This window comes from Cryptomeria japonica, chromosome 6 (assembly GCF_030272615.1).
Source record: "Cryptomeria japonica chromosome 6, Sugi_1.0, whole genome shotgun sequence".
NCBI lineage: Eukaryota > Viridiplantae > Streptophyta > Pinopsida > Cupressales > Cupressaceae > Cryptomeria > Cryptomeria japonica.
Window position 1 is genome coordinate 81,283,911 of NC_081410.1, and position 72,089 is coordinate 81,355,999.

Genomic DNA, 72,089 nt, shown 5'->3' on the forward strand with positions numbered 1-72,089 from the left:
AACACACAATGTCACAAAGATTTATGAATACAGACATGGAGAAATTCTCCATCAATTCTTGAAACTTTGATCTTCTTTTTCCCATGTGTGTGCATCTGAGTTTATTCCTACCCTTATAACCATTACAGACCCTTGGAATCCTATGTGGCTAGCTACGTGAGTTATTTTGACTTCAAAAGAAACTTGGATAGAGGCTCGCTACCAACAATATTTTAGGGCTCCAACGAGGTTATACACCGCAACCTCTTGAATATTGCTCCATTGCCAGCAAGCATCCATAGCCCTGATGGAGTTATTTAAATGTTCCCTTAGTCAAGATTTTTTGCATGATATTTTAGTTATATATCTTTGCTCATTTTTCCTTGAAGTGGATATTGGCATAAGACTTTTTCTTTTATTTTATTTCCTTGACTTGTAAGTAATGAAACCTACTTGGGTTTGATGATTACAACGGCGTTGAAGCAGAATATTGGATTTTTCACTGGCCATATGACCAACTAGGTATCTGTAATGACTTAAAGAATGTGATTAATGTGTAAGATATAGCAACTGATAGATGTTGGGTAACAAGTCTTAATAGTGAAATTTCTACACAACCATGGATAAAGCTTAATCAAAAGGTGACATTGAAGATAAATGACTAAAGACCTCCTAAAGACTTCATGAACAAGTACCTAGGAAATGAGATCATCCTTTCAATGTAGAAAGGTGAATGATTTAGACAATCTCCTTGTTTTATTGATGCAACTATATGTGAAAGAAAATATTATATGCTATGAATATTGTGAATGTGCTGCATCTAGGAAAAAAACTATATGAGATGCACTGTGTTTAGGAAAATGATATGCAAATGCGGGAAGTAAATACTAAATTAACCTAGCCCTTAGATGTAATATCTTTTTAGGTGCATTTTGTTCATGGGATTTGGGAGTGAATCTACCTCCATTGTTGGTAAATGATAAGTTCCATTTCCAACTACTCTTGTGATGACAAAAGGAGCTAACTAACTAGGTTCAAACTTTCCTGGTTTTTCACGTTTTGCTAGATTCCTTTGATTCTCCTTAAGGACATTATACCCTACTTAAAAGAAACATGGTCTTACTCTTTTTTTATAGCTCCATCTCATTCAATTTTGGTATCCTTGCAAAGGATTCAGAGTGCTTTGTCATTTTTCATAAATCAAGTTCTTGTAAATGAGCAACTCTATAGTCTTCCTCTGATATGATGTGTTTCAAAGAAACTCTTAGTGATGGCAATTCTACCTCAATTGGTAAAATAGATCTTGAACCATATATTAAAGAGTAAGGTGTAGCACCAGTAGTTGTGCAGACACTAGTTCAATAAGCCCAGAGAGCTAGATTCAATTGAAGGTGCCAGTCTCGTCTAGTGTCATTGACAACTTTCTTTAAAATTTTCAATATGGTTTTATTTGTTGTCTTGACTTGACAATTTCTCTAGGGATAATAAGGAGTTGTAAAACATTGTTGAATGTGGAATTGACCATAAAGATCACTTAATTCTTGATTTTTAAAGGGTCACCCATTGTTAGTAACAATGCACATGGGGACTCCATATCTACACATGATATAATTCAAGATGAACTTAGCTATCTATTTGCCAATTGTGTAGGTCATAGAGATTGACTCAACCCATTTAGTAAAGTACTCAATAGCTGTGAGTATGAATTTGTGTTCATTGGAGGATCTAGGTTTTATCTTCCCAACAAGGTCCAATCCCCATTGTGAGAATGCCCATAGTGATGTAATCGGTTGAAGATCTTGAGTAGGTGCATGGATCAGGTCTCCATTTATTTGGCATTGTCTACATCTTTGGACATACTTGTAGGCACCCTTTTCCATTATTGGCTAATAATACCTAGTTCTCAGCAATGCTTTTCCTAATGTTGAACCAGAAGAGTGTGCTCCACATATCCCATCGTGAATTCTTTCAAGGAAGTCTGTGCCTCCACATTGAGACATCAGAGTAAAGTACCATCTAGGCCTTTTCTATATAAAGTATCAACAATGATTGTGTGTTTTGCAGCTTGACAGATAAGTGTATTTCTTTGATTACGTGAGGGATCAAGAGGTATATATTGATCATGAAGGTATGCATATACATCTCTAGAGATTCAGGGTCCACTATAATGCAAACGTATTCAGCAAATGGTATTTCATATGTTGGTACCATAAGTTCCTTGACTATGAACTCAAAGTGAGTTCCATTGTTAGGCATGTCCAAGAGATAACCTAATTTTTCCATAGCATCAACCGCTTTGTTTTGTGCTCTTGGGATTTACTAAAATGTTATTGAATAGGGGAAAACAAGAAAGAGATATAATGGCTAGTAAATCAAAATAAAGCACTCAAAACAAAAAGTAAAACCATTATACCTTGCTACCTTTACCTTCTTCGGATTAAGCTATGGAGGAAGTGGAATGCACCCAATGCTCCACTTGATTGGATTAGCTCCTTGATTTGGATGTGGGTTGCTCCCCAAATTGCATAGCAAATGATAATGGAGATGGGTGGAGTATGGATTCTCAAATGGAGGATATGGTTGCCATGGATGCTAAGTGATAATTTTCCTATAGTGGAGATGCTTGAAGTGTGATTTCTAAAGCTAAATGGCGAGCATGAGATTGCACAAATTGAAGATGTAAAATGAAGGGGAGGAGACCCCAATTTATAGATTTGAAGGGGGATGAATGGATGGTGAAGATTGATGATGGATCAAGGGTGGAGATTGAAGGAGATGGAACACATGGATTGAGAGGATATGAGAGGAAAAGGTGTGGAGACCAAGAGATTTTCCATAAAGGCATTTATTGTCTCCACACTCCACAATGTACATGGGGAAGATATCCCAAGTACATTAGGAAGACAAGAAGGAATTAAAAATTCCTTGGGGAATGAACAAGAGAATTAAAAATTCTCAAATAATGAAGTGCATGGGGAAAGGAATTTAAAATTCCTTCAGAAAGTGAGAGGCATGGGAGAGTGTGAGATTTTGAATTCCTTGAAATGAACCAATTAGGTGCATTTAAGGTTGGAAGGTGAGGAGGGGACAAGTGGACTTAGCCATTTATAGCTATTGGTTGACTTGGTGACTAATCATAGAAATTAGCCACTCAAATGATTAAGGACGTGATTAGGTAGGATTGATGAGGGATTAGGAGACAAGTGGGTTTTGTAGAAGGATTTGACAAGAAGAGAGAGAATGAGTGGAGGAATTAAAAATTAAGAAATAATGTTAAGTGGGCTTCTAGAAGAATTAATTAGGCTAATGAAGAATTAGGGAAAGTGATTTGTAGGAATCACATGGCTTAGTTAATTAATCTAACTAAAAGGGGATTTAGAAGAATTAATTAATTTGAGAACTTTAGAAGAATAAGGAATAATCAAGTTATTGAATAAATTAATTATATGGACTATAGTGATAGGATTAATTTAATTTAATTTAATTAATTCTGAGAAGAATAAAGTTAGCATAATTAAATCAATTAATTACGTAGAAGAATAAAATTAATTAAATATTTGATTTAATTAATTTTGGTGGCATCATAATACTTGTTATTGGTAGCATAAAACTGTTCTCTTTTCTAATCATCATTGTTGTAATGGAGGTTAATTCCTACCTGGCATTTGAATTAAGCAAGCCCCTAGACAACACAACACTTTTCTCCTCTTTTTTGTGTGCAAGTTAAAGATCCGACAATAGAGAGTTATTGGGGTATAGATGTGGCATAAATATTAACTCATTCAATTAAATATTAACTTTACTAATTTCCCATTTGAGGGCTATCCATATATCAGTACAAAATTAAATATTAACTTTTTGTGACATATATTCTAAATCATTTAATAAAGCTGGGTATTTTAGTTAATATCAGTAATGGATTGTCAAAAGTTATATTAATTTAATTAAATCATTTAATAATAGACATATCATAATCCTATATTAACATTAGGAAAATGTATTATATTAATTTAATATCTTTTTGTACATAAGATATTAGCTGTATTAAGGTTAAAATTAAATATTAACTTTCTGTGACATATATTCTAAAACTATAAAAAATGAGACAATCCTATATGAATCAGTAAATATTAACTTTACTGATTTCCCATTTGAGGGCTATCCATGACATATCATTAGTAAGACACCTTGTCTACTTTAAGACCTACAAGCAAATTAGGGAGAGGTTCAAATAGAAAGGGCTCAATGATGGCATTTATATTCTAACATAAATCTCAATCAATGTGCCCCCATTAGTGCAATATTTGAACTAATTAGGAACTAATATATATTGGTAAGATCATGACTTTAAGGATTGTCTCATTTTTTATAGTTTTAGATTATGATTTAAAAGAAATTCAAAAAAAGGTTTATAGGACCAAGGCATTGGGATTTTCCATGGTCCCACACTTTTTTCACTGGATTTCAAGAGGATAATTCAACAGTCCTATCTAATTCAAATCCCACTATTTGTAAAAATATATCAAATCTAAGTCGACCTAATAGTGTGGGACCATGGAAAATCCCAATGCCTTGGTCCTATAAACCTTTTTTGAATTTCTAAAGATGTGAGATAACATGATTCTAATGTCGATTCCAATCATTTTGTTGAGTTTTTGCATGGTGTTCAAAATTGTCTCGCATGCATCGTGCTCTTTATCAATGATTTCTCTTGTGTTCAAATAGGCTGTGAGTTATCAGCTTAGAGATATCTTCTTAAAACTGGGAAACATGAAGTTAAAATTAGAAGTATGAGTGGGATATTCCAAGAATGCATTTTATTGTAATGTCATGGAAGAGAAGTGCAAGATGATAGGTACAAAGTAATGGATTGTCTCATTTTTTATGCTATTAGAATTCAAGATGAAGGAGAAAATATAGAGGGCTATCCATGACATATCATTAGTAAGACACCTTTTCTACTTTAAGACCTACAAGCAAATTAGGGAGAGGTTCAAATAGAAAGGGCTCAATGATGGCATTTATATTCTAACATACATCTCAAAGAGTCTATGAATTAAGTCTGGTAGTGAAGTTAGACTATTCATAGACTCTAGCTTGTTTATCAATTCTATAGGACCATGAAAAAAAGTGTGGGACCATGGAAAATCCCAATGCCTTGGTCCATTGTTTAAAATGATGATGTAAAATGTAATAGATATTTTTAGGAGGTTTTTATTTTCCATGGTCCTATAGAATTATATTTTAGTTTTGAAGTCGTCTTGGATAGTTGTTCATAGGATTAAAAAGGACCCTCATAAGTTAAATTAATTCTATAGGACCATGGAAAATAAAAACCTCCTCAAAATATCTATTACATTTTACATCATCATAAAGACACTTCTAATCAACCCTTCTAACATACATCTCAATCAATAGTAAGCTATTGCATAAGACGATATCCTGGTAAGGCTAAATTTGTGGAGTCCTTGAAAAGTATCACTATGCTACTATGATTATTTGAACTTGGAATGTTATCTACTTACAACTCATAACACAATAGTAAGCCAGCATAAACTCAACAAGAAATACAATACATACATAGAATATATGCTTAACATTATTCTGAGAAGAATAAAGTTAGCATAATTAAATCAATTAATTACGTAGAAGAATAAAATTAATTAAATATTTGATTTAATTAATTTTGGATGTCTACAATTTGCCCCTCTTTTACATAATGACAAAATTGGTGATGGGTAAAAGACATAAAAAGGATGTCCCAGTGTGAGGACACAGGTGACATATGCCCCTTCAAGAATTTAACCGAGAATTTTGAAAAAAAATTCAGGAAAATTTCTAAAAAAAAGAAAGAAGAAATGAAGAAAAGGGGAGAGGGAAAAATAAAAATAATGATGGGAGAAGAAAATAAATGAGTTGATAGAAGGACAAGAAAATAGGACTATGGGGGGGCCTATATAAGCCACACAGGGCCCAAGGAGGGGTAATTGTCACATACACCTTTAGGAGATTGGAGAGCACAAAGCCCTTGCAGAGAGATGGATCACATTCCCATACATGAACATCACATAGAGAGAGTCTAATGACACTAGAGACCAGAGGAGTATGACCCACAAGTAGGTACCCTAACCCCACTTCATGCTTTAGTAGGCTAGAGCATTTATTAGGGCCAATAAATAGGGTAAAAGGCTAGCGGGGTGGAGGCATTGATCAATGTTTCAACATCTCCATAGAGGGTTCAACGTCTACGTAGGTGAATAATGCCCACACATGTGTTGAAGGGATAAAAGAAGGGGATTGATGCCAACACTTGCGGCCTAATACAAGCACGGGCGTTGATCGGGCTTAGAAGGGCCAAATAGGGGGCAAAGATTTTGATTTAATATCTCCGTGTGTGGTGCAATGTATGCATCATGGTTTCAATGCCTCTCCTAGGGATGAATCAATGTATCTGCTAGGGAAGAAAAAAGGGGGGGAAATGAGGATCAAGAATGGAGGGTAATAGGTTCAAGGGGCTCATAGGTGCCGTAGGGAAGGCATAGAATAGGAAATAGGATAGAATAAGATAGGCTAGGATAATGTAGGATAGAATGAAATAGGATTATGAAGGTTGATGCAATGAATTGGCCGGATGCAGGTGGATGAGGGGCCACTTATGTTGTAAGAGCACTGGCCTAGGACTATGAGGATATATAGACAACTTCAAGCAGATGAAAGGGAGATCTTGAGTGTGATGAGCTTAGGGTTTGTCAGGAGATGGCCCATAATTAGGGATCATACGACCATGATGACTGCATTCATGGAGTGGTGGGATAGAAGGACATACACCTTTCATCTTCCTACTGGAGAGGATACTATCACACTACTCGATGTTTGGAGGATTTTGAAGATCCCCATCCGAGATGTCATCCTTGAGTATAGGTTGGATGGAGGGGAGTACTATCTATAGAAGGTATGTGATTATGATGCATTGTCGATGGAGAGGATGCAGATGCACTTGGGTTGGGCTATGCAGATTCATCACATCCCACGACTAGTGTTGTTTATTTGCAGTTTGATTAGCGTGTGCTTGATGTCAGATTTGAGTGGACATGGATTTTTAGTAGGATGGAGAAGGTCTATATATTATGTGATTGAGTACACGTAGGAGTATGCATGGGGTGTAGTGATGTTAGGCCAACTTTATCATGATATGCACTTGTTCTTATATCAGGATTAATAGAATCTAGGTACAAGGGTCACATTGCTCCACATTTCATCCTGGGAGCATATTGCAGTGATACGATCGATAGGTCACTAGGAGAGGAGGCAATAGCTCCCTTACATTGACAAATACAAAGGCCTATTGCACTATCACCATTTGGGGGCCATGTGGTTCTGGAGGCACACCTTTGATGAGATGATACTCTTCTACTGGCACCCATACATGTGTTAGGCCCAATATGGAAAGCTAATGTACTAAGAGGGGAGGGGTGAATCAGTACTTCAAAAGTTTTCTTCAACAATAACTTTACTATTATGCATAAACCGAATAGTACAATAACATAATATAAAGCTAAAACAAATAGATAACAATCATACATGATTCACTCCATAACACATATATTTTGGCTAGGCAGAAACTCTTGGTTAGAGAGAAAAACTGCGGTGGGGATGGCACCCACAGCTTCACTACTACAATAATAAAGGTTGCTCCGTTAGAGCTACATGTTTAGCTAGTTCTGATAGCTTACCTTGTTAGGAGTATCAAGATCTGTTAGATCTACCTTGCTAAAGGATTTTACAACACTTAAACTAAATGTTGCACTTGGTTAGAGGCTTTACAATTTATAGACTTGATTAGAGTCTTTTACCCTATTAAAGGTTTCTCTTACAACTTTAAAATATTACAATAAAATCATTACAAATATCTACAACTTTACATCTGGAATGTTATAGCAAATTCTATGTGCTTAGAATAAGATTACCTTGCTTATAGCATACCTCGGTAACCCATATAGTAACTTGGTAAACCCTTCTATTTACTCTGTTCTTTGACTATTCTCTGAAATCCTTCTCGGTGACCTCTGTGTCTCTGTAACAGTCATAACACTTAGTGCTTTCACATGTCTTGCTTCATATATTTATATATCTTCCTTTCTATCTTGCTACATGTATTTCTGATCTTAATCCATGTTGTATAAATAGATCTCTTATGTCGGTGATCCATTCATTGCTTTGATCTTACAAACATGTTTTATCGAATGAATAACCATGCAAAATTTTTCATTGGTTAGATGTCCTCAAAATCATACACAATCTTTAAGTGCACTTTCCAATGTGATAATGGTTAGATGTTCCTTGATCTTGTAACATGTTTCCATATGTATGTCCAAGTTCAATGAATCTGGTAACACATTTCACTCGGTGTATATCAACTCAGTGTGTCATCTTTGCTGCTCGGTAGACACGAAATGATACTTGATAGACAACTTGGTGCATACTGGGCTCTGTGACTACTTTCTTCTATAACCGACTAGATTGTGCATACCGACTGAATATTTTGGTAGAGATAGCCGACTAGAGTATATAGAATAACTTTGAACATAAAACTAATGGCAACTTGATAAGTAGTAACAATCTCTACTTTTGACATTAGTTGAGATGTTTGACAAAAACTACTTTCAAAGTTATAACTCAATAATCTATATACTTGCAAAATTTGACTATACTGATAGTATATACAATAGTCAATAATATGTCCATATATACTCCCCTTATCAATATACTATACAAAACTCCGATTTTGCATGCTCGGTGATCAATGTTCTGTGTGCACTTTCTTTGCTTACTATTCTAATCACTGCTCAGTTCACTGCTCTTGGGTACTCTGCTTACTCTGCTCGGTATACTCCCCCTGTATACTATACTCCTTTTGTTTGATATTATACTTTGATGCTTTGAATACTATATCACTCCCCCTTTTTGACAAACATCAAAATTTAGTTACCATTCGGTGGTGGCAACTGGTCAAAAATGGTTTTGTACTTTGTCCATGCTTCGGTGAGAGTGATAGAGAGGGCATCCTGTAAAGAATTTTGTGCCTGAATATCAGCCAATAATGATATTAAGCCATCTAGAGTGCTTCCCTCTTCTGTAGTAGATAAGTATGTGGCTCGGTTGATCTGTTCTTGGACAGATGAAAGATGAGGAAGGAATAATGTCTGAAGTGTCATTATGTCCATCCTGATCTTGTGTTCTTCATTTCTTAGGTCCAATTGTTGAGCCATGAGCTATTGTAACTTTGTATAGAAATTTTGAATAGAATTGGGCTCTGTGGTCAACTTATTTGAGAGATCCGTGATCTCTTTCTCAATTGTTTATTTTTTATTTTTGATGTCTTTAATGAATAAAGAAATTGTACAGAGTTTCTGAAATAAATAAAGAATGTGCTTGAGTTGAGGGGTCAACTCAGTAATAATTTTGACAAGTTTGACTTTACCAATAGCTATAGCTTTCTGTACCTCTTCTATCATTTTTCCAGTGAGCTCCTTGTCTTTTAGCTTACTCAAATATTCAGATGCATCTATGCCAGATGTCTCTATCATGGTTAGGAGTTCATCCAGTTGAATGTGGATGGCTGCATCTTTGGTTATTGTAACTTCAGGTAGCATATTTGTTAAGAGTGCTTTAATCTTCTGAAGTACTTTATTTTTCTTTTGAATGACCATTTGCTTCTCTTGTTCGGCCTTTGCTTTGCATAGTTCACCGAAATCAATGAGTGCTTGCCCCTTTAATTTTAGATATATCAACATTGGGCAACACTATTGGTTTCTACAAATCTACTTTGAAACTATGCTTTTTCATCTTCTTTTCTTTACCTTTCATTGATTGAACTAAGACAAGGGCTTGTGAGGCTTGATGACCCTCGGTAGGTTGCTCAGTAGAGGCAACACTTTGGTCGGTTTCTTTAGCCTCTGTAGTGTCCTTTGGTGTCTCGGTACTTGGTGTCTCAGTTGCAACATTTTTAGTGCTAGAAGGTGCTTGAGACGTCTATTCTTGAGTAGTACCTTCTCCTACTGTACACTTGTGACCTTCGGTGCCTTTAAACATATCCTGAGGGGTTTCAGTTGAGATAGGTTGATTAACTGATGGATAAGGCTGAACTTGTTCCAAGACTGATTCACTGGATACAATTTTGCATATGCATTGCCTTCTATCATTTCCTGTTCTGGTGCCTCTGTATCCATGATATCTTCATCTATTTGAATGGTGTCAGCAGGATCTTTCTCAGTAACATCAGGATCTTGCTCGGTGACATCAACTATTTCAACTTCAGCTTGCTCACCAGCATCCTTGTTTCTAAAGATTTCCTGCCACTTTTCTTTTGTCTCATTTTCCACTTCAATATACAACCCATTCATCAATTTCAAGGCTTTTTGTTTGACGAGGAACTTTGTGTGGTGGGTTGTCAGATGTTCTTTTATTTCAGCTACCGACATGTCAGGAAAGAGATGTACCAGACTTCTTTCTCTGATCTATTTCTCTGAGTCCAAGGCATATTGCCACCTGTTATCAATATGTGCATATAATTCTTTTGGGAGAGAATTATAGACTTCTAATGGAATTAATCAAAATTTCAGAAGTGTGCAGATGACAACTTCTTCAATTTGTCTCTTTTCATCTTCATTTCTGGATTCATACTTAACATATCTAAATCCTCCAAATCCACCATATTCTTTCAGATTAGCACAAAAATTTTCAACACTATGTACATTTACCTTCTTGCTCTTGACAATCTGAAATTTGCTAGCATCTTCAGATTCAGTGTCACTAGACTCTTTTGCCAAAATGAGTCTCTGAGTAGATTTCTTGTAGGTTTTTGTTACCTTGGGAATGGTAACACTCTTTGTTTTCTTACTCGGTGAAGCTGTAGATGCTCTTGTGTTAGGTCGCTTTGCTGTAGGAATCGATGAGGCCTTTGATGTGTCTTATTTCTTTCTTTTCAACACTTTTCCCTTAGGCAATTCGGTGCTCAGTGTTATAGTTGCCTCTTGGGCTTCAGATTCCTCTTTGGTAATGGCTATAGTGCCTTTAACAGGTGTGGAGAAAGAATCTTCTCCGAATTTCTCTGATAATGCCTTTATCATCTTTGTTACCTTTCTTGTAGCTTTGGGTACTACAATGCTCATTTTTACCTTTTCCTTCACTTCTTCATAGGTTCCATACCTCAACTTGGTAGCATGCCTTGGCAATGTAAGAGATGCATCAATTTTCTGTTGTGTGATGTCAAAATCAATCTCGTAACCCATAGGTGACAAAGATTGAGTTCTTGGTTCCACAACATTCACATAACAGTAATTAGTGTCTACTTCAAAACATATGTCATCTTTGTATTTTTCCACTAGCTTGGGTGGAGTCTGATACCTGTTATGCATTTTCTCTTGAAACTTACTGAAGTAATAATCCATAATATCATTAAAATTATCTCCTAGCTTCTTAATGAAGTCATTGATCTGATGAGTCATTGGTCGATGTAGTTCCCAAACAACTTTACCGACTGATGGAAAGAATTTTTCAAAATAGAAAAAACATGCATACAAGTAGTGATCCAAACTTTAGTGTATTAGTTGAGTTGTTCTTCGTCGGCTTCCTGATGGTGTTCAGATTCTCAAACAGGTTTTTCAGCAACACCTCACATATATCAATTTTTATTCCCTTTTTCACAATTTTGTATGCTAGGTCTACTGCTGCATAGGGTACACTATTTTCCCTTGCTGATTGGAAGAAACAATAACCTATTACTCTAATGGCAAATTTTAGTTCTACATCAGTGACATTATTCAGTTTTAATCCTCTGCAATCTAATTCTACTCCGGTTAAATTGATCAATTCCTTCTGTGATATCATCTTTTGAGCTCGGGCATGATCATAAATAGGGTAACCGATAATCAGATGAATGATTTCCTTGGTAATCTTAAATGGTTGCTCTTCTAGCCACATGAAGTCATCGTCAACTCTGCTCAGAACAAACTTGACCCACTGGGGTTTGAACACACGGGGATAGGTTAGGGCTTCAGTTAATCCCTTGATCTTAATATGCTCATACTTGCTATTCAATTTACCATTGATGCACAGTTCATCATAGGTGTCTTTGATTTCAACGTGACCGAGTTCTTCAACACGACATTTGGTGAAGAATCTTACATCCTCGACTAATAACACTCTATCCAGGATGAGTGAGAATGCAGTTTTGTCATCCGGTTCAGAGGCAACTTTGGGAGTTAATGGGTATTTTAGTGAGGGCTTTTCAACATTCTTAACAACAATGGGATCTTGGATCTTAGGTGCCATTTGTAGATTTCAGATAAAAACTAACAAAAGATCCTTAGGGTTTGAGGATTTTCAAACGGTAGATGCTTCACACTTAGTAGATAATAATAACTTGATAAGATCGATAAACCAGCTTAACAATGCATTGAGATTGATGTAAATACCTAGAATTTGTTTTGTAGGAGGTTTGATCACCTTAGATTTTCTTTGCTCTGCTCTCTTGAAAACTTGGTAAGTGAAAATGATCGCGTAAATGCTTTAAGTACACAATATACCTTATCGGGCTCTGTGCATGTTAGGTCAAAAACATTAAATGCACTCGATTCCACTAAAATTTCTTCCCCTTTTTTTCGCTTTAACCGAGTAGCCAATCTTCCTTCATTTACCGACTTGACAGGTTTCCTATATTCACCGACTTGACAGGTTTCCTGTATAGTGCTCCAAAAGACTTTGATAGAATTTCAAACTTACTAATACATCTTTAACTATGTAGATTTTGACATAATAAAATAGGAACTGTTAAGATTTAACCTTGAGAGAATGCAGTCCCTTCATACCTTTACCAATTAATTTGGAATAGGTGCACCTAACTCGGTAGGTAAGGTGCTTTCTTCATTTGATACAATTTCCTTCTTTTTCCAAATCATCTTTAATTTTTCTTTTATTTCCTCAGTGTCTTTTCTAGGTTGATCTCTGTAATCTCTAGCCAAGTGTCCAACTTTGTGACAATGAAAACATGCCATACTAGGATTTCTCCATGATCTTCGGTTGTTCATCCTAAACCTTATAAAGAAGTTGGCACTTATATATCCATATCTTCCACAACATTCAGACCATATCCTTGTATTGTAATCCCATGGTACTATAGAATACTATCGGTAAGGATCTGTGTGAGCTCAGTAACCTCTAGCATTTGCTCGGTGTGTAGACCACATATAGCTCTTTTGTTTAAGTCAACACTTCTCGGTACTGTGTCCATATCTATTGCAGTTTTTAGAAAACCCTTTGAATTTTGCCTTTTGATAATTGTTAACAAACTTTGTCCAACATTGATTAGATGTGTGACCATATTTATTGCAATTGAAACAATAAGCATTGGACTTAGTGACATTCGGTTGCTTACCTTTTCTGATTTGGCACATGTTGGCAATATGACCTTGATTTCCATAGTAGTTGCAAATAGGCTTCTTTCTTTTGATGTTCTTCTTGATTCCAACTTGGTTTGATGATTCTCCTCTCTCGATAGTATGGTTTCCCTTCTCGGAAGAGTCTTTTCTTTGTAACCGAGTCTTGCATCTTTGTTGGGTCTTCTTGTATTCAGTTGCTCATCCAACATCTTTGATGCTTCATTACTCTTCTTCAGTATTTCTTTGGATTTCTTCTCTATTTCAAGTTCATTGGTCAATCTTGATACTTCAAGTTTCAATGCTTGATTCTCATCATCTTTCAGATTTGCTTCATGATGTGCATAACCTAGTTGATTTGACAGGTTTTGTTGAATTCCAGTCATCCTTGTGATTTCATCATTCTTATCAGATACTAAGGCTTCAAGTTGTTTCTCTCTTTCTAGATTTCTTACCTTATCCTCGGTTGTCCTCAATGCATCAAGATTTCCAGTCATATGTGTGCTGAAATTTTCATGTTCTCTTTTCATTGCTTTTAGTTGATCAGCCAGTGCTTTGTTCTTTTCTTTCAATACTCCAATAATTTCTTCAGTCTCTTCAGATATACTATTCTCAGATGATGTCTCAATTTGTTCCACTAACACTTGAGAGTCCCGCAAATCATCAGATAATCTTCTTCTCACTTTCAGAGATTTTTGCATTTGCCTTTGCATGTCTACAATCACTTGATTAGCATGATCCAACTCTTCTTGCAGATACACAATCCTCCGAGATTGTTTATAGCCTTCCATTGATAAGATCTTTCTCTTTAGGCAGTTAAACCCTTTTCCAAGATTGAAGCTCTGATACCAATTGTTAGGCCCAACATGGAGAGCTAATGTACTGAGAGGGGAGGGATGAATCAATACTTCAAAACTTTTCTTCAATAATAACTTTACTATTATGCATAAACCGAATAGTGCAGTAACATAATACAAAGCTAAAACAAATAGATAACAATCATATATGATTCACTCCATAACACATATATTTTGGTTATGCAGAAACTCTTGGTTAGAGAGAAAAACTACGGTGGGGATGGTACCCACAACTTCACTATTGCAATAATAAAGGTTGCTCGGTTAGAGCTACATGTTTAGCTATTTTTGATAGCTTACCCTATTAGGAGTATCAAGATCTATTAGATCTACCTTGATAAAGGATTTTACAACACTTAAACTAAATGCTGCACCTGGTTAGAAGCTTTACAATTTATAGACTTGATTAGAGTCTTTTACCCTGTTAAAGGTTTTTCTTACAACTTCAAAATATTACAATAAAATCATTACAAATATCTACAACTTTACATCTGGAATGTTATAGAAGATTCTATGTGCTTAGAATAAGATTACCTTGCTTATAGCATACCTCGGTAACCCATATAGTAACTCGGTAAACCCTTCTATTTACTCTATTCTTTGACTGTTCTCTGAAATCCTTCTCGGTGACCTCTGTGTCTCTGTAACAGTTATAACACTTAGTGCTCTCACATGTCTTGCTTCATATATTTCTATATCTTCCTTTCTATCTTGCTACATGTATTTCTGATCTTAATCCATGTTGTATAAATAGATCTCTTATGTCAGTGATCCATTCATTGCTTCGATCTTACAAACATGTTTTATCGAATGAGTAACCATGCAAAATATTTCACTGGTTAGATGTCCTCAAAATCATACACAATCTTTAAGTGCAATTTCCAATGTGATAACGGTTAGATGTTCCTTGATCTTGTAACACGTTTCCATATGTATGTCCAGGTTCAATGGATCTGGTAACACATTTCACTTGGTGTATATCAACTCGGTGTGTCATCTTTGCTTCTCGGTAGACATGGAATGATACTCGGTAGACAGCTCGGTGCATACTGGGCTCTGTGACTACTTTCTTCTATAACCGACTAGACTGTACATATTGACTGAATATTTTGGTAGAGATAACCGACTAGAGTATATAGAATAACTTTGAACATAAAAATAATGGCAACTTGATAAGTAGTAACAACATGGATAGTGAACAATGGCGGGGGGATTGGCAACGAGCATGGGCACACTCAGAGATGTGGTTGTTTGGCAGGTCCACATATGTTATTGATCACTATGCACCACATCAAGTCATGCGGTAGTTCATATTTGTGTAGGATTTGGTAGGGTATGAGAGAATATACCCATGGATTACTCAGGAGGTTGGGGTATGGGGGTAGACAGACAGCCTATTAGAGGTTAGGATCAATTGGGAGACTGTAAGGATTATTTTCTAGGATGAACGATATGGGGTAGGTGAGGATCTAGGGTGTATAGAGGTATATAGGTACTGGTGGGAGGCACACATACCAGTTCAATTGATTATTCCTAGAGTTCTAAAGCCAGATGATTTAGGGCCATTAGTTGATGAGGTAGTGGGTGGAGACAAGGATGGGATGATAGGTAGGGTGGTAGTAGGAGGGAGACAAAGATGAGAAGGAGGAGGGTGTAGAGGACAAGCTAGATAGAGAGGGAGAAGGAGAGAGAAGATTCCTCATGATGAGGTACCATTATAGGTATAACCACTAGCAGTACAAATTGGATAGGTGGCCAGGGAGGGGGAGGAGGATGTTGGTGATGCTGAGCCTATAGACATTCAAAATGTACAGGTCTAGGATGAGCAGGGTGCGTAGGAAATGGGTGGATAGGGATAGACATTATGGGTCTCCCAGGCGGAGTATGACAGAGTTCTCTGGGAGAGGGAGAGGAGAATTGAGGTTGAGCTACATTCCTTGGAGGCTGGATGAGGGAGGATAGGGAGCTTGGATGAGGAGATAGCGGTGGAGTGGGCCAAGTCAGTGAGCCTTCACTATGAGGTGGATAGGTACAAGAGGGAGGTAGAGCACCTGATAGAGAGCCTACAAGTATCTCAGGCGGATGTGGTATCTCTGAGGGAAGATATAGACCGACTCTTAGAGGAGGCCAGGAGTGGGGGAGCCATCGGGAAGCTGAGGGAAGAGTTGGAGAGGATGGATAGGGAGATGGATGCACTCTACCTCCAACTGAACAAGATAGAGGTAGACATAGTTAGACTACAGGGAGAGAGGGATGTGGCTTGATAGCTATTGGAGCCTACAGGGTTTGCACAAGTTTATGCAGATCTTACTAACCAGCAACAATAGGCAGAGATTTTGAGGTGAGAGGCTGCATATTACAGGGGAATATACCATGGGGCAGTGCTAGTAGACCAGAGGTTGGCATCGTACACTGAGAGTGTGTGATCACACAGGACTCACAGTGAGCAGTTAGGAGGGTCAATGGCAATGAGACAACCTCGAGGCTATGGAGCTGGATCATCCAAGGGTGCAGGTAGAGGAGGTAGGGATTAGGAGACTAGGAGTGTGGGCTATCCTTTACTAGATGTATGTGACATTTTCATTATTTTGACCCTTTGGGGAGGACGTATATTGTACCATGATTGACACATTCATTCTCTTTTGATATATATATGAGATATGATTTTTGGTGGCATGTATGCATGTATGGACTTTATTATGGACTTTGATGGACCTTAATTATTATTTTATTATATTATGGATGATGATGCTATGATTATGATTTTATGTGATGCATGTGATGTTGGAATCCAAGAACACTGAGAGGGGGGGTGAATCAATGTTCTACCAGAATGATCAATTTTAACCTTATTGAAACATGCATTCACCAACCGGTATACCAGTACATATAGAATTGAAAGAAGTAAAGAAACCAATAAGCTAATCACATAAATGAATACCATAACATAGAATTATATGTGGAAAACCTCAAAGAGAAAAAACTACAATGGGATTTATGACCCACAACATCAATCCACTGGCCATATGAAAAGATATTACAAAATATAGGGGCCTGCACTTGCAGGAAGGCTTATAGCCTAGAGCACACTGCTCAATCACAAAAGGAGCCTCGCTGAGTACATACAAATCTAGACAACAATTCAGAGAAATGAGTGAACTACAAAGATAACATCTCCTATGCCTGAGTACAGTTTTGATTAAGCTCTGTATGTTCCAGTCTGAAACCCTAAACCCTTACCAAAATACCCTCTTACATAAATGTCCTCACATACATGATATCTCTCATATATTTCACATCTCCATTACATTCAATAACCTTACATATCCATATCCTACAAAATGATCTAATCAACTAACCTATATACCCCTTTACAATCCATCATGCCTTATGTTAGCTTACACAGATAATTACAATATGAATATAAATGTCGGCTCAATAACATAAATACATGAATATAAAAAATAATTGCCGATGTCAGATCTCCCAAATGATGTCGGCCTCCAATACCTATAACTTGATGAATTCATGTCGACCTGCAATACTAGTAACCAAATAATTCCTTCCAACCGGTGAAGATACCTGCCGGTGTCGGTGTTGTGTCTATTGATACACTACTAAACCAAAATATGAAGCTGAAATATGTTGCCATCAATGAAAACATATTGAAACCAATCAATTGAGTGTCAATTTCCAACAATCTCCCCCTTTGGAATTGATGGAAACACTCATGTGAAAAATGATCATGGTTTCCATCTGTCGGTTTCATCTTGAGCCTGCTCCCCCTGAGCTGAATATCCATCTGAACAAAATAATCCATACCTCCAAATCTCTTAAATATTTTTCACCTAATTCTCCCCCTTTGACATAAATTCCAACCAAAACTACCAGAAAATACCAAAAACTGGGACGAAGAATGAAAGACTATACAATGAATGTCCCAAAATACCTTACCCGAGCTGAATATACTTGAAGATTTCCAGATAGGCCTTCTCCAAAAGCTCTAGATAGGTATCCCAACCTAATTTGAAAGTGCCAAAAATAGATACAAGTCCTTTGAACATATGGGCCAATGACTATTTCTCATTAAGCTCTGCCGGTGTGGGCTTACCAACCATATCAATACACTCCTTCTTATGTATACTTAATAAATCCAACCGAGGACTCACCAATCCTCTAAGACCTTTGGCTCTCCTTATGAATTTATCCTTTTCCCTCTCAAGAGCTAAAACTTGGGCTTCCAAAACCAAAATCTGACCATCTATAGATGTAGTTAAATAATTTGATCCATCAAAATAATTGACTATACCTACAATCTCTTCCTGAATATCCTTGATCCCTTTATCTATCTCTGATGTAAGTAAAACTATGTTACAACATACTCTATAAATATTAGTACATTGCCTTAATGCATTATCAATCAATTTCAACTTATCATTAATCTCCTTCTTCTCCAACTCAATCATCTAATCAAATGTAGCTCTCTTTGCCTATGTAAACCTCTCCAGTGCCTGTCAGTTTGATATCTGTTTTAGAGATTGAAAGTCCTTTTGAAATATGCTCTATGATTACCTTAAGCTTTTTGGATGGGATTGCTTCTCTGTCAAATTTTCACTCTGGGACAAGTCTATGCAAAACTAGGATAGACTGATCAATAACTCCTTTATCCATTAAACCTTCCTTCATCATTTTCTATGCAGCCATCATCATGAGTTCAGTAGAACTCATCTCTGTTGTGCTTTTCTTTTCAACCTATGAGGTGTCAATTGACAACAATGATGGGCTCACTACTGGTTCCCTACCAGATTCCACTTTCTTCTCCTCTGATGGTTTAATTTTTATAGCTTCCTCACTTGCATCGGTGGCTTTGCCACTTGGTGTAGTCTCAGTTAGTGTCGGTTCCTCCTTAGGAAATGTATCCTCATCCCATACATTCTGATTCGGAGGACTATTGTCCTCAACATTAGTAACATGTACACTTGAAACCTTTACACTCTCTACATCTGTCGATATCTCAACATTTTCCTTACATTAGTTTCTACCGGGGGATTTATATCCAATATCTTGATATTTTTCAAAATTGAGGGTGATGTACCTGTAGCATAGGAATTAGGAATCATCAAAAAAGTAGATCAAAACACTAGACATGATAACTCAATCATGAGAGCACTCATTGCAAATGAACCTAATCCTAAGCACACTCAATAGAGATATGAAAACAAAGCATTCAAAATGAAAGATTATGCAAACCAAATGCAGAATTGAATGCTCCTTCCATGCGGCTCCATTGTTCTTCTTTCCTCTTCAATAGATTTGTGGATCTCACCTACAAGTGCACATACAATTGAAAGCAAGATTGATGAAAAGCTCAAGAATACTAGAAGCATAAGTTCGGTAGTTTGATTAAGGATTCGGATTACCTTTGATTGAAAATCATCCAATTTATAGAAGAATTGGATAAATGACAAGATTAGCATGATGCAATTCAAATGGAAATTGCAAATCAGTATGACAAATTATGACAAATTATGCACTTTCCATGCACAATTTGATTGATTGATAATTGATGACAAATTATGACACATTCTATGTCAAAATTGGTTGATTGTCAATTATGACAATTTATGACAAATTGACATGTCATTCCCATAGAATTAGGAGATGAAATAGGAGGGAAAAGAAATTAGAAATTAAGAAAATTAGAAAATTGAAATTGATGACAATTAGGAATTAGAAATTGATGGAAAAATAGGAAATTAGGAACTAGAAGAAATTAGGTAAATTAATTAATAATTTGTCATTTATTAATTAATTTACAAGAGGAAGAATAATTAGCCAATTAAATAAAGATTTAATTGTAATGAGAAGACTTAGGATTAATAAATATTTTAGTAATCCTAGAGGAAGAAATGGCAAATTAGGTTAAATGATGAAATCACAAAACCCTAGAAGACAAATTAGAAGTGCAAAAATAACAATTAGGTCTTGATTGAAGATAATTAATGTCATGATTTTGATTTTGGATTGATAAATGACCAATGTGATAAATGATTTAATTGATGCACCAATTGACGAGGAACAATGACAAATTGATCCAAATTGACATAATTGAGACAGGACAAGGATCAATGACGAATCGATCGCAATATGACAAGATGGACAAGGACAAAGATCGACCAAAATCATGACTGAAGATTATTGTTGACAAGACCAAATTCAAACATGAGACAAAGGAAGAATGTAGAAGAATGACTCGATGTTCGCAAATGATAAAAACCAAGTGCATGACATAGGAGAAATGTTAATGTGACGCAAAAACCTAAAATGAGGCAATGCGCAAATGTTAAAGTATGACCTCGCAAGCGTTGACCATTTTTAGGTGTCTACATTTTGCCCCTCTTTGAGACAATGCGATTTTAAGCATTGTTTCAAAGAACAATAATGAAAATGCCCCAGATAATAATAATGACATATGCATGCCCCCTCGAGGAATTGGTCGGAAACATATAGAAAAGAGGCCAATTGATCGATAAAAATGATAGGATCGAATGGACTGACAATTGGATACCGGATGCATGAAGGACAAGCAATTGAAGATGCAAAAGACCGCAACCAATATAAGATGGAGAGGATGCATGTCCATCTATGCACTGACAAAGATCTATAAATGAGGCCAAGAGAGTGAAAATTGTTCATTTGCACTAGCCCAAGAAGAGGATTTGTTGCTCTGGAAAAGGACACTTGCAGAGAGATGGCGAACATTCAAATGGTAGATCACCTCAGAGAACGTGTACACACGTACAAACGATCAGACGATGTGGGAGCAGCGATATGTATCTCAAAAACCCATGTTTTCAATTTCATGAATTTGACTTGCTTGCGGGACATTGCGGGGCCCACAGGGGATGCAGAAACTGACTTCTGCACTTGTGTGATGTCTTCTGCGCTTGTGTAAGGGTATACAAGCACAAGAGTCAAGACACAAGTGCAATTGTGCATGACTGACTTACTTTTGATTCAAAAATGCATCCAAATGACCTGAAAAGGGGGGGGAAGGGTAGGATAGGTCAATGTAGATGAAAAACACCCTGATTTGGACATGAAAATGAGGAAATGCAACTCGTAGGAGCAAACCCTAAAACTGACAAAAAGATGCCCCGATTGTGATGCAGAGTCGACAGTATCCATTGATCACGTGGGAGAATCGACCTGACTGCTTCATGCTACAACATAGACTCAGGAGCACAGAGAGAGACACATTAGCAGGACTAGGGATATATTATATCACATACATGCCCGAGATTAGGGCAAACATAGGATTGCTTACCGCATTGGCAGAGCGATGGCATTCGGAGACCTCCTCATTCCATTTGGCGACTGGCGAGGCGACAGTGACATTAGAGGATGTATGGCACATCCTCCGCATTCTGATACATGGAGAGATGATAGAGTATGACCTAGTGACAGGTAGAGATGCATTGTGCAGGCTATTTGAGTGTGACACAGATGAGCTGGACATTGTCGAGAGGGAGATCGGCTGGGAGAGCATGGCTACCGAGTATGACCGACCATATGTGGTGATAGCAGTTGTGATCGCATGTCTTCTAGCAAGAGATAGACGAGGACATGGATTCCCTATTGGCTGGGGAAGAGTGCTAGAGCGGATGGCGATAGAGGGGACAGTGTACGCGTGGGGACCATGTGTACTTGCTATGTTGTATTTCCAGCTGCATCAGATAGCGTATCAGGGAGTGCAGACATTGAGCTATGGAGTCACATTGCTTCAGGTATGGGCATTCGAGAATATTGCCATATGTCGGCCGATTACAGATAGATAGGTTGTACCACACTGACCATATGTGTATAGCTATGGTGGAGCACTGAGACAGGGTCCGTTTGGATACATATTATACTGGCGACATGAGTTAGACAGACTGAGAGAGTTCATATGGAGGCCATATCGAGATTGCCCCGGATGGTCAGATGATCATGATGAGCTACCATACTACAGATAGGAGAGGTACTTGATTGGGCGACCAGTGAATCGCCAGAGAGTGATTGAGTTGTACCTGCCAAAGAGGGTCAGATGACAGTTTGGAGAGACATAGGATGTACCTTGGAGGACTGCATGCTTTGCCCGATCTCACTGAGAGACGAGTCAGTGGGGTAGTATGATTCAGCCACACATAGCATATGCCAACTTTGCACAGCTACAGCCAAGACAGTGGGAAGGGAGGTCAGATGTGGTGGATGCTGGGATGATAGAGGAGTATGAGACATGGTTTGCACGATGACGGCCAGTGCCTTTGATAGATCCGGATATTCCAGTGCCGAGGCGACAGGAAGACTTCCCACTCATAGGAGAGGAGGGAGATGATAAGGATGAGGAGGATGATGAGGGTGATGATGATGACGGAGATGAGGATGAGGGAGATGGGGATGATGGTGGGGAGGATGATGACAGAGATGATAGTGGGGAGGATGATGAGGAGCCAGACTCAGCTGATTAGGAGACATTGTAGGATATTCCTATAGAGCCGGGGACAGCTAGGACAGAGGAGATGGAGATGTGCAAGGCTACCATAGCAAGTCAGCAGGATCACATTGAGACTTTAGAGAGACAGCAGAACCAGTTCAGAGCGGAGATAGCCAGACTCACAGAGGCTCGAGATATAGCCATAGCGCAGGCACAGCGAGAGGGACAGAGAGTCACTGAGTTCATTGGGTCGATTAGGGATGCCAGTGCACGGGAGATGGCACAGATGCTAGTAGAGACCGGTGAGGAGAGACTATATTGGAGGACACTATATGAGGATGCAGTTCCACCAGAGCGGAGAGCACCTTCATATCGGGCACGATTGAGGACAGAGAGCAGGTCATGCTCTCGGAGGTCATTGAGCAGCATAGGAGTGAGTGGACCGATGAGACCACCATAGCCAGGACCAGGAGGGACATCATCTGCAAGACATGGTAGGGATGAGGAGGACAGAGGGAGCACCTAGTGACAGAGGCACGTGCTCCTTAGACAGACAGTGGACATTATGTAGTTTGACATGTTGTAGTCAGCCTGTGGGCCATACTTAGGATAGACAGTCCGATTTTGTACTCTGATATTATTATGACATATGATATGATATGCATCGATATGATGGGATGCAATGTGTTATGATTTGTAGTTATTTTGCATGTATGGATGACTTATGTACTTGTTTATGTACCATTGTGGAACATGTGTGGATGCATTTTTTGTGTGTTTTTGATGCATTTATACTATGAAATGGATAAAATGCTTGATATGATGCTCAATGTGATGCAAATGTACTAACCAAATGGATGTAGGATGCAGCATGTATGGTTGGAAATCGGAGCACTAGACCGAACTGACTATCCGACCAGACGGAAGAAATGTTAGTAAGAAGAAAATGAGACAGAGGACAGTTAGAGATGAAGAAAAACTTGCTTTCAGTAATGCACTTTGTAGGTGAGAACCTTTATTTTTATGTAGCAAAATGGATGCGTAGCATCATGGCATTGAAGGCCAGAGCTGAAATGCAACCCTTTTTGCAAAAGACAGACACATCGCAGACAAACAACAATCATAATCAAAAAAAGAAAAGGGATCATGAACCATCCCGGTCACTCTAAATCACTCAGTGACATCATCGAGCAACATAGGAACATGATCGAAGCCAAACATAAATCAATAAAAAAAAATAAGACTCACAAATTCAAGCAAATCAGACAAACATCTTGATCTTCATTGTCAAAAGTTGAAAGTACTGATAGGACGATCATGCTATCTGGTTTCAGGACATGTGGTACCTCGTCTAAGACAAGACATAGTCTGGTTTCGAGTATACCACACCCTGTATAAGACCCATGATAGTAGAGACAAGGACAAATGATTTGGATGCCGATATTCGAGTGATATGACAATTTTGATCAGGTTGAATGTTTGGTTTGGATTGAAAAAGTTCATCTGGTTAAAGCATGATTTCATTAAAGCACAACATTGGATTGATTGTCGTTGGATGTATGCTCAGCGATTTGTCTTATGCACAAAAGGAATATTGTTATTGCAAAATGTTTGTTTTTTGGATTTGGAGTTTTACAATTTTTTTGTTGTTCATTTTTTTCAGGACTTTATGTGATTTTTTTTGGATTATTTCAAGACATTATTTGATTTTTAAAGATTTTTTTTAGGTTATTATTTTATTTTTATGATTGTTTTTTAAGGACTTTTTAAAATGTTTTTGAGATTTTTTCAGGACATTTTTCAATTTTTATGAGATTTTTTCAGGACATTATGAAATTTTTTCTTAGAGATTTTGATTTATTTCAATTTTTTTGGATTTTGCCCCCAGTGTCTAGCAAGGCAAGGAATATGACAGGTGAATAAATAGGCTTGCTGAAATGATGGTGGATAGAGGGAAGACAAAGGCCTTTTATTATGTAGACAATACGGATGCAATTTCCAAGGGCTATTGCATGATGGGACAAGAGATTGGATATGACAATGTAAAACAGGAACATGGCATGAGGGACATGTCAAGAGGTTTTTGAAACCATGTTTAAATTTTGTGTCTTTATGTCAGATCAAGATCAAGGAATGAAAAAGAGTGTATGGATAGTGATAAGATATGGATAGGATAAGAAAGACCAAGAATGGATAAGGGACATGGACTAAAGGTCGGGGTAGGATACGAGATAGTGGCAGAAAGTTGCAATAAGCTAGGGAATATGGATGAAAGGTTATAATAAGCAAATGGGCAAATGACCAAAAGCTATGATAGACTAAAATATGCAAACAAGATGCATGATGCTCATGATGATCCTCAGCCTTGTCAAGATCAAAGGTGGAAAGGGAAAATGGACATAAGGGATGATAGGACAATGGAGGAATATGACATGAAGGATGAAACCTGCCCCCAGGTGTGGTGTGCAAGAAGTTCATAGATTACGCATGACGCCTGTTTGCTAGGTTTTCATCATGGTACTTGCCCAAGGTGCATGTTTGTCAGGTTTTCACCAGTGGACGAATTATTTTTCTTTACTTTTTTTTTTCTTTTGTCCTTTTTTTTTTTTTTTTGGATTTTGACTTTTTCAATAGAAGATGGACACATGATAGGGGATGGAAGAAGGACTTAAGCATCTCTTTTGTTTGGATAGTAGCCTTGAAAAAAATGGACCATGACCTTTAAAAAGTATGCTCAAAGACGTTGGTAGGATAAGGACACATAAAATGAGATGAAACTAAGGCAAGGATTTATGCAAAGGATGGGATCAAAGGGATTGAAGGATGGAAAATATGCATTGGATAATGGATAGGGTATTGGAAGAATTGGGCTTGAGCGGATGGAAATGTTGGCAAGATCGACATTGGCACACACCTTGAGGGGTGATGGACTGATGGAGGAAAGATAGATCTCAGATTGTGAGATTTTGATGAAGGAACGACTATGGATTTTGGGACATAAGGGCCCAAAATGGATGAAGAAGGTGATGGAGAAATAGACTTGGAAGGTTTGGATGGAGGAATAGAAATTTTGGATGCCAAGTTTAATGTTTCTCTTTGTGCTTCAAGGAGCTTCTTGGGAATCCACATGGTTTTTGATGTTTCATGCTTTTGTGGTTCCTTGGAGTGCATTACTTGCACAAGGGATTTAGGAACCCATATATATTTTGACTTTGCTTGATTTTTCTTAGTGGGCCTTTGTGGCCTTTTGGATATTTCTTTTTCTTTATAAATCATCTTGTTCTTTGTTTTGACATGTCGATTATATTGGACATGTTGATCCTTGAATACATGTGGATTGCTAGACTTATGATGCTTATACTTGGCATCCAAATTGCTTGGAAGAGGGAATGAATGTTGGTGTGGATGGGAATGATATGGAGGCATGTGGGATGGATGGAAGGTTCTCCAAGATGTGTGCCTTTGTTGATGTTGCATAGGAGATGGAGAGATATAGGGACCTAGAATGGATGGAAGCGATGATGGGGAAGGTGGACATTTGGATTTTGACTTTGAAGGGATACCAATGCCTTGAGTGTGAGCTCTGTAGCCATGACCCTTAAGATCTTCTTTGATATGGAGGGGTTCTTGCTTATGGAGATCTACTCCTTTTCCTTTATGAATATCTTGACTTGTAGGATACTCTTTTCTTTGGGAAGAAGACGCGAGTCCATTATGAGGTGGATATGATATGAGAGAAATAATGAGCTCTTGAAATGGATCGGATTGGACCAAAGTGGAAGAACCCATTATGCATGTCGAGGGTTCATGAACATCTTGCACTGACATGTTAGAATCATGAGGGGGATTAGGATCATGAGGGGGACTAGGATTGTGTAGTGGACATGGTTCAATGACAGGTTCTTCAAGAGATGGAATGGGAGGAATAATGGGATCATCACAAGAAATATGATCTTGGAGTGGATGTGCTAGATTAGGATGTGGAGATGGAGGAACAAGTGGATCTTGTGGAGGATCTGAAGGAATGATAGGGTCTTGTGTTGGAAATGAATTTGGAAGGATACTTTGATCTTGACAAGGAGGAAGATCATTGGATTCCTCTTTAAAATTGCTTTGCTCTTGACTTTTAATGGGATCATCGAAAAGGATGGAAGGGATATCTAGAATGTCAATGGGATTTGAAAGGACATTTTTTTCATGAAATGGAAGGGGATCATTTGGGATTGGATGGACTAGGATATCTTGATCTTACTTAGGGAATGGAGTGTCAATAGGACTTTGGATAGAATGGACAAGAATAGGGGAATCATCATGAGTGTCTGGGAAGATGGGGTCCTGGTTAACAATTGGATGGGATGATAAGGTTTTAGGATCTTGATCTTGATTTTCTTTAAGACATGTTTCTTCTTTCTCTAAATTATCCTCTTGACATGAGGTTGGACTTTGGATATGCATGGAGGATTCTGACAAGGGATCAATGTTTTGGGATGAAGGGGATGCACTCGGAACATTTGTGATGGATTCTGGCAAGGAATCAATGCTTGAACATGAGGAAGAGGGACTTTGAATGGGGTCCTCTAAAATAGGTAATGGCAATAAAGTGCATGGTGGCATTGGGTCTTGTATTTCTGAAACATGACAAGGATGTGCATCATGAATTGGATTATTTTGGCAATCAATTATGGATAGCCCTTGGATAATTGCATCCTTGGGTGTATTATTTGATTAGGACAATATAGAAGGTTCTTGTGAAACTTCTAAAGGTGTAGGGATAGATGCCACTGGAGAGTCAATTTGCTTGCAAGGGGATGAGGCATTGCTAGACATAGGTGTATTAGTTTGATCTTCCTCAAAGAACTCACTTGGTCGTTTCCTTAAGATCATTGCAATAAAGCCACCTTTCTTTCGAGGTTTTGACATAGTTGTATTTGGAATTTGAATTTGTTTGGAAAGGAGTTGGTTTTGATCTAATGTCATGTTTTGATATTGGACTTGGTTTAATTGTTCTGACATGTTTGAAACTTGGGTTGGTGTGTGTTGCAACCTTTGTTTTTGAATGTTTGGTTGTTGTTGTTGATACTGAGTTGTCCATTGAGTTTGTTGTTGATACTTGATAGTCGGTTGGACATATTGTTAAAATTGGACCATTGGTTGTGTTGGTTGTATATGTTGAACAATTGGTTGAACCATTGGTTGTATTGGTTGAAAATCTGATTAATAGTAAACACCTTCTTGTTCTTGTTGTGAAGGCACATAATGTTGAAATTGATGTTGTCTCTTTTCTTGAAATTGTTTCATCATCTCTATTTGGGAGAGAAGAGCTGGTATGTCTGATCGTTCAAGAAGAGATCTTACATCAATTGGCTCAATCTTTGGATTTTGACCTGGAAATTTTCGAAGCATTTTGGACATTTGTGATCTAATTTTCTGAATGTTTTTCACTCTTTGTTCCAAAATCTCATTTTCTTGAGCTAGTCTCTCCTCTAGTTTTTGTATTTGAAGACTTCTTTCATCATAAAGAGTTTGATCGATATTGCCTTGTTGTTGGATTGGATAGAATTGTGATTGCATTGTCGGTTGATATGTCAAACTTTGTTGCATCATTGGTGCTTGGCACCTTGTTTCAATAGACATGTCACTATGCAAATGCAATATTTTTGGAATTTTTCAAGGATAATATATGATATGCAACTAAATGCAAACTAAATGAATGAAAATGCAATCTATGGCAAGAGTGCAACCTATGTTTTTGGTTGTTTGAAGATTTTGACAAGCTTATGAGTGCAAATCTAAGATAGGGACCTTTAGGAAATTGAAATGATGTCTAGACCTCAAAGGACAAAAGGACTTAATTGAAAAAGGACAAGATGACAATGTCTCCCCTATATGCTTGGATACTAAGCTAGGTTTGATGAAATGATATTGATGACAAAAGGACAAAAGGGTTTGATAAGGTCTAGACTTCCTAACAATGACTTAGGGTTTATCAAAGATTTGGATTACTCAAGTATGACAAGACCTAGCTTTGACACTATATGTGAAAGGACAATTAATATGCAAATGGCCCTAATATGATATGATAATAACCTAAGCTTAATGAAGAGACTTAGGGTATGCAATGTATGACAATGGTATGACTTTAATGCAAGAGGACATATGCAAATGGGTGACTCTTATTGATATGCAAAGGAGTATGACCTAGGTGAAACCTAACCTTGGTACTTGACAATGAATTTGCAAAATGCAACTTAGGATGAACCTAAATGTAAGTGACATGAATGTTGAGATAAGATTTTGAACAATGTTTGCTAACCATGTTTGAAGATGAGTTTTGAAGCTTGTTGAACTTTTGTTGGATGAATGTCTCTTGTGTTTAATCTTATGTTGGATCAATTTGTTTTTCTTTTTGAAATGGGATGCAATTCAACTTTTGACAAGCAAAGAAGACAAGATATTTCAACATAGACTCAAGACAATCATGCTCATTCACAAATTTCTTATGGTAGGAAAGGACATTAGGTACTTGAGAGGTAGACTTGTTATGGGATTCAAGGAGAATACATAGATGCTTGACCCCACAGGCTCCCCTCCACGACACTCACTTCTCAGGGCATCCAAGCATCAGTCCCCATGGAAATCTCCCCATGGCGAACTTAGTATCTCTTCCAAGTATCCAAACTTGTCCTTCTCAAGCAACTAGAAGGGTTTTTGGCCTCTAAAAACAAGGTGTTTAGTAAGGATTTATGTTAAGTGTTACTCCTTGATGTCACACAAGTGTGATTGAGACATTAAGCCCATCAAGATACCAAACAAATGTAGTCGCGCAAGCATGATTTAGACCATGAAGTCCTACTTAGATGTTGATATGAGAAAGAGTTCAAGGGTCATCACTTCCCAAGTAACTGCAATTCCCACGTAACCCTTCCTTCAAAGCTTTCGCCCATCAGGTATTTGTTTATAGTGAGTTAGAATGCCAAAGTATTGTAGCCATACTCACTTTGGGTCATTCCCTTCTCACAATTATCACTTGCTTGCAAAAGCAAAGTGGTCGGGAAGGCAGGCCCTCTAAATGTGACACACAATCAACATCACAAGCATGGTATCGAAGATCTGGATTTCTGATCACCCTAAGAAGGATGAGAGCATACTCTCCTACTCCAATGTCACACTTAACAATCAAAGCAAACAAATGTTTATTCCCACCTATTTATAAATCACTAAGTGCCTAATTAAAAATCTCAAACACACAGTTTGGTTGTTTCTCCAAGGCAACCTGCAAAACCCAAGTTAGAGGTTTGATTTGTTGTCTTTGACCATCGATTCTGCATAACACATGTTAGTAGTTTGATTTATAGTCTTTTCCATGCGTATGCCAAGATTTTGCACAAATAATTAGTACCAAAATCCAAAGCACAGAAAACAGAATGCAAAAACACCAAAAATTTCAAGTAAAAACTGCATTTTTCACCTCTATTCTGGACTTTACACAAGCGCAAGATGCATGACATAGGCGCAAGATGTATGACACAAGCCCGGAATGTCACCTACACAAGCGCAAGATGCATGACACAAGCGCAAGATGTCTGACACAACCGCGGAAGTGTCCAGAATACCCTGCACGGCCCTATTTTTGGGTTTTTTGCCTGCAAAATCAACATAAAAGCACTCCAAATCATAGTTAAAGGGTTAGAAGGTTAGTATTTCACATCAGGTTCACCAATTAATGTGGCATAGGAATTAGGAATCATCAAAAAAGTAGATCAAAACACTAGACATGATAACTCAATCATGAGAGCACTCATTGCAAATGAACCTAATCCTAAGCACACTCAATAGATATATGAAAACAAAGCATTCAAAATGAAAGATTATGCAAACCAAATGCAGAATTGAATGCTCCTTCCATGCGGCTCCATTGTTCTTCTTTCCTCTTCAATGGATTTGTGGATCTCACCTACTAGTGCACATACAATTGAAAGCAAGATTGATGAAAAGCTCAAGAGTACTAGAAGCGTAAGTTCGGTAGTTTGATTAAGGATTCGGATTAGCTTTGATTGAAAATCATCCAATTTATAGAAGAATTGGATAAATGACAAGATTAGCATGATGAATTTCAAATGGAAATTGCAAATCAATATGACAAATTATGACAAATTATGCACTTTCCATGCACAATTTGATTGATTGATAATTGATGACAAATTATGACACATTCTATGTCAAAATTGATTGATTGTCAATTATGACAATTTATGACAAATTGACATGTCATTCCCATAGAATTAGGAGATGAAATAGGAGGGAAAAGAAATTAGAAATTAAGAAAATTAGAAAATTGAAATTGATGACAATTAGGAATTAGAAATTGATGGAAAAATAGGAAATTAGGAACTAGAAGAAATTAGGTAAATTAATTAATAATTTGTCATTTATTAATTAATTTACAAGAGGAAGAATAATTAGCCAATTAAATAAAGATTTAATTGTAATGAGAAGACTTAGGATTAATAAATAATTTAGTAATCCTAGAGGAAGAAATGGCAAATTAGGTTAAATGATGAAATCACAAAACCCTAGAAGACGAATTAGAAGTGCAAAAATAAAAATTAGGTCTTGATTGAAGATAATTAATGTCATGATTTTGATTTTGGATTGATAAATGACCAATGTGATAAATGATTTAATTGATGCGCCAATTGACGAGGAACAATGACAAATTGATCCAAATTGACATAATTGAGACAGGACAAGGATCGATGACAAATCAATCACAATATGACAAGATTGACAAGGACAAAGATCGACCAAAATCATGACTAAAGATTATTGTCGACAAGACCAAATTCAAACATGAGACAAAGGAAGAATGTAGAAGAATGACTCGATGTTCGCAAATGATAAAAACCAAGTGTGTGACATAGGAGAAATGTTAATGTGACGCAAAAACCTAAAATGAGGCAATGCGCAAATGTTAAAGTATGACCTCGCAAGCGTTGACCATTTTTAGGTGTCTACAGTACCCACAATACCTTTACCTTTCCCTTCAACTGAGATGTTTGTATTATCTGTTTTAGGTTCTGGTGAAGTATAAAAAATGGGGTTTGTTGCAAAAAAATTGAACCCATGCCTTGTGGGTCTCCTTGACTATCTCATTAACCCTACCTAACATAAGACTTACTATTTTGTGCTTGCTATGAAAAATGTTTCTATCTACAACCTCAAGTGTCTCATCCATCTCCTCTAGAGTAATAGAAGCACAAATAGATAATAACTCTTGAATCTTTATATGCCTATCCTCTTCCATTGTTGATAATCTTCTAGCATCTAAAATGTCATATAACTATGTTGGTATTTGGTTTTCAATTTCTAACAAGGCTTTCTTATATATATCCAAATACAACAAAACTGCTTCCTCAACTTCTTTTTTTTCATCATCATCCAAGTGCTCATAATTAAATTGCACATTCTTCAACATACCATCTTTAGTGATTTCATCAACCAATTTTGTACAAGTCTTGCATGGAATAGTAGTTACATTACCAGATACAAGTGCAAGATCGGTGTCATCCTTCTTCTTTCTTCTTCCAATACCGGATGGGGCAAAAGGTGTTTCTTTAAGAGCTCTCTTCTATGCCAGTACCCTGATAGTAACTTTCCTAACTGGTTGCTTCTTTGCTTCTACCTTAGTCTCTTTAGTTTTCTTCCTTAATACCCTCTTGAATGCTAAGGGCATGTCATCATCAGATCCAGATTCTACTGCAATTGGCAAAATGAATATTTCTGGTTCTTTCCTCTTTCTTCCTTTTTCCAGAACATCATCAATTAATGCTTTGATATCTTGAGATACCCATTCCACAAACTTGCTTGGCTAGCCCTACTGCTTCTCCCTCTTCTTCTAGTTAAACTTAGTTTCAACCTCTTGCTTTTTCTACTTAGCAGTACCAAAGGTTTTTATAGTTTCATCAATACATGTATCAATTAGTAACTATCCAAAAGCATCTAGAATTTGAGCATCAACTTCATAAACCATCTCTTAAATCCAAATCTTTCGGGGCCTAACAACTTCCATTAAAGTTTCATCTTTCTTAACCATGAAGCACATCTAGGTTGAGTTTTTCTCAACAATTTTCTTTGGAACCCTCTCCCTAGAATTCATAGCCTTTTGGAATGCCTTAATGTAACCCCATAATCTTGTTGAAATTTGCATAAATATTGCATTAATGATATGTTATATTGTCATTGATGTCAATTGAATCGGTAATGGTATTTATGACATTGATGATATTGTTGTTATTATTGATATTATCTTGTAACCGATAGGACGAGCTTTGAGGAAGATGTTGTAAACTAGTATGTTAGTTTGTGAGTTGAACTGGTAAACCGGTGTATAAGGTTAAACCATTTTCTATGCAATGTAACCGGTAAACCCTACTAGTTGTTTTTTTGTTAAACCCGAACTGATCAAGTTTGTGGTTTAAGATCTAATGGTGAGTAGTAATTATTAAATGAGGATTAGTTCAAATTGTTTTGGCATGTTTGTTTGTTTGTTTGTTTGATTATCTAGGGAATGAGAAAAGTAGATTGTATCTAAAGCATAACATGTGATGAGTTACAAGTCTGATGAAGCAGTGATCATGGAGTGGTTGGAATTTTCTTGAAGAATGTGTATAGATTGATATATAAATCCAATGGTCACACTTGAACCAATTTGTTTGTAATCCTTATTAGAGAATTAGGTTTTTGTTGTGTTACCAACCTAATTGATTTTTATTTAAGGTTGATGAAGTTGTTTGTAAAGTTGTTGGCAAAGTCTTGGCTAAAATCAGTTGAGTGTGTGGTTTCCTAATCGGAGAATGGATCTGTAGTTTGAGTAAAAGCAGATTGAAGCTTAAAAGGATCTGATCAAGCAAATGTAGTGGTATTCAGACAGATCAAGAAAACTTATTATTTTCTAACAATTACAATAGAAGTGAAATCCCCTAACCGAGTAAGCTCTAACAATCTTGGTTACTTCTTAAATCCTCTAACAAGGTGATCCATTAGCTTGGATTCTCAAATCCTCTACCGAGGTTTCTCGTAATAGGGTATTTTTCTTTTCATCAAGGCATTTTGTAAATCCCTTAACTAGGTGATTCCTAACAGGATCATTTCTTAACATGAATTATTATAAAAGCTTTAGCGGGCTTGGTTCCTAAGAGGGTGAACTTCAGAAGAGTTCAAATAGCTATCTTGTGAGTCTTATCTCACCATGGTTTTTACCTATTTAGGTTTTCCACATATAAACATTTATGTCAAGTGGTGAATATTTTTATGGTTATGATCTTATTTGTTGATTTGATTGACTACTTAACTATTCTGATAAGGCATGATAACTAGAAGCATTGAGAGATGAAGTATGTTGATATATGATTAAGCATTTGGATGTTTACAAGATTGAAGTTGTTTACTGTTAAGTTTTTATAACAGTTAATCGGTTGATGTTGAGTATTCTTATGAGTATTGATCTTGATAGTGAAAGTTTACTTTGTGAGTTTAAATTTGAGATTGGGAAGTTTGTATCAGTTTTTCAATTTACTGATTCAGCCCCCCTCTCACTAATCTACCAGATACTTATTCTTTCATCATACCATCAACTTTTTCATCTCCCTAACTACCCAATGTAGCAATGGATTGTTTCAGTTGTCTTCCTACCAGGATATCAAATGCCCATTGTCTCTTCCCAAAACTAGGAGTCTCATTAATAAAAAATACTATTAAATGGACAATTAGATTTCCATACCAAAATGTTCCCTTCTTCTCTCCTTTTATCTTTCCTATTTTAATCAACAATTCATCTAACATCCATCCACAAAAATCTAACTTCTCTTTTTCTCTCATCATCTTATGAGATGTATAAATGTAGGAGCTAGAAACAGAATTGAGACGGTCTGATTGAGTTACCTTGTAACCAATGACCATGCTTTCGAATTTGATATCTTTGTCGGTGATAGTACTAACCCTCATTGATCTCTTGTCCGATGATCTTGTTGACCTGATCATTAGAAACCTTCTTTTTGAGACATTGTCCAACCTGCGGTAAGTTGATGATGGAAATTATGGCCTCCTTCAAGATCTTTATATGGTCTATCCAACCAGATAAATTCTCCATGCACTCTACTCAAAACATATATGACAATCTCATCTTTAAATTCTGAAATATACAGAATGTCCGTAAACCCTAGATCCTCAATATGCTGGTACTCGGGCTTAATCTTTCCAAAATCTCCCATTAACTCACTTATGTACATGCTCTTTATATCACTCATTCCCAAATCCTCAATATGATAGTGAATGTAAGCTTTGACATCTTCAACATATACAACTCCTTCTGGGACATAGGAAAAAGCACCAACTAAATCATCCAAGGTAGCAATATGTGGATATCACTTGAAAATCAGCCTAGTACAGTCCTTGACCTCAACAACAGTAGGATTTGTAATAAAAGTAGGTACAGATGATGATCCTAATTCCATGATGAAAGATAAATACCTGAAAGATAGTTGTCAGTGAAAAACCCTAAAGAACTCTTCTGATCATTGGTGAAATCACCTTAGACTTCCTCTGAATTGCTCTAAATGCAAAGTGATAAAAAATGAAGTGAATTCAACCTTTTAACCTCCAAGAAACCCTAATCCGTCATTGATATGAATGACTTCTAGTGAAATATACCAGATCTCGATCAAACATCTCCATGCCAGACATCTTCCAGAACCTCTTCCCATGGCATATGCACCATCTTCATGAATTTTGCCTACCCTTAAGGCATATGCCTTAGTTATCAGATGAGCTTCTTGCCAGTGTAGGAGCAACCTCTTATGTTGGTTGAGTAACCAGTGCATTTCAATCCGCTAATTGATCTTTTGACTTCCTAACCCATTTCTTCATATGATATTCTTGGATTTCATTTGCCTTCTCTTTCCCTTTCTCACTTGATCCATCATTACCAACTGGTGGGTTACTTCTACAAAACTTAGCAATATGTCCAACCTCATTACATGCATAACATGTAACATTATTATTTTGAATTGCTTTGCTAAAATTGGTGTAATTGCTTGATCTGTACTGATTAGCCATATGACCAAATTTTCCACATGCATAACATTTAACATTCATTCTACAATCTTCTATCTTATGACCATACTTATTGCATTTAGAACATTTATCGGGAACAAAATCAGGGTTTTGATTTTCTCTATTTCTACATTGCCTAGCCATGTGACCAAATTTATTACAAACAAAGCATCTACCATTAAATTTGTAAGCATTAAAATTCCTTACTGGTGCCCTCTGGTTTTGATCTTCATTAGTAATACCGGAGCATTGACCTTGTTCAAATCCAAATCCACTAGAATCTCCATTCGGTCTTTGAGTCTTCACTAACTCATCAAGTTGTGTTGAACTAACCCTGAATTTTTCTTTATACTCGCAATAGCCAGATCATCTCTTAGAATTATCATTTGTCTCTCAAGTTCTTGTTTATTACTTTGGGATTGTACTAAATCAGTTCTCAACATATCATTTTCATGAACCAGCCTACCACATTCCTCAAATTTCTTTTTCAGAGATACATCAGGATTTTCTTCATTTTTCTTCTGGTCTTCAATCTCCTTAGACATCATTATAGTTATAGCTTGCATTTATTTCCTCATGATCATGTTCTCCTGACTCAGCTTCAAACATCTTTCATTAAGGGCATCTTTCTCATCATTATCCTTATTCTACAAAAGTTCCTTCCTCCTAGCTTGAACAGATGACAGCCTCTCTTGTAGGACATAAATGAATTCCTGAGTAAAATTCAATTCATCTTGTAAATTCAAGTTCTTCATCCTTTCAGCATCATAATCTTCAAGTGCTACCTCAAGTTTCTTCTCCAAACTCATATCCATGGATTCCAAATTCAGGATCTTCCTCAAGCTGTTAAAATTTCTCTAAGGCACAAGGCTCTGATACTATTTGTTGGAATCTAAGAACACTGAGAGGGGGTGGGTGAATCAATTTTCTACTAGAATGATCAATTTTAAGCTTATTAAAACATGCATTCACCAATCGGTATACCAGTACATATAGAATTAAAAGGTAAAGAAACCAATAAGCCAATCATAGAAATGAATACCATAACACAAATAATTGTACGTGGAAAACCTCAAAGAGAAAAAACCATGGTGGGATTTGTGACCCACATTATCAATCCACTGGCCATATGAAAAGATATTACAAAATATAGGGGCCTACACTTACAGGAAGGCTTACATCCTAGAGCACACTGCTTAATCACAAAAGGAGTCTCACTGTCTACATACGAATCCAGACTACAATCCGGAGAAATGGGTGAACTACAAAGATAACATCTCCTATGCCTAAATACATTTCTTGTTAAGCTCTATCTGTTCCAGTTTGAAACCCTAAACCATTACCAAAATACCATCTTACATAAATGTCCTCACATACATGATCTCTCTCATATATTTCGCATCTCCATTACATTCCATAACCTTACATATCCATATCCTACAAAACGATCTAATCAACTGACCTATATACCCCTTTACAATCCATCATGCCTTATGTTGGCTTGCAAAGATAATTACAATATGAATATACATGTCAGCTCAATAACATAAATACATGAATTTCAAAAACAATTGTCGATGTCGGATCTCTAAAATGATTTTGACCTCCAATACCTGTAACCTGATGAAGTCATGTTGTCTTGCAATACCGGTAACCAAATAATTCCTTCCAACTGGTGAAGATACCCACTGGTGTCGATGTCATGTCTGTTGGTATGCTACTAAACCAAAATATGAATCTGGAACATGTTGCCATCATTGACAACATATTGAAACCAATCAATTGAGTGTCAATTTCCAACATGTGATGTGTATTATCTAACTTATTTATGATGCAAGATGGATGATTTTATATGTATGCATATATATTTATGATGTTGCTAACATGTTTGTGAATGTAGGATGCATGTGGAAAATATGTCCCTATGCTATGAATTTTTTGAATTTTTATGTGATGATAATGCTTATGCATATGTAATGCAAATAAATGTTCTTTATGCATGTTTTATATTGTGATGTTGTAAATGTGATGCACCTAAATGAATGATAACTAAATGTGTCAGGTGATTTAATGAAAACCCTTATTTAGCCACTAATAAAAATAACAAACCAAAATGTGACTAATTAGGCTGGTTAGTGATGTATGGACTACTTGATGACTTACCATTCACGCGAAATATTAATGTTTGACTAAAACTTTAATGTACCTAAAATGACCTAAGTATGTAATGCAATGAGATTCTTTTCAAATATTTTATATTGAATAGAATGATTATTAATAATTGCAGTGATACATGAGATACTAATGTTTGAATGGGATTTAATTAACCTTACATTATTATGAACCTAAAATGTGTAATTGTGAACATGCCTAATTGATACATTTTGATAGATAGTCAAGATTGTATGTACCATCTTGCTCATCTCAAATGCAATAAATAATATAACTAACGAATAATGCACTTAATGATTATTATTATAAACAAGATGATTATGCAACTAATCGAGTAATGTACCTAATGATGAGACTAGATGGTAATGAATTGTTTTTTTGGAATGTGCCAACCATGATACAACAACATAGGACTAGATGAAATTAAGAAAGTGAATAAATTGAGGTTTCCAAAATGCATAGTGGTAGGATGAAATGCAAATGGTAAGATTGAGATGGAGGGATTTTTTGTGCAAAATGTGGAGAGAAAACCTAGTTTTAATATTGCCAAGGATAGTCTACACCACTAATTATAGGAATCAGGATGTTATGAAAAATCTGAGGCATCGACTGACTCTCAAACAATAGGTATCCCTTGCACGCAACCGTGTAAACACCATATAGATGTAAATACAAAGTTGTAGTTTCATGCAAGAGAAACCATCAAACACACCATACCAAAAAGACATGCCCAAGTATACACCCATTCAAAACATACCAGGATATAAGATTATCCTAGTAGTCATAGGACAACATGATGCAAATCAAAGAAAAAGATCAAATCATGTGAACAAAATGCACATGGCCAACTAACATCTCTTGCCAAGAGTAGGACTAGGACTGAGGATAAACTGTCAGACAAGGGAAGGATGCATCCCAATGGGCAGGAATAATTGATAGGACAATATAAGCAATAGAATAGATGGTCATTGGCATATGCAAGCGGATGCAATTTTGATTGCAAAGAGTTGATGGAGTGTGTGTGGATGGATGTTTGGATAATAGGCAAGTCAAGAAGAAGCATAAGATCAGGTTTCGGGATTAAGCTTAGGGTACTGGGATAAAAGCTCAGCATAAGGGGTGAAATATCCATTTGATGGGATGGAAGCTCAATTTTATGGGATGGAAGCTCAATTTGATTGAATGAGAGCTCAATTTGATGAGATGATCCTTATCCATGACTTAGGCAAAGAGTCATCATCATATACCAGGGGAGGGGATGGATAGCCAGTCTGAAGAAGATAGTTTGGTGGGGATATAGGGTAGGGCTATTGCAGAGGATACTAAAATGAATCACAATATCTGTGGAGGTGGTCGGGAGTACCTTGTTCCTTTTCTTTTTTTTGCAAATGGGATGGATGGTAGGGTTGTTGGATTGATTTTTTGATAGAATAAAGGAGACAACCGATAGCAAGAAAGGCAGTGGATGCTGTATGAGAAGGTTTATGCAATAGCATGGATTGAAGACATGGATGGATCCAATGGTGGAAAGCGAGCAAGGGGAATGAGACAAGAATGTTTTTTTTGTAGAATGAAGGAGACAACCGGTTGCAAGCGAAGTGGGGGGGAATGATGGCGAGAATCATCCTGCATAGATGACCTTTTAAATAGTCTTGTACAATCCTCCTCATTGCTAAGGGGTAGGGATGACATCAAAATATTCAATTTTTATTATGGAATATGAGCATTGGTTGAGTGGACGTTGACGGGATATGTTATGAAGCGGATTTGGTCATGAATACTATCAAAATTGCGAAACCATTGGGAAAGGGGGCATTTGAGTTTGTCTAGATAGACAATGGATCTAGATTATTTACCCTAGCACCTAAAACCAGGCTTTCACTAATGGACATATTGATTTTTCTTTACTTTTTACATTTTTATTTTTTTTGTATTTTTGTGCTTTTTTTTTTTTTTTGACTTTTTTCATGCTTTTAGAAAACTGGTGACCTTTTGAGGACTAAGCATAAAATATCTTCAGGTGCATGATGTTCATAGGCTCATCCAAGGGATCTCCTTCAAGAGTAGCCAACTGATATTCCCTTGATCCATACTTTTTTGTGATCACATAAGGTCCAAACCAATTGGGCTCAAACTTGCCTTTCTTTTCTCTTTCTTGAAGGTTTCTCTGAATTTCCATAAGGACAAGATCACCAAATTCAAATTCTAGGGTTCTAACTTTCTTGTTGTAGCTCAAGGGTAAGTGATTTTGATATAATCGAAGATGGTTTAAGGCCTTGAGGTGCCTTTCTTCCAGCAATTCCAGCTCTTTCATCCTAGAAACTCTATATTCCTCATTAGGGAGGATATTTTGCAGTGACACCCTTAGGGAGGGGATCTCAATCTCAAGAGGGAGGACAAATTCGGATCCAAAGACAAAGGAATATGGAGTGGTGCCAGTGGGTGTGTGGATAGAGGTATGGTAAGCCCATAGAGCGGGATGGAGTTGGAGATGCCAATCACAACCAACTTCATTGACTGTTATTTTATGGATTTTGATTAGGGTTTTATTAGAAGCCTCAACTTGACCATTACCTTGTGGGTAATATGGGGTAGAGAAGTGGTGTTGGCTATCAAACTTTTGATGGAGTTATTTAACATCCTAATTTTTTAAGAATCTACCATTATCTATGATGATAAATTTAGGGATTCTATAGTGGTAGATTAAGTAGCTCAGGATGAATTTAGAGATCTACTTCCAAGTGGTGAAGGTAAGAGGGATATCCTCCACTGACTTGGTGAAGTATTTGGTGGTGGTGATGATAAATTTATGACCGTTGGAGGATGCAGGGTGTATTTTTCCAATGAGATCGAGCCCCCACTATCAAGGGATACATTTATGACCATGCTTCTGACAAGGGATACATTTCTTCACATAATTATATGCACCTTCTTCCATTGTAGGCTAGTAGTATCCCATTCGCAAGAGACTTTTAGCCAAAGTGAGACCACTTGAGTGTTCCCCATAGATACCCTCATGCACTTTGCATAGTGCCCATTCAACTTCTTGTCTATTTAGACACCTAAGGAGGGAACCATTGAAATGCCTTTTGAATAAGGTGTGTCCAAGGATGGTGTAATGAGCACAACGATGGATGAAGGTTTGTTGTTGGGTTTTGGTGAGGTAGGGAGGGATAATGTTGTCTCTTAGGTAGGTGAAGGTCTCTTGATACCAATGAAATTTGGGACCAATGAGTACACATGCCATTTCAGACTCAGGTAGATTATATACTGGTATGAAGAGCCACTCGACCAAAAACTCACATTTCTAACTATGTGTCGACATTTGAAGGAGAGAACCAATAGTAGCCATTGCATTTGTAACCCTATTGTTTGTGCATGGAATCTACTCAAACTAGATTGTCGTGAAGTGCTACTTTAGGTCTTCTACCATGCTGTGATAGGGAAGAAGCTTGTCATCATTTTTTTGATACTCATTGTTGACCTGTTTAATGACAAGTTGGGAATCACCATAAACACATAATTCCAATATCTTCCATTGGATGGCCAAACAGAGTCCAGTGATCAATGTTTCGTATTCTGCAATATTATTGGTGCATGCAAAGGATATCTTATACGATTTAGGGATGCGATCTCCTTGAGGTGTGACCAACAATATGCTTGCCGCCAATCCATTCTGTATGCAAGAACCATCAAAATATAGTTTCCATGTGGAATATGTGGTGATAGTCATTATGGACTCATTGAGGAATTCTATGAGGATGGGGTGATCAACTTGAAGTAGAGAATCTGCCAGTTCATCAGCTATCACTTGTCCTTTGATTTCCTTTCTATCCACATACTCAATGTTGAACTCACTCAGTAACATGACCCATTTAGCAGTTCTTCCAGTGAGAGCAACCTTTGATAAGAGTTACTTGAGGGGGTCAATTTAAGCAATCAATTTTGTTTTGTTGTTAAGCATATAATGTTGAAGCTTCTGAGTACTAAAAACAAGTACCAAGCATGCCCTTTCAATAGGAGTATAATTGAGCTCATACCCTACTAAAGTGTGACTGATGTAGTAAATAGCATGCTCTTTTCCTTGATCATCTATTTCTACCAATAATGCCCCCAGTTCCACTGTGGTTGCTGATAAATACAAAAGGAGTGGTTGTCCTAGGATAGGAGGCATAATAACTAGAGGTGATGCTACGTATGTTAATTCTATGAGGATTCGGTTAATACTAAGGGGGGGGTGAATCAGTATTAAGACCAATTTGAAAATTTAAACCCAAATCAAACTTAAAACAAATCTAAATTCATTTACCACATATGCTAATTCATTAAATAGTATAGGTAATCACTAATAAATCTTTGATAAACTGCTATAACCAGTGTATTCGGAAATAATGAATGAACTAAAGATAATCAATAACATCACATGAAAATCATTCCACACATGAACACCATATTTTTGACATGGAAACCCAAATAGGGAAAAACCACGGTGGGAGTTAGTACCCACAAAGATTTGTACCCTTTTGAAGTATGCCCTGTTAGGAGCTTACAATACACCCTATTACGAGAAGACCCTGTTAGGAGTCATCCGATTAAGGGATTTGGATGTGCAGCCCAGTTAGGAGCTTAATGACCTGTTAGGATCAACCTCATGACATGATTTACTACTCATCTTGAGAGCTACCCTGTTAGGGGATTTACAAGAGTAAGGCATGTTAGGACCTACCCAGTTAAGGGATTTAATCTGCTATAATTATTAGAGAACAATAGTGAAAAAGTGATCTATTACTTGCACTTCTCAACTTGCTAAATCAGATCCAGTTATGTTTCACTATCTACAACTCTTATGCAAATCTCACTCTTCTCTGGTATGACTTCACACTCTTCTCTAATATCATCGACACAATGAACATCAACTAAGCCAACATAAATAATTCTCTCCACTAGGTCGACCACTAAACCCTAAATTACATCATACATCATCACATATCTTTACAAATCATTAAAAATCATCATATGGATCATTACAATTGATTACAAATCAATATCAGTCATTGAATGATCATAAGTCATAATAGCAAGTCAATCTGGTAGAAAGTCAAACCCTTAGCTCATTTCGCTAAGGATTTTGCACATTCCTAGGAAATTCACTCTCCAAACATACCAAAACATCTTTCAAAAATTTCATGTGGGTTGTGCCATGTTATCATCAACACATGAACTTGATGTCGATCACTGTCATACCAAAATTCATTACCAGTTTTATGATTTATTCACCGGTTCTAAAACCCTTCTTAAACCCTGGCAAAACTTCATTAGAAATTATAAACATGCCTTTAGATAGTCATCATAAGATGTGGTTATGGTTAGATACTCATTACCATGATAAAATCTTATATTCCAAACCACAAATCACCAATCATCACCAATCATCTGCTTCAAGTAAAATATCTATGTATATATCGGTTAAAGTCCTATTTCACAATCCTCTGTATATTGTTGGTAAACCCTTTCTCCCATAGATGAAATCACTTGGATGACATACCCAAACATTAGATAACATCATTAATCATCAGTTTCCATCAATGACAACTCAAATAACTGATCAAGTCATCTAATCATAATATCTCAATCTCTTCATCATGAATAACCATCTGTCCTCTATAGGTTCAGTCATCAGTCTTTAACTGCATCACCTCATTTGCATTAGTTATTCCAATCATTCCAATAATCTCCCACTTTGGCTTTGATGATAACACCAATTAGATATACGAATCAGAATGGCAACACCATCATTGTTACACCATCACTACTACTTTTTGTCGGTATCATATCATTTGTTGATCTCCTCCTTTAATTTTCTTCCCCTAAACCAATACTTCTCCAACTTATCTAATCCTTTTCTTTTTTCAAATCTGATCTTTTTATTCTCCCAAATCTGATCTCATTCTTCTCCCCCTTTGACATCAATGCCAAAGGTGTATGTGCATCACCGATCTTCATTACTGTTGCTTCTATCATCATCATCTTTGTTAACCAAATTAGAACATTATATCCGAGTTGCTCCCTCTATGGAGTAGCTTGCACCTCATCAATCCTTAGTAAATAATAAACATTAGATCCATAGGATTGATGCATCTCCATCATTCTAGTTCTTTCGGTGTAGGGGTCTAGCCCCTAGTTTACCTCTAAGAAACTCAAAGGTAGTCTTCCGTAAGGGCTTAGTAAAGATATCGGCTATTTTATCTTTACTCCACATAATCCATCTTGATCTATTTTTCTTGAACTCTTTCCCTTATTAAATGATACTTCAATTCAATGTTCTTGGTTCTAGCATGAAGTACAAGATTCTTAAAAATATTTATTGCACTTGTATTATCACAATAGATAGTCACCAATTTAGACATATCTATTTTGAATCCTTCTAGCACATGTCTCATCCATATTGCCTGCGTGCAATTCATGGATGCAACAACATACTCTGCTTTAGTTTTAGATTGAGAAACACATGTTTTTTTCTTGTTCATCCATGCCACTAATCTTCCACCAAGAAAAAAGGCTCCACCAGTTGTGCTTTTCCGGTCATCCATATTACCTACCCATTTTGCATCAGTAAAGACATCCAAATAAAAATATCCTTTATAGGGATACTATAAACCATAGTCTATTGTGCCTTTGAGATACCGGAAAATTCTCTTCACTGCCACCAAATGTGTCTCCTTAGGCTCTTTTTGAAATCTGGCAACTAATCCAACAACATGAGCAATGTTTGACCTACTATGAACAACATAGTGCAACTTACCAATCATAGACATGTACTCTTTTTCATAAACAACAGGATGATCATCTTGTTTGGACAACTTGCAGCCTATCACCATTGATGTTCCTACTGGTTTGTAATCTTCCATGTTGAATGTCTTCAACACCTCTTTTACATACTTTCTCTGACAAATAAAGATACCACCATCCAATTGTTGGACTTGTAACCCAATAAAGAACTTTATTTCACCGATTAGAGACATTTCAAATTCCTTTTTCATTACATCAGCAAAATCCATACACATATCATCATTTCCTCCAAAATTTATGTCATCTACAAACATTTCTACTATCAACATCTTGTCTCCATCAGTCTTCAAATAAATTTTGCTACCCTCACTGGTATGTTAGAATCCAATTTTGATCAGATGTGCATGTAATCTCTCATACCATGCTCTGAGTACCTGCTTTAGACCATATAGTGCTTTATGCAATTTGCATACCATGTCTTTATCATCAAATAGAGAAAATCCATCTGGCTATTCAATGTAGACTTCTTCTTCTAGAATCCCATTCAAAAAGGCTGATTTGACATCCAATTGATAAACTTTGAATCCCTTATATGCAAAAAATTCTAGGAACATTATCACTCCTTCTAGTCTAGCAACTAGTGCAAAAGTCTCTCCATAATCCTCACCTTCTTCCTGTGCATACCCTTTGTAGACTAACCTCGCCTTGTTTCTTACAATTTTTCCTTCTTCATCTAACTTATTCCTAAAGACCCATTTTGTTCCAATTAAATTCTTATCCTCTGGTCTAAGAACAAGTGACCATGTCTGATTCTTTTTGTGCTTCCTTTACTATTTTGGGTTCTATTGTAGATATCAAATAGGAGTTTTCTCTTATTTTCCTTTTTTGCCCAACGACATTCTTATCACCAATTATCTACTCTCATGAATGGTTTAATCTGACATACCTAGGCAATACTGGTACTGGTTCTATATCTTCTGCTTCTTGTTCTTCATTTTCTTCATCCTTGTCATCACTTACCAGTTGAACACCTAATTCTCCATTTGTCGGTTCTTCATTATTTTGTGCTTCCATTTCAATAATCACAAGTTTCTTATCATCTTTTTCAGGATCAGATCTGGTGGTACCTTTTGACTTTTTAGAGAGATCATCTACCTTCACATTAGCACTTTCAATAATCTTCTTGGTTTTCTTATTGTAACATTTATATACCTTACTTCTAGTAGAGTAACCAAGAAAGATTCCCTCATCAAATTTTGCATTAAATTTATTAGTGTGAATATCTTTCTTAATAAAACATTGACTCCTAATTTTTTTCAAATAACTTACACAAGGAGTTTTTCCATACCATAGCTCATAGGGTGTTTTGTTGTTACCTCTTTTTACTAGTACTCGGTTTAAAGTATATACAATAGTGCCGACTGTTTCTCTCCAAAACATTTTAGGTACATTACCATGTAATAGAATGGTTTCATCAGCTTCAACTATTGTTATGTTCATCCTTTCTACTATGCCATTCTATTGTGGTGTCCTCAAAGCTGACATCTGTCTCTTAATACCCTGTTCATCGCAATATTAGCAAATTCATCAGATGTGAATTCTCCTCCCCGGTCTGATCTTAAACACTTCAAGTTATTACTAGTTTCATTCTCAACCAGAGCTTTAACTGATTTAAATTTACTAAATGCTTTTGATTCCTCCTTCAAAAATGTCACCCACGTCATTTTAGAATAGTCATTGGTGAAAATTATGAAATACCTATCACCATAATAACTCTTTATTCTCATAGGGCCACAAAGATCAGTATGTACCAAATCTAAAATATTCTCAAAAGTACAATTCTTTCTCTTGAAATAAATAGAGGTCATCTTACTAATATGACAATCTTTGCATATCACACTATTCGGTTTAATAAGCTGGGGTAATCCTCTTACAACACTTTACTTGCTTATCTTAACCAAATTATCAAAATGAACATGACAACAACTTCTTTTATGCCACAACCAACTATCTTCAATTCTTGCAACCAGACAATTATTAACATTACTTTTCAAATGAAATAAGTTACCTCTAGCTTTCTTTCTGGTAGCAATCAGTTCACCATTACCTCCAAGAATTCTGCAAACTCCACTTTTAAACTCAAGCAAATAACCTTTATCATTGATCTGACCAACACTTAAAATATTATGCTTTAGACCATCAACCCAAAACACATCATCATCATTACTCTTCCCATTTAGAGAAATTGAACCTTTACCTTTCACCATGCAGGGCTAGTTATTTCCAAATCTAACAAAACCACCATCAAATTCATCAAGGGTTATGAACTTACTTTTATCTCCGATCATGTGGTGCGAGTAGCCACTATCTATAATTTACTCATCACGATTCTCCATACGAGATACCAATGCCTTTTCATCTGTCAGTTCCTCCTTCACGACTACAAATACAATTTCTTCATTGTCATCTTTATCTTCAGACTCCTCATCGGTCACACCTTCATCTACTACAACATAACATTTCTTTCTACCCTTTCCTTTATATTTTTTAAATTTCTCTTTCTTGTCAGCATTGGGACAATTAGAAGTAATATGACCAATTTTACTACAAGAGAAACACTTCAAAGGTAGCTTTCCTTTATACTTACTGGTGCCTCTTGTAAATCTTTTTGCTAATAGTGCCTCAAGTTCCATCACTTGATCTTCATTGTCTTAATTTCCCCAGTAACTTCCATGACTTGACCTACACTCATGATTCTGACATATATCTTTTCCTTTTCTAGCAGATGAACTAGTAATAGAATCTTTAAAGGTAGATTCAGTAGATTTTGTAACACTATAGTCAAAACTATTCAACTCAAAAGTTGTAAGCTTACCAATCAATGAATCATCAATTACTTTATCCTTTGAAATGGATCTAAGTTCTTGGATTTCAGATACTCTTATAGCATACAGAGGTTGAAGAGTTATAAGAAATTTACTTACTATTGCCTCATCATCCATTTTACCTCCAACACTCTTTATGCCACCAACAACTTCTTTGATTCTCTGATCATACTATACAATATTTTCTCCTTCAAGCATTCTCATGTCATCGAACTTTCCTCTCAATATTTCCTCTTTCAAGCATTCTCATGTCATTGAACTTTCCTCTCAATATTTCCTCTTTGGTTCTTTGTACATGCTCATCTCCTCCATAGGTTATATCTAACTTTTCACAAACCTCACCTATAGTTTCCAATCCTTGAACATCAATATATTCTGAACCAGATAAAGTACTAATAATAGCTTCTAAGACTTGCATGTTCTCTTGCTACTCTTTGAGTTCATCCAGTGTCAAGGGAGTAGTAGTAGGATCAACATATTTTGTTTCAACTTCCTTCCAATATTGTACACCAAGACCTTTGATGTAGATCTTCATTCTATCTTTCGAGATCTTGTAGTTATCCTTGTTGAACTTAGGACCCTCTTTCTTCATCATCTTGACTTCCTCAGAATATTTTCCTCAAGCAGTTAGGCTTTTTGCACACAGAGGACCAACGCTCTAATACCAATTATTAATTCTATGAGGATTCGGTTAATACTAAGAGGGGGGGTGAACCAGTATTAAGACCAATTCAAAAATTTAAACCCAAATCAAACTTAAAATAAATCCAACTTCATTTACCACATATGCCAATTCATTAAACAGTACTGGTAATCACTGATAAACTACTATAATCGGTGTATTCAAAAATAATGAATAAACTAAAGATAATCAATAACATCACATGAAAATCATTCCACACATGAACACCATATTTTTAACATGGAAACCCAAATAGGGAAATGTTAGGACTTGGAGGCAACTAAGAGGGGGGGGTGAATCATTTGTCTAATAATTTTATCTCAAATACAACTTAACCAAACTTAATGTCGATAAACAGTTTAACAGTTAATAACAGTACCGGTGAAACTTAATGCATGAAACAGGAAGAGAAACAATATCCACAACATATAACACAGATATTTGTACATGGAAACCCTATAAGGAGAAAAACTACTGTGGGAAACCTTACCCATAATCAGATGATACTACTGTAGATAGTATGTGTTTACAAATGGGTCTGCACATGCAGAAAGGCTAGCTGCCTAGAGATCACCGCCCAATCACAAAATAGGAGTCACACTGACTACAATAGGATGATTAAATCCAATGATAATGTCCTACACAAAGTAGCATCTCCAATGCTCGATTTAGTACCAGTTAAGCTTTGATTGTCTCCCTCAATCCTTCCTTGAATCTTCAAATGATGTCTGGATGAGTAGCTCTGCTTATATTCGAATATGCCAAATATCACAACCTTATAATACCTTATTACATACCACCACTATATTCATCTCATAATTGAGATCTTACATATATACCAAAACCTAAGACCAAATGTGTAGGTCAGCTTACTAAGAATAATACAATAAAATCTATTACAAGTAAGTCAAGATGTGATGCATCATGTCGGCTCAACAACAATATTAATTTATTAAACCATCTACATAACATGTTGTGCAGATCTGGATTAGATAACGTATGCCAGTCCATAACCTAGACCAATTCACCGGTAATAGCAAATATGTCAACCTGATTAGACCAATAACCAAATATCCAGAAACCAAGTGTCCAAACCATGTCTTTGACATAACCAAGTGATCTCTAGATGATAACAAGTCATCCACAGTTGCGGTAAACCAAATACCGGTGATTGTGCATATGTCACTGAACTTGTCGGTGAACATAACCAAAGATCTCCAGAAGGATAAGTGTTGACATCAATGACAAAACCAATGAAACATATCCATAATACCAACAATATCTCCCTTTGGCATTAATGGCAACACAAGATGGAAAAACCATCTAAGTGCCAAAGCAAAAATGCAAAAAACCAAAAACCAACAATCTCTAGAATAGATCAATATCAGAAATCAAAATACAAATGCAAAGAGTAAACATCTCTCCCCTAATGAATAATCTCTTCCCAAAGGATAATGCGTTTTTCCATAGATAACTCTCCCCCTTTGACATCAAATGCCAAAGCAATACAAATATCAGATATAACTGGTTCATAGAACCAATTACAAATACCAACTTATCCAACTACTCCCCCTGAGAAGTAGCTCTCCTCCATCAAAGCCGAAAAAAGGTTTCTCTATAAATTCTATCGGTTTGATGCCAAGCACCAACTGTCTAAGTCTCTATCGGTGATGGTATGACCCCAAGCTACTCTTTGAGATATTCAAAATTTTCCTTAGGCAAAGGCTTAGTAAAGATGTCTACAATCTTCTCTTTAGTATTCACATAAACCAATTTCACTTCTTTTGCTTGAACATTCTCTTTCAGAAAATTGTATTTGATAGAAACATGTTTAGTTTTAGAGTGAAATACCATATTCTTAGATATATCAATTTCTACCATATTATCACAATAGATGATTATAGGATCTTTGCATTTTACCTTTATGTCCTTCAACATTTGCTTAATCCATAATACCCAAGTATAATTGGTTGCTGCTGCAACATATTTTGATTCTACTATTGATAATGATGTACAACTCTATTTCTTGCTCAACCATGAGATCAATCTTCTACCAAGAAAGAATGCCCCACCAGTGGTTCTCTTTCTGTCATCTACATCTCCTGCCCAATTAGCATTGGTGTATGCACATAACTCAAAACTTTCATCTTTGGGATACTATTAACCAAGATTTGTTGTGCCTTGTAAATACCGGAAAATCCTTTTTATTGCTGATTCATGATTTTCTCTAGGATTACTCTAAAATATTGAAACAATACACATTGCATTCATTATATCAGGTCTTGTTTGTGTCAAACACAATAAACCTCCAATCATAGATTTGTATCTTGTCGGATTAACAAGAACTGAATCATCCTTCAATTATAGTTTATCAGTTGTAGTCATAGGAGAACTTACTGGTTTAGAGTTTTCCATACCAAATTTCTTCAGTAATTCCTTCAAATACTTTGATTCACATAAGAATATACCTTTATGAGTCTGTGAAATCTGCAATCCTAAAAAGAATTTTATCTCCCCAATCATAGACATTTCAAAATCTTCCTGGATCTTGTTAGAGAAGTCTTTACACAGTCCATCTTCTCCTCCAAAAATGATGTCATCAACAAAAACTTCAATAACCAAAATGTCTTCATTAGTCACTTTGAAATATAAGTTGTTGTTAGCATTATCTTTAGTGTAACCAAGCTTCATAAGATATTTGTCCAATCTAGCATACCAAGCTCTAGGAACTTGCTTCAATCCATATAAAGCTTTCCTTAATCTGCAAACCATATCTTTATCATTTGTCAATTAAAATCCGTTAGGTTGTTCAATATAAACTTCCTCTTCAAGATCACCATTCAGAAATGCACATTTAATATCCATTTGATAAACTTTATAGTTTTTGTGTGCTACAAATACAAGAAATAATCTGAATGCCTCAATTCTAGCTACTGGTGCAAAGGTTTCATAGTAATCAATTCCTTGTTTCTATGAACACCCCTTACACAATAATCTTGCTTTGTTTCTGATTACCTTACCATCTTCATTAAGTTTATTTCTGAATACCCATTTAGTTCTCTAGACGTATAAAAATGACCATATTCGTAAATGAATATTTAATGTTCATTTTATTCTCATTCCTCTATTTAATTAAGTAAATTATTCAATTTATTTAGTTAAATTCACTTAAGCCCTTTATGTAATTTAATTGAATAAATCATTTTATTTAATTAGAACCCTTCTCTCTACTTTTAATTAAATTCACATTTAATTAAATAGTTTACCCCAATTAAATAAATCTAATTTATTTAAATCTCCAATTTGCAACCAAATTGAAATAAAGCAATTTATTTTAATCAATTCTATATTCCCTCACCCACTTGCCTCCTAAAATCAATTAACCCCAAACCCATCCATTATCCCCTTTCCCTAAATTTGAGGAGGTCACTTCTCAAATTTGGAGTAAAGTCTTCAAAAGGCATTAAAGCCTTTATCCATTCAACAAGCTAACTTGTTGAATACCCCCAAATTTGGAAGGACTCTTACAAATTTGTTCCCAAAGTCTTCAAACCATTAATGGTTAACTAACCCTTAGTGGCATGGTTAGAGACTTTTTGACTAACTTAACCTCCATCTAACCCAAGGGTCTCATCAAGCATTTATTGCTTTGACCATGGTTATTCCTTTAACATTTGCACAAGAGTTTACCCCTTGGGTGAAAGCTTTATCCAATGGATAACCCTAACCTAACCTTAACCCTTACCTCCTAGGGTAACCACGAGGTCTTCTCAAGCATTTAATGCTTCTTACATCTCCTCTCAACCAGCCTTATGTTGACAATTGCCACCATTTCATCGGTGAAAATTGAAAACATGGACTGACAACTTTCAAACTTGACCCTTGATTAACTCTTTCAATCCTGACCATCCATTGCCCTATTTTCACTATAAATAGAGCTCTCATTCCTCCATTTTAAGCATCCATGCAAGCTTTAGTATCTCATTTATGCTCAATTTTATTAACACATCTAGCTTCTCTTTGTTATAGGAATAAATCTAATAAGCATTTTAGACTATTTCCTTTATCATTTGCTTAACTCATAAACTAGTATATCATGTTAGGATAGTATTTCTACTAATCTTGTCATCTTATAATCTAGTTTATTGCATTTGTAGAATCATGCATAGATAGGATGCATTTTCATAACTAAATCAATCATAAGCATCCCTCGTTCTTGCATTTGTCATCCCTAAGCCACTTTGCTCAGTGATCTGAGAGCAAAGGCATTGGCTTGAGGGACCTTGTGAGATAGAGAACTATGGAACCATCCTTGGGAAGTTGAGTCATTCTTCATGAATCCATAACTTGCACCAAGAAGTCCTGTGGGTGTGTGGACAAGCCTCTTTGAGCTTTAATTTTCACATTTTAAGTTCCATCGCCTCGCTTTTCCCGCATACAAGTTCCAATTACATTTTTATTTTTAGGCCGGGGCACCAATGTCCATGTATTGTTCTTTTCAATTTGTTCCAATTCATCTTCCATAGCATTAATCCAATGTTTATCTTCACATGCCTCAGTGATAAATGTTGGTTCAATTTGAGAAATTAAACATACCTCTTCATTTGCCAGTCTTCCTCTAGTGATGACTCCTTTATACTTATTCCCAATTATCTGACTTTCAGAGTGATTCACTCTTACATACCTGGGTGTGTTCACTTGATGCTTTTCTTTAGTCACTGTGGAATTCTCTGATGATGTCGGTGTGACTGGATCAACATTCTGTACCAGTGCACTCTGTATAGGTTCATTTGTGATTATCTCAACTGTCGGTTATGAATCCATAGACCTTGAATTTCTTCTAAAGTGTTCATCAATCTTCACATTTGCACTCTCAATGATTTTCTACAATCTCTTATTAAAACATCTATATGCTTTGCTTTTAGATGAATACCCAAGAAATATTCCTTCATCCCTTCTAGGATCAAATTTACCAATATACTCATCTCTCCTAATGTAACATTTGCTTCCAAATATTCTGAAGTACTTAAGAGCAAGAATATTACCAAACCATAATTGATAGGGTGTCTTACGGGTTTCACCTTTGATGTGAACTCTGTTGAAAGTGTAAACTGATGTATTTAGTACTTCTCTCTAATACACATGAGGTAGATTTTCTTTTGATATCATTCTTCTGGCTACATCTAGAATAGTTAGGTTCTTCCTTTCGACAACTCCATTTTGCTAAGGTGTCCGAGGTGCTGATAGTTGTCTTCTGATTCCATTCACTTCACAAAATGTATTGAACTCCTTAGATGTAGATTCACCTCTTTGATCTAATCTTAAACATTTGATTTTCTTGCCGGTTTCATTCTCTACAAGTGCCTTGAATAATTTGAATTTCCCAAAAGCTTCTGATTTCTCCCTGAGAAAAGTAACCCAACACATTGTAGAATAATCATCAATGATTAGCATAAAGTATCTATCTCCCTATAGAGTTCTTGTTCTTGCTGCACCACATAAGTCAATATGAATTAAATCAAGAACATGATTAGTTTTCTCAAAAATACTTTTGAAAGTTGTTCTAACTTTCTTTCCCATTTGACATTCCTTACATACCAGATTATGAGGTTTTACAATCTTAGATAAATCCCTTACTGCCTTAGATGAACTAATCTTCATAATGCAATCAAAATTCACATTACAGAGTCTTTTATACCATAACCAACTTTCATCAATATGTGGAATCAAGCATGTCTTTTCAATGTTATTCAAATGAAAGATATTACCTCTAGTCTAATTACCAATTGCAATTTCCAAACCAGTACTATTCATGATTTTGCATTTACCATTCTTGAATTGTAACTGAAACCCTTTTTCAACTAATTGACCAACACTCAAAATATTGTGCTTCAAAACTTCAACATATTAAACATTGTCAGTATTATGCGTACCATCAAACAAGCTTTGTCATCTCCAAATATTACCAGACCTCCATTGTATTCTTGAAAAGATAAGAGTTTACTTTTATCACCAGTCATATAATGTGAACATCTAGAGTAGCGCATCTGAAACATAGTTCAGCGCGTTGGGCCTTTTTGATAGTGCATCCGGATTACCTTGTAGCACATACAGTTTGTTTTGTAGTGCATCACAAACAGAGGTAAAACAATTGTAATTGAATGTAAAAAATTAAACTTGTTGAAGTCCACAAGTTTTCTAACAAATTTACTTGTATTTTGTAGGGTTCTATCAAATTTCTTGCAGATAGGAGCTTAATTTTAGGATCATTAAATAGTTTTAGTTTTTACTAACTTAGTTAAGTTAGTTAAGATATAAACTTCCTTTTTTATTCTTGTTAAAATTGAACTCACTTTTGTTTGGGCTTTAAAAAGAACCACAAAAAAAAGAATTCCTTGCTTTCCTAGAAGAGAAAATTTTCAAATTGGGTTTTAAAAAAAGAACAAATCAAAATTTTTCAAGTTTTGCAAACAAATGGATTAAAAAGAACTTCACCATCCTTTGGTGTATAAAAGGATACATTGTAGGTTTTAGCAAGGAAAAGAATCACAAAGTCCCAAAAGTCTTTTATTTTTCAATTAAAGAGGGAAGATCTTCCCCTTTCACTCGATTTCTTTTGTTGATGAAACATTGTGTTCATTTTGTTGACCAAGTTCTTCTTTTTAGATTAGAAAATCATTGCCTAGAAAAGTTAAAAAGAACACCATGTTTTCGTGGAGCAACATCTCCATATAGGATTAACAAATCATTGCTTTGAAGGGCTAAAAAGAACTTGTGTGCTTTGTCTCGAAAGTGGAAGGTTTATGCTCTCCCCTTAATTGGGTGATCAAAAAGCCAAACCACTCTTAAAGCTTTCTTTAATTCAAGCAATAAAACCTTTAGCAGGCCTGTCTTCCTGAGGGGTTGAAAAACTCTTAAAGCCATTTTTGGCCGGTGTGAAGGGAATGACCTAAGTGGGAAACACTTTTGAAACAAAGTGTTCCAATATAATCAAAAGTGGAAAGTGATGAAAGTCCTTTTCAATAGTTGCGTGCAGCGATTAGCCTTCCCGCAGTATCCTTGAGATACCTAAATCCTTAGTTCTAAAGGTTGGGAATCCTCCTGAGGGATTTTATCACTTACGACCAAATGGGAATCTTGATTACGAACCTTAGCATAAAAAATTTGAGCCGAGTCAGTAACCAGACATTTGCAATATCATAGTGCAAGGGTGGGGAAGAATCTACCCCCAAGATCACTCACCATATATCTCCCAAGATAACTACTCAATTGTGAAGAAATTCACTTTGGGTTAATTTCTGGCAAAAGGCAAAAAAAGAGGCACCCCCTAGGGGGTGACATGACTGTTTGAGCTGACGGAGTATCGAGACTAGTGGGCTATGATATTGCTTATGACCCTTGAATAAAGAGTCTGATTGAAGTGCATGTTGTATCTAAACCTGTTGAAACATTGGGGATTTGAACACATCCTCGCAGAACATAGACTTATTGTTTAGATTAAGCAAAATGGTTGTCTCTTTGGTGTCGTTCATTCACTCATTATTTCAGAAAATCATCTATCAGCACTAAAAACTCAAGGCAAAATTCCAAATTGCAGAAAAACAACCAAGTCAATATATTTCAGGGCAGTTTAGCATGTAAGAGAAACTTCTTAGCGCATAGGAACCATATTTTAGTACATTAAACCTTCTCTTTAGTGCGTCAAGTCTTAACAGTAGCGCTTCACCCGGATCTAGAAATAGGCAGTGACAGTTAGCGCATCTTGAAAATAGTTTAGCACATTGAAGCATCAGCTTAGCCCGTAGAAATCAAACTTTAGCACGTAGGGTTTAACTATTAGTGCATAGGAGGCCCATATTAGCTCATGGCCTATTAAACCAAAGCTAAACCAAAGCTAAGAAAAATTAACTAGTTAGTGCATATCATGGGGTAGCGTAGCGTGTAGAGTCTTTTCTCTAGCGCATAGAGAAGTTTTCATAGTACATTGCGTCTCTGTTTTAGTGCGTAGTCAAAACCAGAAAAATAGGGGGCAAAACAAGGGTCAATTTGGAAAATTTTGAGAATAATTTCAGAAGCTTCCCTTCATTAGCCAGAAATTCATCAATCAAAAAATCAAAAATAGAGTATCAAAAGCTATTTCTAAAAGCAAGTTTCCATCAAGCAAAGTTGCCTAAAATCTGAAACTAGTTGCAAGATAAACATATGTATCCTATCAAAATCGGGAAACATCATCACAAGTAGCAAACAGGTCCTTTAAATCAAACGGATTTTTATCCCAAAACACACTTGTTTAAAAACTTTGAGTTGTCAAATCGAGTTTCCATATCGGGAAAGCTCGTATTCCATATCACTTGACGCACTTTGTCATGAGGGGGCATCTAAACCTTCACTTTGATAAAGTAAAACTTGAGTTTCCAAAACAAGCTAAACTAAATCCAAAACAAATCAAAGGAAACCATTGATCACTTGTGCATGACTAATCCTCGTATTCTGAGAAGAAGGAATATTTATCATAACACTAAGTTGAAGAAACAACAACCAAGTTCTTCGAAACTTGCCAAAAGAAATAAATTTTTATGCATCAATCATCAACTCTTCAAATCTCATTGCACATTCCTTCGTCATATATGATTGTATCTTCAAAACAAAACAAACGAATTTAACAAGGAACCCTTGAGGAGTAGGGCATTCTGTCAAAAATCAGCATTCAGTCAATGCATAAATCAAGGAGGGAAGATCAATCTAGCCTTCTTTCTCAAAGACTGCATCACTTATAACATACCCCGATTTGAACCACCAACCCCTAAACAAAACATTGAAGAAGAGTCCATTCCCTTTGTCACAGAAAGCTTCTACTAGATGCCTGTCGTTACTTGCTCTCAACAAAACAAACAAAGCGAAATGCAACTAGAAACTAGCATGAATCGAAGATTATCAAATCCTTTCGAGCATCCAAATCTAGAGGACACCAAAATTTCTGAAGAACTTCTTCAAGAGTGTCAGGAGAGCGCTTCATTTCAAAAACTTGTGGAAGACTCATGGAGAATGACAAGGAAAAATATCTACTCATGCTCACAAGCAAAGGGGTTAAACTTCCTGAAGACTTTGACACAGACATTTTTAGAACAAGATCTCAAAATTATGAATATCAAGAATGACAACGAGAGGAAGAGGCATGTGACCCTGAGCAAGATATTCCTAAACAAAATCTACCAGAACAAAATATACCTTTGCAAAACATCCCCGAGCAAAACATACCATTCCATACACCGTTTCAACCTAGAGTTAATGCGAGGGAAGAATTATTCCCTCGTCAAAATAATGCACCTTTGATTGCTCTTACTCAACAAATGCAAATGTTACAAAGACAAATGCAAGACATGCAACAAGGTACAATAGTATGGTACTCCTTAACTGAAATTTTTCCTTATCCATTTGATAGAAGATTGAACATGGTACCTTTTCCTCCAAACTCAGATGTTCCCAAATTTGACAAATATGATGGAAAAAGTGATCCACATGATCATGTTCGAGAATTCTGCACAATGAGTCTTGAATTCACTCATAATGATACCTATTTGATGAGGTTATTCCCAAGAAGCTTGGGAGGACAAACAATGGAATGGTTATCGAAAATCACACCTCCTGTCAAATCATTCGATGAACTAGTCAACAAATTTATAACTAAATATTCCTATAACATTCAACATGCTATCACCATGTTAGACGTTTGTAATACCAAACAGAAAAACAATGAAACATTCATGGTTTTCCTTCAACGATGGTGGCATATGGTTTTGAGATATCCTCGTGATGTACCCAAAAAGGAAAAAATGGAAATTTTCATCGACAACTTGAATAGTGAGATGAGTTACAGACTCAAACTCCAATGCATACCATCTTTTGCTAAATTGATTGAGAATGGCATCCAAGTAGAAGAAGCATGTGTCAAAAAGGGAACGTTGAAATTTTTCAAAGAAGGAACAAATTCATCCAATTACAACAACCAAAACAACAACAACTTGGACAAATCCAGATTCTGGACTAGAAACAAAAACAATGGAAATGAAGGAGGAACTGAATCAAATGATCAAAAATCAAAGCAACCCGTGCTCGCGTTATCACGTAATCCTCAAGTTACAAAGAATCCCAAAGGTGCTAACCCAGGAACTAACGCTTATGCATCAAATACCAATCAAGATCAACTCAACACAAAGAACACCGGCAATACCCAAAACAATAACACCAATAGAGGACCTAATCCAAACTCATGGGGTAACACAAACAACTTTCTGAAATGCATTTATACACCATTAGGGCAATCACTGGAGTCAACATTCAGAGAACTCCTGGCAAACAAAATTATCTCTTTACCCGCAATCAGCAACTTTGAACCACAAATCAAACCACCTTGGTGGAATGACACACACTTTTGTGATTTTCATCGCAACAAAGGTCGCAAAGAAATGATTGCATGAGGCTGAAAAGCATTGTTCAAGACATGATCGATAGAGGTGATTTAACAGTCGATGGTCTCAAAACAAATGGTGACCACAGAGCTTTCAAAAATCCTCTTCCAAACTACAACAAGGATGGAGCTTCAACCTCAAATGATACACGTGGAGCTCGTATAAATCACATATACAATAACACCATCAATCACATATCAGCTTAGGACAATCAAGTCAATGTTATCACAATCAAAGATAGGCATGAACATGAATCCATCAATGTAACAACCAGAGCTCAAAATTATGTCTTGAAGGGACATATGTCAACAACAAACACCGTACCCAAAATTCAATATGATCTAGTTATTCAACTACGCAAAACTCTTGCTCAAATATCTATACTTGAGTTGCTGAAACTTTTGCCAAAACACAAAGACATATTGGAACAAGCCTTATTGGAAACAAATGTACCGCAAGATTTGGATGCTGACAAATTCCAAGCCATGGTGGCTCATATGACAGGACCTCATAACCTCACTTTTTCTAAGCATGATAATATCTCGTTGAGCCATCCACATAATACTCCACTACATATTGAAGTTATGGTCTATAAACACCGAGTTAAATGAGTATTAATAGATGGAGGATCCAAACTTAATATTTGTACCTTAAAACTTATCTGTGCATTAGGCTTCTCGGAGGAGTCTATTGATCCATGCAAAAAGATCACTATAAAGGCATATGATGATGAAGAAAGATCATCTAAAGGAATGGTAGTGTTGCCAATTCAGGTAGGACCAATACGAAAGGATACTAAGTGCCATGTCTTAGACATAGACCTCACATATAATATCCTATTGGGTCAACCTTGGATACATGAAATGCAAGCGGTACCTTCCACATATCACCAGTGTGTCAAATTCCCCTACAATGGGCAGGAGGTTTCTATATCAGCTGATCATAATCCATTTCAGCATTTTAATGCTATGGGGGTAGCCCAAGACAGCTTGGTTCCACATAATAGAGAGAAACAAAATTCATCAGCACAAGATCTTCAACAAGAAAAGTCTAAATTATTACCTAGAGATTTCAACCAGAAAATGAAGATCAAAGAACAAGGCATAGGAGAATACTCTTTGGAACCCATGTGTTTTGCCAACTTACCAACATCACCTAGATCTCATGGATTACCTATAGCATCAACACATCAAGCAACTCAGCCCATCACCAAGTTTGATGGCACATTCATTCAACTCGACACTCTAGCACATGAATATGAGGAAAAGGACATCCTTAGTTGGCTATACAAATATGAGGAAGAAGACAGAGCAACTACTGTGGAAATAGCTATACCAACACACCTATATGGAAAAGGCTACTTAATCATGCAGCAAATGGGATACAATGACAAAGGACCTATTGGTAAGCTTCAGGAAGGTGTGACAAAACCATTCGATCCTCCTTCACAATTCAATAAAGACAAAAAAGGATTGGGCTTTGAACTCACTCTACTACCAAAGAGGACACCACGCAAATATCAAAAACCCCAGTGGAAAGCAAAGAAGAAATACAAAGAAGACTCCTGGTAGGAGGCACTGTTTGAGTCAACTGAGACAATACATAAAGAACGTGAACATCAAGAATGAGAGCAATGTCAAAAGAAACCTATCAATCAAAAGAAGGAAGCGTCTACTATAGAAGCACATCATATTCAAGAATCAATATCCAACAAAGAAGAATCAACTCTGAATTACATCATTTCTCCTCAGGAAGAGAATATATGAACAAATGCAAAGAGTGGAAGCAGGATCTGACACAGAATCAGATAAAACTATCAAACTTGTCTCAATTATCAAAGACCTGTTCTCACCCTACAACATACTAGTTCACAGCACTGCTAGAATCTAGGATAATACCTCTGAGACTGATTCCAATGAATATGAATGGGGCAGCTGTTCTAATGTTACTGAAGATATTTGTGCAAATGACAATTATACACCCATCTCTCAAGAAGAACACAACACAGAATCTAGACCACTTGAATTTGGTCCACAAAAGATCTATGACGCCAAGGAAAATGAGTAGCAACATTATGCGCAAGTCTATACGGAATATGGTACCATCAAAGACCTTGACAAAATCCTTAACTTCTTTAACACCCTGACCAATCATGATGATACTTCCATCCTAACACTTATAGCAGTCAAACTTGATCCACCTAACGACTCCTTACCACTTGTCTTTCCTGACCTCATAGACTGGGACGAACCTAAAACTCATGATATACCAATTTTCCCAAATAATGAATCCATTATCCATTACTTATGTATTGTTAACTTAGAGACAGACTCTACCAGTGAACAAAGTAATGATGTCTACAATCAAGGGAGTGCCAAGTCTCTCAGTCGCAAAAATGAACAAATTAAAAGATCTACTGCTGAAAACTAGTCAATGGCAACAATAGATCACACAAAAGTAAAAATAAAGGATGCATTTGAGGGTGAAAACCTTTTTAAGGCACCTAATAATGGGAGACTTGACACTCTTCCTGATCATTATCATGAGCAATCACCCATATTGATTGAGCCCACTCAATCAATCAACATTGGTACTACAGAAGCAGCCAAAACTATACACCTTGCAGAATCTCTGACAGAAGCAGAAAGATCATAATTTATCAAATTTTTTAAAGAAAAGAAAATCAACTTTGCTTGGTCATATGAAGATATGCCTTGGATTGATCCACAATTAATCATGCATCACTTATCCATTGCTCCAGGAGCTAAGCCAGTCAAGCAAAAACTAAGAAAGATGAATCCACATGCCGCACTCATGGTTAAAGCTAAATTGAAGAAACTATTAGACGTCGGATTTATTCAACCTATTGACTATGCTGAATGGATTTCCAACATTGTACCAATATCAAAACCAGATGGCAATATCAGAATCTACACTGATTTCAGAGATGTCAACAAAGCTTGTCCAAAGGACGACTTTCCTTTGCCCAGTATCGACATAATTGTAGACCTCATAGCAGGCCATGCAATGCTATCACTAATGGATAGTTTTTCAGGCTATAATCAAATCAAGATAGCCCTAGAGGATCAAGATAGAACAACATTTACCTGTCCATGGGGAACGTACTATTGGAATGTCATGCCTTTTGGCTTAAAGAATGCAGGAGCAACTTATCAACGAGCAATGGCAACAATATTTCATGACATGATGCATACCTTCATGAAAGACTATGTAGATGATTTACTAGCTAAATCCTTCACTAGAGCAACACATCTAAGCATCCTAGAAAATATTTTTGATAGATTGGAAAAATTCCAAGTCAGGGTCAACCCTAAGAAGTGTGTCTTCAGGGTTACATCAGGCAAATTACTAGGCTACATAGTTTTAGTTAAAGGTATTGAAGTGGATCCAGCAAAGGTACAAGCCATTATGGAGATGCCACCACCAAAGAACATCAGCCAGCTTAGATCTCTACAAGGACAACTCCAATCAATTAGGTGATTCATCACTCAACTAGCAGATAAAAGTCTCCCATTCAATCATTTGCTATATAAAAAATGTACCGTTCAGATGGGAAGCTAAATGTGCAGAATCCTTCTATCAAATCAAGCAGTATCTAATGAACCCACCAGTTCTAGTACCACCAATAGCAGGGAATCCACTCATTCTCTATATTTCAACAACAAACATCTCACTGGGGGCATTGTTAGCACAAGAAGATCAATAGGGCAAAGAGCGAGTTATCTATTATATCAGCAGGACATTAAATGGATATGAACTCAACTATACATTCATTGAGAAAGCTTGTCTAATAGTAGTATTTGCCTCTCAAAAATTTCAACACTACATGCTAGCTCAAACAATTAAGCTGGTTGCCAAAATTGATCCTCTCAAATATTTACTCAGTAAAGCAACACTTACAGGGAGATTGGCTAAGTGGGTCATGATCCTCAGTGAATTTGATATCCACTACACAGAACGACAAGCTATCAAAGGACAAGCAATTGCAGATCAACTGGTAGAAGCACCACTACCTGGAAAAAAAACTATGGAGATCAAATTTCCAGACAGAGACATTCTTGCTATCTCCATCAAACAATGGACCTTATATTTTTATGGATCCTACATGCAACATGGCTTAGGTGCTGGCATTTTGTTCATCACTCCTAAAGGACACACTATACCAAGATCATATAGGCTTATGTTTCCATGCACAAATAACATTGTTGAATATGAGGCATTAGTTATAGGCATCAAAATGGTCGTAGAATGGAGGATCACAAAATTAAAAGTATACAGAGATTCACAACTAGTCATCAATCAAATCAATAATGACTATCAGACAAAGGACGACAAGCTGCTACCATACAAACAAATGGTGGATGCTTTTAAACAATATTTGGTACACATCACCTTCGAGAAAATACCAAGGTTGGATAACAGAGCAGCTGATGCCATGGCTACTATCACTTCACTACTACAAATTCCAGAGCAACAAAATCGTTACAAGTTTCTGCTAAAGCAACTATTCTCCCCATCCTATGACCATTCAGAATCCCATGTTATCTATACCTTGACTAGTTCAGACTCTCCATTAGATGGACCCATCTACAACTATCTTAAGAACAATATCATACCCATTGATGTGTCCCGGAACCAAAAACACAACTTTATCCGGCAAGCCGCCCGTTATACTCTTATTGTTGATACTTTGTACCGTCGAGTTCTAGATGGTACTCTTCTTTGTTGTCTTGATCGTAATGAATCTGACTCTGCTTTACACGAGCTTCATGAAGGTATCTATGGCACACATTAAAGTGGTACTAATCATGCTAAAAAGATTCTAAGAATGGGATATTACTGTCCAATAATGGAAAAAGACTCTTATCACTTTGCAAAGATGTATCCTAAATGCCAAATCCACGGCAATCTTATACATGCACCAGCATAGGAACTGCAGCCATTCACAACATCCCGGCTCTTCTATCAGTGGGGACTAGACTTGGTAGGCAAAATTCATCCTTCATCTTCAAATGGACACAAGTTCATTATAACTGCAACAGAATACTTTACCAAATGGATAGAAGCAGTCCCCATGACCACAGTAACTGGGAAACAAATTGCCTCTTTTATCCTTAATTATCTGATCTGTAGATATGGCATTCCAAGCTCCATCATCACAGATAATGGACGACCTTTCAAAAACCAAGATGTATGAGAACTATGTAAAAAATTCAAAATCCAACATCGTTTTTCTACACCTTACTACCCACAAGGGAATGGTCAGGCAGAAGCATCCAACAAAACAATATTGAAAATCCTAAAGAAAACAGTGAATGATGCAGGCAAAGATTGGTATATACAAGTCAATCCAGCACTTTGGGCCTACAAAACTAGCATCCACACACCTACAGGAGCTACACCCTATTCATTGGTATATGGATCAAAAGCAATTTTACCCTTGGAGGTAGAAATTCCATCTCTCAGAGTCTCTTTGAAAGGCTTAATCCCAGATGAAGAGTATTGAGTTAACTGACTACACGAGCTCGAGCTTCTAGATGAAAGATGTCAATGTACCTACACTCATCTCAAAGCATATCAGAAATGTATGTGTAGGAGCTACAACTACAAGGTCATTCCCAGAATTTTTAAAATTGGTGACCTAGTACTCAAGGAAAATCCTAAGAATCGGTAGGATCGGGAAAAGAAAGGGAAATTTGAACCTAATTGGTTAGGTCCCTATGCCATCATATCAGCTTATGGATCAGGCACCTATTAGCTAACAACTTCAGAAGGAGATGTGCTCGATGAACCAAATAACAACATTCATATGAATAAATACTACACTTGAGTAATCTAATGCATGGAAAAGTTGAAAAAAAAAAAAAAAAAATCAAGAAAAAGGTAAATAAAAAGGTACAATAAAAGCAACTGGTGAAAACCTGGCAACAGGCGCTATTGTGAGAGGACAACTCCTCTATCTATATCCATACCATTATATCTACAGTAAAAGCACTATCGGCCATTGCTCGATATTTTTATCACAATATCCATCCAGGCCATACTTAGCATAGTCACTATCCTGGTTTATCCGCATATCCTTTCATCGCATCTCACCATGGTCTGGTAATCATTGTACATATCCACATTAAGAAGTACACTTGACTAGGGGCAGTAGTCAAAAAATTGCAACACATTCGAAACGTCAAAACTTCGCAAGCTCAGAACTTCATAACCAGCAAACAACATTCGCACAATCATAAAGCAAAACATTGATCGATTAACATGATTCACAAATATGATGGATGATTTTCTGAAATATCAAATGTTGCATCTTGCATAAAGTTTTGACTATTTTTGTACTTGATATTTTTGAATTGTTGGATCATCTAAATTTTCTCAACAATGCTTCAAAGCTAGAGAATGTCGTGGGGGACTCCAATATTTTCTTAGTTTTTCTGTCTGTGACGCGATCATATGTACTGTGTCGATACTTGTCTCGAGACATGATTCATAGCATATCACTGAAGACATGATTCCACATCATGCATACAAATGATTTAATCTTGTCTATTTCTACGCAATCCACACTCAGATCATCCTGGTTCAATTGTACCTTGATGCTTGTGCTATCTTGCAAAATCAAAAATCATGTAAATTTTTCTCAGGTCATTATGGTTCAATTATACCATTATGCTTGTATAAATTTTCAACATATACCAAAACAAATCAATGCTCAATGATGATACATACAAAGAAAGCAAACCACATGTGGCTATACAGGGATGATGAATGCAGAATGAGGATGCTCAAAATCAAGTAGTTGCATATCATTTTACAAGTAGTTGCATATCATTATCATACATATCACAGCATATCATTATCATACATCTCATTTTCAAGATACATCTCACAACATCCTACGTTATCACATCATATTCATTACATATCACATCACATACATCTATCTAAGCATTGCATCATCATAGAATAATCAAAAGCATATAGAAAGCATAATCCATAACACATCACATGAGGATCAAAGAAAATGGTGTCATATATAACTCAAAGAATGATCAATATACAAAATATATCATGTCTGTGCCAATACAACAAAGTGTTCAAAATACAATGGAGACAATGTCTCTCTAGTATGACTATCTCCTGAAGGCGACGGTCTCACTACACATGTCCTAGCACCTAGATCTCTAGGTGGATCCTGTCTAGGAGGCCCTATCACACCTCTGCTCTCCTTCCTTGACCTAGTCTCTCGAGATTGACTAGATCTTGACTGTGTAAAACTCTACACTCGATGCTCCTTGGGCACCACATCCTCATAATGTCTCCTATAGTACTTCATCTCCTTGGCTCTCAAAGCTAGCTCTCTCAAGGTGTCTCTCATCGGACCACTTGCTGCAACTCTCTACAAACTCACTGTGAGCTCCTCTGCTTGACCCTGCTGCTCTATCTCAGTATCACTCTCTATGGTCAGCTGAGTAATCTGATGCTGATGCACTAGCAACTATGTCTGCAAGTGTTGCACTGACAACTACAACGATCTAATCTGCGCATCCTCTACATGCGTCAGAATCTGCATTTGCAAGGGTACCTATGAAGGGGTACCCCTATCCCTCTAGCTATCCTCGGTGCAGGTGGACATAAAACATCTGACCTCCTCCTTTGGGCCAATCATCGCATGCCATCATACCCTCCCACTACCACTATCACCTCCCCAACCCCCTCCTCACCCCCAGCTCTGATAGCCAAACCTCCTCTCCCTCTATCCATCACAGCCGCTGCGCAGCTCTCTCCACCCATATCCCCCTATCACCACCATCTCCTCCCCTGTCTCCTCTCCTCCCCTGATCCAACCTCCCTCTATCTCCTCACTGACCTTGGCCACCTCCTCTGCCATCTCTGCCATCATCTCCTCCATCACCAACCCCTCCTCTACCTCCTCATTGTCATCAAAAGCTAGAATCATCTTAGCTGGATCCGATATCCTGGCCACCGCACGCACTGCAAAGAGTGTTGCAAACTCGTCAGTCATCCCTGCAGCCACTATCTCAAGGGCATAATCCCAAATCTAGTCGGCTGCATGAAAGAACTCCTCCACTGCCTTTGCGCTATCAATCGTAGGTCCCCAATCGGGAATATCATGTCTCCATCGAGCATAAAAACATGCTCCCTGTGGAATCCCTTGTTGTCAACCATACTGCTGCAACACCTGGCTATGAAGAAAACTCTCAATAACAAAGGGCATCTGCCATATCAAATATATGGTCATGTAAACATAGGGCATCTCCATCCCATCCTCGGCCCATACATCACAACCTGTATATGGTTGCCAGACGACCGTATCAATATCATCCAACATTCTCCTCCAGTGCTCTAGTTTTCCCAGCTTACGCTAGACAACTATCCCTCTGTATCCATATGCATACGCACACCCAATAGGCCTATCTCTGTCCGCCAATGGCCTAGCTATGGGAATATGCTCCCATGCCAATACCTGTAGCAGTGTCACTCTAGCTGATAAACTGCCATAACCTAGGTATACCACCTGATGTAAATCCCTGTATAAGTGGGCCAGCATAGCTGACCCCCATGCAAATCGGCAACCCTGCATCACCATATCCTCTAGAACAATCCCCACTGCACTACTAGTCCCTTCGACCTATAGTTGGGACATAAGAAACCACCTATGAAGCTTGCTAGAACTGATGGTAGAGGCGCGTAATCCAAATCCAAAAACTCCTGCCAGGGGATCTCATGCCCACAAACAGTATCATCCTGAAAGATCTGGCAAAGTGCCTCAGTCCCACCCTCCTTGATCTGTTCATAGGGAATCAATGCACCTACCACAATAATCCATATAATCCGGTGACAATCCTCAGGCATCACTATAATCTCACCTATCGCCAAATGGAAGTTGTTCGTGTCACTATGCCACCTCTCTGCCAATGTAGTCAATAAACCCCGGTTCACGATAAACCAAGGCATATCTAACAATGAGGTCAAGCCACACCTCTCAATAATGTCTCTATCTATCCATGTCAATCATGGTATCAAGGACCACAGTCTCAAAAATCGCTCACGCGACTGAACCACTCCAAGATGCTCCTATCAAAAAGTGAAACAAGTCCAATATCAGTTTCCTCCTCACAACATAGATACCAAAAACAAATTCATATCAAAACTTGAAACTTTGAAAATCTAATCAAGTTCCACATCATATCAATCCATTTTCATATCTAATCATATCAACTTGAAACACAACTCAAGTTTCACATCCATATCAACTTGTAAAACAACTCAAGTTCCACAAAAAAATTAACTTGTAACACAACTCAAGTTTCACATCCATATCAACTTGTAAAACAACTCAAGTTCCACAATCAATACAACTTCTAAAACAACTCAAGCTCCACATTCATATCAAAAACCACATCATATCAAATTTGCATCAAATCTGTATCAACTTGAAAAATCGCAAATCAAATCAAGTTATATTAGAACTCATATGGGAAAAACTTATCAAAATAATGACAGCAGACACGCAAACTGAAAATTTGTACCTATCCCAACAAAACTGGCAAAACCTTACCTATCTTTCTTCAACAAAAATCCTACTTTACCCAAAATTTTCCGCTTATGTACTAAACTATTTTATCTACGCACTAAACTGCTTATCTTGCGCTACCATGTCCTTGCCAAGCGCTACCCAATCTACCCTATGCGCTACCCTTTTCTACCAAAGTGCCACCTAACCTACCCCAAGCTCTAAAACTACCCTATGCTCTATTCTATCCTTCTCCTGCACTGCGTATTTATCCCTATGCATTAGGTCATACCTACGTGCTATCTAAACCTACCCGTGCTACCCTATGTGCTAGGTATCTCCTATGTGCTACCTGTTTTATCCTCTATGCTACCCTATGACCCCGGTGCACTAAACTAATCCTACATGCTATCCTAACCTAGCGATGTGCTACCCTACACCTTTTGGATGCTACCCTAATTCTTTAAAACCTACGTGCTACGAAATTTATCGTATGCGCTATGCTTTGACCCCGACACACTAAAACGTAAAATCCGCATGACAAAATCAAAAACATGATCAAAAATGACAAAATAAAAAATCCATAAGGGGTCAAAAAGGTTGACTTACTGGTGCTCCACATGCGGCAGGCCTCAGATACCTCCGAATGTGCTCGAATCAATGAGAAGAATATGGAACTGGCATGTTGACTTCTCTCCAAAAATTACTTTCTCCAAAGTCAACAAGCACAAATGAGACAAAAGAAATAACTTTTTCCCTTTATATAGGGTAAATCAAAATTAGGGTTACATGGAGGGACACATAAAATTGCTCACGGTATATCCTACAACCCTACCAAATGGAAATATTGGGAGATGAATTAAATTACCACATTCAACATAGATGAAATTGTATAATGCAATGAAATTTATCAAATTTATCTAAATCAAATCAAATTTTCAAAATTTTTGATTCATCTCTCAAGGGGGCATTATCAACATCGTTTATCAAATCTGGGGCATGACATGAACATCTCAACAAGACATCACACTGATCATAACTAAATAATGATGACACATCACTTTCTTTGAATCAGCATGTGCACACACGTCACTTCAAAGAGGGGCAAAATGTAGACGTATAAAATGACCATATTCCTAAATGAATATTTAATGTTCATTTTATTCTCATTCCTCTATTTGATTAAGTCAATTATTCAATTTATTTAGTTAAATTCACTTAAGCCCTTTATGTCATTTAATTGAATAAATCATTTTATTTAATTAGAACCCTTCTCTCTACTTTTAATTAAATTCACATTTAATTAAATAGTTTACCCCAATTAAATAAATCTAATTTAATTAAATCTCCAATTTGCAACCAAATTGAAATAAAGCAATTTATTTTAATCAATTTTATTTTCCCTCACCCACTTGCATTTTCCTACATCTCCCACTTGCCTCCTAACCCTATTCCTAATTTCTTCTAGAATCCATCTAATCCTAATCAATCCATTATCCCCTTTCCCTAAATTTGAGGAGGTCACTTCTCAAATTTGGAGTAAAGTCTTCAAAAGGCATTAAATCCTTTATCCATTCAACAAGCTGTTGAATGCCCCCAAATTCGGAAGCACTCTTACATATTTGTCGCCAAAGTCTTCAAACCATTAATGGTTAACTAACCCTTAGTGGAATGGTTAGAGACTTTTTGACTAACTTAACCTCCATCTAACCCAAGGGTCTCATCAAGCATTTATTGCTTTGACCATGGTTATTCCTTTAACCTTTGCACAAGAGTCTAGCCCTTGGGTAAAATCTTTATCCAATGGATAACCCTAACCTAACCTTAACCCTTACCTCTTAGGGTAACCATGACATCTTCTCAAGCATTTAATGCTTCTTACTTCTCCTCTCAACTAGCCTTATGTTGACAATTGTCACCATTTCATTGGTGAAAATTGAAAACATGGATTGACAGCTTTCAAACTTGACCCTTGATTAACTCTTTCAATTTTGACCATCCATTGCCCTATTTTCACTATAAATAGAGCTCTCATTCCTCCATTTTAAGCATCCATGCAAGATTTAGTATCTCATTTATGCTCAATTTTATTGACACATCTAACTTCTCTTTGTTATAGGAATAAATCTAATGAGCATTTTAGACTATTTCCTTTATCATTAGCTTAACTCATAAACTAGTATATCATGTTAGGATAGTATTGCTACTAATCTTGTCATCTTATAATCTAGTTTATTGCATTTGTAGAATCATGCATAGATAGGATGCATTTTCATAACTAAATCAATCATAAGCATCCCTCGTTCTTACATTTGTCATCTCTAAGCCACTTTGCTTAGTGATCTGAGAGGAAAGGCATTGGCTTGACGGACCTTGTGAGATAGAGAACCATGGAACCATCCTTGGGAAGTTGAGTCATTCTTCATGACTCCATAACTTGCATCAAGAAGTCCTATGGGTGTGTGGACAAGCCTCTTTGAGCTTTAATTTTCACATTTTAAGTTTCATCGTCCCACTTTTCCCGCATACAAGTTCCAATTACATTTTTATTTTTAGGTCGGGGAACCAATGTCCATGTATTGTTCTTTTCAATTTGTTCCAATTCATCTTCCATATCCTTAATCCAATGTTTATCTTCACATGCCTCGATGACAAATGCTGGTTCAATTTGAGAAATTAAACATACCTCTTCATTTGCCAGTCTTCCTCTAGTCATAACTCCTTGATACTTATTCCCAATTATCTGACTCTCAGAGTGATTCAATCTTACAAACCTAGGTGTGTTCACTTGATGCTTTTCTTCAGTCAGTGTGGAATTCTTTGATGATGTCTGTGTGACTAGATCAACATTCTGTACCAGTGCACTATGTATAGGTTCATTTGTGATTATCTCAACTGTTGGTTATGAATCCATAGACCTTGGATTTCTTCTAAAGTGTTCATCAATCTTCACATTTGCACTCTCAATGATTTTCTGCAATCTCTTATTAAAACATCTATATGCTTTGCTTTTAGATGAATACCCAATAAATATTCCTTCATCACTTCTAGGATCAAATTTACCAATATACTCATCTCTCCTAATGTAACATTTGCTTCCAAATATTCTGAAGTACTTAAGAGTAGGAATATTACCAAACCATAATTGATAGGGTGTCTTCTCAGTTTCACCTTTGATGTGAACTCCGTTGAAAGTGTAGACCGATGTATTCACTTCTTCTCTCCAATACACATGAGGTAGATTTTATTTTGATATCATGCTTCTAGCTATATCCAGAATAATTATCTTCTTCCTTTCCACAACTCCATTTTGCTAAGGTGTCCAGGGTGCTGATAGTTGTCTTCTGATTCCATTCACTTCACAAAATGTATTGAACTCCTTAGATGTAGATTCACCTCCTTGATCTAATCTTAAACATTTGATTTTCTTGTCGATTTCATTCTCTACAAGTGCCTTGAATAATTTGAATTTCCCAAAAACTTCTGATTTCTCCCTGAGAAAAGTAACCCAACACATTGTAGAATAATCATCAATGATTAGCATAAAGTATCTATCTCCCTGTAGAGTTCTTGTTCTTGCCGAACCACATAAGTCATTATGAATTAAATCAAGAACATCATTGGTTTTCTCAAAAATACTTTTGAAAGTTGTTCTAACTTGCTTTCCCATTT